Source organism: Podarcis pityusensis, assembly GCF_964106645.2.
Source record: "Podarcis pityusensis genome assembly, chromosome: 5".
Lineage (NCBI taxonomy): Eukaryota > Metazoa > Chordata > Lepidosauria > Squamata > Lacertidae > Podarcis > Podarcis pityusensis.
The window spans coordinates 19,675,502-19,733,966 of NC_138032.1; the positions used below are offsets into that span (position 1 = coordinate 19,675,502).

The 58,465-nt window shown below is 44.1% G+C and overlaps 1 protein-coding gene across 2 annotated transcripts; it reads left to right on the top strand.

Annotated features, from left to right (window-relative positions):
* Nucleotides 1-27,525: 27,525 nt before the first annotated feature.
* Nucleotides 27,526-57,243, top strand: LOC308478378 (uncharacterized protein). Of its 2 annotated transcripts, XM_081008053.1 has the most exons (16): nucleotides 27,527-27,743; nucleotides 35,320-35,351; nucleotides 38,848-38,895; nucleotides 39,691-39,741; nucleotides 40,453-40,482; nucleotides 43,599-43,649; nucleotides 45,688-45,731; nucleotides 45,847-45,896; nucleotides 47,415-47,635; nucleotides 47,735-47,985; nucleotides 48,819-48,950; nucleotides 49,146-49,284; nucleotides 50,802-50,855; nucleotides 51,145-51,225; nucleotides 53,546-53,818; nucleotides 54,424-57,243. In XM_081008053.1, exons 1-16 carry the CDS (start codon nucleotides 27,583-27,585, stop codon nucleotides 54,450-54,452), a joined length of 1,647 nt encoding a protein of 548 aa, XP_080864179.1. In that variant the 5' UTR covers nucleotides 27,527-27,582; the 3' UTR covers nucleotides 54,453-57,243. The 2 variants fall into 2 exon arrangements, with proteins under 2 accessions (XP_080864180.1, XP_080864179.1); XM_081008054.1 differs by lacking the exon at nucleotides 40,453-40,482 and having other exon boundaries at nucleotides 27,526-27,743.
* Nucleotides 57,244-58,465: the final 1,222 nt, after the last annotated feature.

The window sequence follows — 58,465 nt, forward strand, 5'->3', positions numbered from 1 at the left end:
CCAATAACTTTGTCTGGATTTTCACTTTTGGGAATATGGCAACCCTGTCTTTGGTAGATTTATGAAAAGAAAAACGCACACAGATAAATAAATTTTAGAAAGGGGCAAGATTAAAAGCGGACACACAAAGCTTGCTTTAAAAAAAAATCAAGACTCCTTGCCCTCCGCTCTGCCTTTCTTTGGTAGATTTACGAAAAGAAAAATACACACAGGAGTCTGACCAGGGTGGCCCTGCCCCCTGCCTGCATCTCAAAGCTGGCACATCATGTGGGGCAGGCATAGCTGTCAAGTGTCCCTTATTTGAAGGGACAGTCCCTTATTCCAGCGCCATGTCCCGCTGCTGTCCCTTATTGATGGATGTGCCTTAAATGATGTTCCTTAAATTTCAAAGGAAGCAACTCCTCTCCCTCCCTCCCTGCCGGCCAGGGAGGAGGGAGGCTCCAACTGTGTTGCTTGTGTTGCTCACCCAATAAGAAGTCTAAGAACGACTGGGGGGTGGAGCTTGCATGCCTTGTGTGTGGCTAGTTAATGCAAGCTGAGGAGGTTTTTGAATGCTGGACGCCATTTTGTTGCACGTGCTGCTGCAAACTTTGCAGTGCAAAGCCAGGCCGGGGAGCCATCTTAAGCTGAGGCTGCATAGGCTTTGTGGTGCATGTGATTCAGATTCTATTCAGTTGAACCTCTGGTTACAAAGTTGGTTGGACAGTGTTCTTGAAGCTACCAGCATGAGTTTGACCAGACTGCAGGAGGACAGGAAGACTGGAGTGCCTGGAACAGGTGAGGCTGCAGGTCCCTTATTTTGGCTGCTGGTCCCTTATTTTCAAATCTGTAAGTTGACAGCTATGGGGGCAGGGCTTTGGCAGCAGTAGCCTTTCTTCCTTGCCCGCTCTCCAGCAGCCTCTATGAGCTGCCCAAGATCATCAACTGAGGCTTTTCTTTATGTGACTCCTCCCTGAGAGGCCCAGAGGGCAGCAACGCAGGAACAGGCCTTTTCTGTGGTGGCTCCTCACTTGTGGAGTGCTCTGCCCAGGGAGGCTTGCCTGGCGCCTTCATTACATTAGCCTTCATTAGCATCTCCACCCCCATCGTTCTGCCCAGACACTGAGGTCCAGCGCCGAGGGCCTTCTGGCAGTTCCCTCACTGTGAGAAACCAAGTACAGGGAACCAGGCAGAGGGCCTTCTCGGTAGTGGCACCTGCCCTGTGGAATGCCTTCCCACCAGATGTCAAAGAGAAAAACAACTACCAGACTTTTTAGAAGGCAGCCCTGTTTAGGGAAGCTTTTAATGTTTGATGGACTTCTTGTTTAGTCGTTTAGTCGTGTCTGACTCTTCGTGACACCATGGACCAGAGCACGCCAGGCAGTCCTGTCTTCCACTGCCTCCCGCAGTTTGGTAAACTCATGTTCGTAGCTTCGAGAACACTGTCCAACCACCTCGTCCTCTGTCGTCCCCTTCTCCTTGTGCCCTCCATCTTTCCCAACATCAGGGTCTTTTCCAGGGAGTCTTCTCTTCTCACGAGGTGGCCAAAGTATTGGAGCCTCAGCTTCAGGATCTATCCTTCCACTGAGCACTCAGGGCTGATTTCCTTCAGAATGGATCGGTTTGATCTTCTTGCAGTCCATGGTACTCTCAAGAGTCTCCTCCAGCACCAGAATTCAAAAGCATCAATTCTTTGGCGATCAGCCTTCTTCTTGATGGACTACTGTATTTTAATATTTTGTTGGAAGCCACCCAGAGTGGCTGGGGAAACCCAGCCAGATGTGCGGGGTATTAATAATAATAATAATAATAATAATTATTATTATTATTATTATGGCACCAGGTAAAAACATTCCTCTTCTCCCAGGCCTTCAGCTAATTAAACAATCTACGGCTTTATAATTTGTGTGTGCGTGTGGTGTCGGTATTGTTTTTGTTTGTTGTTATGGCATGTATTTTGTGTTTCTATATTGCACACCGCCCTGTGATCTTTGGAGGAAGGGCAGTATAAAAATTTAATAAATCAATCAATAAAAATTCTTATTCTACCAATATTTTTGAGCAGCTGAGAAGGAGGGGGATGTACTGAAATCCTAGCACTGCCATTCATTTCAAAGCTGTGTACTGTCGGAAGCCTTTGCCACTGAAATAAGCAGGGTTGAAAAATTCTAAACTTTGCCTGGATTGTACATTGACTTTACAAGGGCTATTTTGCTGCCCCTTCCCAGTCTAATTTATTTACCCCCCCTTTCACCGATCCTTTGCTTTAGCCAAGGGACACAGGCTTCACCTGTCAGATATGAACATCTGATTGATTTCATTGGGAATTCTGTGTGTGAACCATAAAAGTCACGAAGTGCTGAGAAATGAAAGGAGAGGAAATTGGATATTTACTCATAAGTCCACAGTGGAAATGCAGTCTGGGTAAACGTTTGAAAAAAAATCATTTGGCAAGTCAAGGCTGGCTTACAGGACCATTGGCTTCAATTTATTCATAGGTAAACTTTAGCCCTGGAACTCAAAAAGAGAGAGGTTTGAAAGAAAACTATTTTAGGCAAGTTTGGAGCAATGAAAGAGATATATAATTTTCTATGCCATCTTTCTTTCAAGTTCATTCACCTGGATATAAAACAATAAAAAGTAAAATTACCAATCATTCATGACTCAAAGCTATAGCATGCACACTTTCAAGAGTGAGGGTAACGAACAAGGCAATCACAGCAAAAACAATTAAAAAGATTTTTAAAAACAACAATAGACTAAAAACCCAGCAGCGTTCTAAATATTCTGCAGGCGAAGCAACTCTTCTACCACTGAGCCGTGCCCCTTCCCCTCGAAGGAGTCCCTGTGACTCTGTGAATTATAGGCCTCACCATATGTCTTTCTATCAAAGTACAAGAGTCAGCAAAATCTGGGAGGCAGCACAGTTGTGGTCTGAAAAACCTAGACCGGGTGTCTGAATTTAGACCAGTTGCACTTTCCGAAACAGAATGAGAACCAAAACACAGTCACGCTACAGAATCCATACGTATCCAAATCCTGCAACGCAGTTATCTAGTCAAACAATATCCACAAAAACTGGGGGAAATTGCTTGCAACAATTTTACACATTTGCTTGCAAAATGAAATTTGCACAGGAACGCTGATGAAGTTTGCTGAGTATTAAGATAAATAAATAAATAGATAAATAAATTGCAAATTGCAAATTGCAGCAGCAGCAGCGTGGAGGATGGAATTTAAGACTGGAAAACGAGAGAACCAAAACTGACAGATCCTAGCATCCCTGGTCACTACCTTCTGCCTTGGCCTGTGTGGTCTGGCAGGACTTAAGAATGTCCTGCTCAATCTTCTGTTCTTCTCTGCTGCTCCCCAGGCAGGGCTAGGATTGCCCTGTTTTTCAAGTGTGTTTTCGCAATACATTTCGGCCGATTGTATTGCTTTTTACCCTTTGAGTTGTTCTGTGCATGTCTCTTGCTGTAATGACCTTTTTAAACTTTTGTTTGCATTTCATAAAATCTTCTCTACTGTGAGCAGTTCCCCACACCAAACTGGAAAAAGGAAGGTTAAAAGTAATTGGAAATAAAGAATAAATGTTCATTCTATCTGCATCATGTCTGCCCTTAAGGTGTAAAAATTTCTTTCTTATAAAAGCAACTAATACTGTAACCCTACGTGAACTTAACCCTGTGTGAACTTTCTCAAGCATAAATCCTATTGAAGTCACTAGGGGATTGTGTCTGAGTAAACATGCTTAAAGCGGACAGCTAAGTTTAGAACAGAATAAAATAAAAAGGGGAGCCTGTGGAAGCAATTACACCTTATCAGGCCATTTTCAAAGCAGGTCCCAATAACCATATGTTGGTGTAGGAGTCAAACGCCCTGTAAAAAAACACATTGGGGAAAAATTAAGGGTGAGAGAATTCTAGGGCATGAAGAAAATTGAGAGGACCGGAAGGGAGAGAAGGTTTCAAAAGTTCTATTTTCGTCTCAGCATCTATTTGCTCAAAATAGACCCAAGCCCCCGGCCTTGGAGTTTATTCAGCCCCCGACATGGTTGTAACCTCGTAAACAGGAAGCGCTCTCCAGTTATGCTCGCAATAACAAGCTTCTTGCTTTGTCTCAATGCTTTATCACCTCAGCCGGTCAAAACAAATTGCTCAACATTGTCTGGGTTTCATTAAGTATTCCCAGGATTAGTCACACCTGTGCAAATACGTGCACCTAGGCCAAACACGTGTGACGTCCACAGCAGCCGCCTTCCTTTCCTCAGTCCAGTGCCAATGCTTGCAAGAGGAAAACATTGTTGTGGTTTGGCAGCGGCTGACATCTTTGCACAGGACCCTCATGAGAAGCTGCCTGAGCGGGTTCATTTGGGGAAGATCGGCAGACATTGCTTAACTTTCAGAAGAAGGGTTGCCAAGCCTGAAGTCTCTCGTCCGGAATCCCTTCTGTTTCACTCCTGATGTATGAATATGTTGTAGCATCACCCTGCCTTTCCACTTAATAATAATAATAATAATAATAATAATAATAATAATAATTTTTATTTATACCCCTCCCTTCCCAGCCAAGGCCGGGCTCAGGGCGGCTAACAAGCAATAATAAAAATAAGTTGAATGAATACAACTTAAAAACAAAATTAAAATACATTAAAATACTGAAACATTAAAATATTAAAATGTAGCCTCATCGCAGGAGGAGAAAGGAAAAGAAAAAAGAAAGAGGGGGAGGGAATCAAGTTGGCTCCAAGCCAAAGGTCAGGTGGAACAACTCTAACTTACAGGCCCTGTGGAAAGAAATCAGTTTCTGCAGGGCCCTGGTCTCATGAGGCAGAGTGTTCCACCAGGCCGGAGCCAGAGTTGAAAAGGCCCTGGCTCTGGTTGAAGCCAATCTAACTTTCTTAGGGCCTGGGACCACTAGGGTGTTGCTATTTATGGACCTTGAGGCTCTCCGTGGAGCATACCGGGAGAGGCGGTCCCATAGGTAATGATGTTGATGCGCAATGTGGCTAACCAGATTTATAAAATACAGACACATGGGCACATTTAACAGTTCATGTAAACAGACTTCTTGCGTTGATGTGATACTACATGAGGAAACACAGATCAATCTCTTGGTCGTCTTAAGTGCATAATGAAAGATGTGTGGAGTGAGAGAAAATCCCCCTGTGTACTTTGGAACACGCTAAGAAAATTGCTGTCTGTCTTTGTGATCCGACAGATTTGTTTTTAACATTCACCTTATTCTTTGTTAATTGATGTTCAATTAAACACTTTGAGTTTCAGCAGGATATTCAAGTGTCGATTATATACACCCTACGAATGTTTTTACTAGCTGCACATTTATAGCAGAGGATTAGAGAAGCAATGGATTTGTATCATCTACGATATGATAGCTATTACAAGACTTGACAGTCATCAATACAAGCAATATTTTTTCAAATGGAATAGCATTTTAATGGATTATGCATCATGCTCATCCTGCTATTCCGTTCATTTCATAATTAACTCATTGCATTTTAACCTATGATTTAATTGCTTTAAAATTGATCTGCAACCATACTTCAGTTCAGGATCTATTTTCTTGTGAGCTTTTCCACTACTCATAGATATACTGTGCTGTGCTTAATTGCAATACAAAAGGTCGCTTTAGTAGCATCTAATGCAAGGCACTGCAGCTGAATTTCCACCAATCACCTACATAGAAACAAAAGCACAAAGCTACTCAGATGTCTGTGAAGGGTTTCTGGGATTTAGAAACCATAATCCAGTGTTTTAAGTGCTACACTATATACACATAGCTATATAGTAGCGAGCTTAATTCTGATGATGAGTACAGACTCACATTCGGAAGATGCATATTTAGGCACACTAACTGGGGTATGAGCTCCACTGAACTCAGTGGACTTGCGTCTGAGTGAATTGGTCTGTAAATTTTTAGGGCTGAGTTGTAATAACTTAATGTTGGAGGTGGGAAAACAGTGCATGTACAGAATCATGCTTTCATATTCAATTAAGGTCTGTTTTGGTACATTGTGGCTTCCCAATAAGGGTTGCCACACCAAAACAGGCGCTCACACAATTGACACAGTTCATTCTTGGTTCTCTGTGATCTTTACTTCCACTATTTTATGCAAGTTTAAACCACAGAGCCTAGGACTTGCCGATCAGAAGGTCAGCAGTTCGAATCCCCGCGACGGGGTGAGCTCCCGTTGCTCAGTCCCAGCTCCTGCCAACCTAGCAGTTCGAAAGCATGTCAAAGTGCAAGTAGATAAATAGGAACCGCTCCGGCGGCAAGATAAACGGCGTTTCTGTGCGCTGCTCTGGTTCGCCAGAAGCGGCTTAGTCATGCTGGCCACATGACCCAGAAGCTGTACGCAGGCTCCCTTGGCCAGTAAAGTGAGATGAGCGCCGCAACCCCAGAGTCGGTCACGACTGGACCTAATGGTCAGGGGTCCCTTTACCTTTACCTAAAGAGGACAACAGTTACCATGAAAAGGAAGGCAATTTCTCATATTAATGTGAACAAACTACCCAGTTTTTGGCCTCAAGCTTGGCATAAAGAACTAATTGGGTGGCAGCAGCGACACCATAATCTGACCTCTAGGCTAAATACTTGCGAAGAACTGGGACATCTGTACCTACCAAAGGGTTGAGCCAGGCTATGGTTGCTCAAGATATGACAGGGTTCTTGAAAAATTATCGTTAATGATTTCAGTTTCCTACACTAGTAAGACTTTGGCATATGGAATCCTATTTGAAGAGAAATGGGATGTTTGGAGTATTTTTAGCTTTTCCAATGCTCAGATGCTTCAATGTGGTGTGTATGTGTGTGAAAGTAACACAAACCAATAGATTCTGTAAGGAGGGTGAGTAATGTTGGACATATCTTGGAAATATTTGGCTCACATTTAAGTATGTGGGAGTTTTCTGGAAGCAATTATGACAAAAGTAATGAACTGACCACCCTCTAATAAATATTTTGTCTGTGAAAAAAATCTTAGACATTTTAAAACATTTTTATAAGATTTTTTTTTTTAATGGATTTTCTCTCCCATATACTATTAAAATGACTTTACTATCATAGCAAACACAGCTTAGGATAGGGATACTGAAATCTGCATGAATGTTAATCTCCTAGAAAGGCCTTCTTTCACAACCTGCCAACACCTGCATTAAGCTTGCTAGTTTTTAACTTAATAATGCTGTGGCTACTGTTGTGATGCTTTCACCGGTGTACAGTATATTTACAGGCTGGCGCAGAAATTTGCCGGCCTGCTTCCCATCATTCTGCTTTGGTGGGCATAAGCTTAAGAACATTAGACAAGCCTGCTGGATCAGGCCAATGGCCCATCTAATTCAGTATCCTGTTCTCAGAATGGCTGACCAGATGAAAAGTCAGAGAGCTAGGCATGAGCACGCTGTTGTTGTTGTTGTTTAGTCGTTTAGTCGTGCCCGACTCTTTGTGACCCCATGGACCAGAGCACGCCAGGCACTCCTGTCTTCCACTGCCTCCCGCAGTTTGGTCAAACTCATGCTGGTAGCTTCGAGAACACTGTCCAACCATCTTGTCCTCTGTGATCCCCTTCTCCTTGTGCCCTCCATCTTTCCCAACATCAGGGTCTTTTCCAGGGAGTCTTCTCTTCTCATGAGGTGGCCAAAGTATTGGAGCCTCAGCTTCAGGATCTGTCCTTCCAGTGAGCACTCGGGGCTGATTTCCTTCAGAATGGATAGGTTTGATCTTCTTGCAGTCCATGGGACTCTCAAAAGTCTCCTCCAGCACCATAATTCAAAAGCATCAATTCTTCGGCGATCGGCCTTCTTTATGGTCCAGCTCTCACTTCCATACATGACTACTGGGAAAACCATAGCTTTTACTATATGGACCTTTGTTGGCAAGGTGATGTCTCTGCTTTTTAAGATGCTGTCTAGGTTTGTCACGCTGTGCACCTATGATTTCAGCAACTGGTGCTGCGAGGCAGTGGAGGTAGAATGTAGCCATTATGACTTGTAAAAAGCCATAATGACCATTAGGCCCAGTCATGGCCAACTCTGGGATTGAGGTGTTCATCTTGCTTTATTGGCCGAGGGAGCCGGCATACAGCTTCCGGGTCATGTGGCCAGCATGACTAAGCCACTTCTGGCGAACCAGAGCAGTGCACGGAAATGCCATTTACCTTACCTTCTACTTGCACTTTGACGTGCTTTCGAACTGCTAGGTTGGCAGGAGCAGGGACCAAGCAACAGGAGCTCACCTCGTCGCGGGGATTTGAACTGCCAACCTTCTGATCAGCAAGTCCTAGGCTCTGTGGTTTAACCCACAGTGCCACCCACGTCCTGATTATGGCTTGTGGTAGTGTTTATAGCCTTGCCCTCCGTGAGTCCTCCTTTAAAGCCATCCATGTAGGAGGCCATCATTGTGGGAGCGGGTTCCATACTTTTAACTATGCATTGCCTGAAAACATACCTTCTTTTATCAGTCCTGGGTCTTCAAACATTCGCCTTCAATGGATGACCAGCAGCAGGGCTAAAGCTGCAAGCCAGAGCTTAGATCGCACCCTTAGTCATACTTTGGTTCCATTGAAATAAATGAGAAGTGAATCATGGCTCCTAAGTTGTCCCCCTTTTTTCATTGTGAATAGTTTGGAGCCAACCCATTCTAAGAATTCTACTCTCATTCTCCAGCAAATGAGAGTGGGTGCATTGATTAATCATTGTACAGCTATTGTACTTGATCGTTGCTACAAACAAGTACTGACAACTCATAGGGGAAAGCATAATTATTCCGCTGTTTATGCTTTGAATCTATGCCAGTGCAATCATTAAAAGTGAGAGTGCTTTATGTAAAAAGTATGTTCTGACTAGAGATTGCAGATGGGGGTTAATATGTACAGTCATCGGTGTTCGTGGTAAATGTTGGAGGTGCCTCATCCCATTCATTCAAACACTCCAGACAGATGTGCTGATATGAAGAAGGGGCTGCATCTAATTCAAATCTATGATGCTGTGGCAGTCCCACAACTAGGAACTGGGGCAGAAAGAAGCAAGACTGAATTGCAGCAGCGTTCTCAGTCTTCAGAGTTTTTTGACCCATGTAAAGAAAATGGCGAGTGCTGTCAGAATATTTTTTAAAGCAGTAGATCTCACTTAAATGTTTGATATAACTAATACTAGACAATCAGTTTTAAAATAACAACAACAACTTCTCTGAGCAGCAGGGGACATTTTATTTACAGTAATACAATCTCTTCTGAATTTGACGCACTCCCTCTCCTCTGCATTTTATTTTCAGGTCAGGTGAATTTGGCCTTTGCTATCATTCTTGCCATTTCCTGGTTCCTGAAGGCAACACTTCCTGTTTGTGGTTGCTTATAGCTGCCGTTCCTACAGGTCAAACTAATTTTTTTGGTCTGTTTCTTTCCCTCTGTATCTACTAACCACTGTCAGTTTTCTTCTTGACCTTTCCCCATACACCGTAACTCCCCCACTTCAATTTCTATTTTCAGACTGTTATTGGGTGCCTCTTTGTTTTCATAGCAGATAGATCCAGGGATTATCTGTCAATTTTTTATTTTAAAAACAAACAAATGTAAGAGTTTTAAGCAACTGAACATGGCATTTAAATGCTACTCACTTACTGTGGGGGCTGTCTGTATTTTATGACATCTCTGGGTCAGCATGTGTTGGTTTTCCCAGTAGCTCGTTGAGAAATCATGTGCCTACACATTATTTCTTTCAATGTAATTGCCACAAACTAGCACATATGTGTGTTTTAAATCCCTGTTGGTTTATATGGGACTCGTGTGCCTTTGTAACAGTGTGTGGGATTGTGGCCAATATTTTCACTACATAAAAATGGGAAATTAAATGTCGGCAGCAGCATTGACTAAGAGATAAGATAGAGTCTAGTTTACAGTCAAGTATGGACAGCATCTTAAAAAGCAGAGACATCACCTTGCCAACAAAGGTCCGTATAGTTAAAGCTATGGTTTTCCCAGTAGTGATGTATGGAAGTAAGAGCTGGACCATAAAGAAGACTGATCGCCGACGAAGGGATGCTTTGGAATTATGGTGCTGGAGGAGACTCTTGAGAGTCCCATGGACTGCAAGAAGATCAAACCTATCCATTATGAAGGAAATCAGCCCTGAGTGCTCACTGGAAGGACAGATCGTGAAGCTAAGGCTCTAATACTTTGGCCACCTCATGAGAAGAGAAGACTCCCTGGAAAAGACCTTGATGTTGGGAAAGATGGAGGGCACAAGGAGAAGGGGACGACAGAGGACGAGATGGTTGGACAGTGTTCTCGAAGCTACCAACATGAGTTTGACCAAACTGCGGGAGGCAGTGGAAGACAGGAGTGCCTGGCGTGCTCTGGTCCATGGGGTCACGAAGTGTCGGACACAACTAAATGACTAAACAACAACATGGACACTTCCAGAAAACTGAAAAGAACAAGAAAAAAAGAAAGCCTCCCTCTTTCATAGAACATCAGGGTTGGACGGGGCCTCCGTTGAAATCTATTCTAGTCATCATCCAGAGAAGGAAATCCAATCCTCCAGTCTTCTGCAGTGAGCCATATGGTAGGGCTGCTTGCTCACCAGACCTCTGACTGAACCACAGCAATGGACCAGGGTGTAGAGGAGAGGGACATGGCGTCAACGTAGTGCAAATGGGTTGTCACAGCCAATCCCCTGCTGCTGCTGGTGTGTTTGCACCATGCCAACCATCTCAGCATGCTACAGCAAGTCAGCCGCCTGGAGATCAGGGAAGTCTCACAGCCTCACTCTGTTGCCTGCTGACACCACTACTACAGCACTATCCATGACAGATGAACATCCAGCCTTTGCTTCAGAAACTCGGGTAAAGGAGAGGCCCATCACCATCCGAGGAAGTCAAGAAGCTAATGCAGAACACTTTGTCACAAGGGACATGTGGCAAATCTACGGGTATGCTAAGGTCTTGATTAAAACATTGCTACTAGTTTTAATAGAACTTTGGTTTGTAACAAAAAACGGAACATTGATTTTAATAATAATAATAATAATAATAAATTTTATTTATATCCCGCCCTCCCCAGCCGAAGCTGGGAAGGAACCTATTGGATTTACAACACTCTAAAATAATTTCATTAAAAGTAATTCAACTCAAATTGATGGCAACCATCAGGCGAAAGTTCTGTGAAGATTGCCAAAGGAGGGAGTCAGGCTGTGCCCTGACCAAAGGCCTGGTGGAACAGCTCTGTCTTGCAGTCCCTGTGGAAAGATGTCAAGTCCCGCAGGGCCCTAGTCTCTTGTGACAGAGGGCTCCACCAGATCGGAGCCAAAAAAGCCCTGGCTCTAGTTGAGGCCAGCCTAACCTCTCTGTGGCCTGGGACCTTCAGGATGTTTTTGTTTGAAGACCGTAAGTTCCTCTGTGGGACATACCAGGAGAGGCGGTCCCGTAGGTACGAGGGTCCTAGGCCATATAGGGCTTTAAAGGTTAAAACCATTTTGACATAAAAACGCACCAAAGCGACACTCCACTGTGTTCCTTGTTAAAAGGTAAGTTTAAATGCCACCCTGCTTAAAGTAAAATCTCTATTTCCTCACAAATAAACAGAGCATGTTAATAATTTATGATGTGCCAACAAAATAGGGTGTTTCTCTTCTCTATTTCCCTCCTGTCTTAATGTGGTTCCGTATCGGCCAGATCATACAAATATGAAAGTGATGCTCACTAAATGTTTTTGAGAGTCACTTTAGTGAAGCTGCAGCCTGTTCTGATCTCCTGATGGAGAGAAAAGTGGTGCATAATAACAGCGTTGACCTTGTTGCCCGTTCTGATGGAAGTGAAATCAATTATTAGCTCACCATTGATAGCAATTGCTCACAGGATGTCCTTTCGCTCGCCCCGAGCAATGAATTGTAACTTACAATTTAATAAGCAGAATCCATCCAATGATGAAATTATAACATCTAAAAAATGCACCCGTACTGAGCTGTTTGATGATATGCAAAGTTATTTAAATTAAACTGATTGAAAATCAACCGCTTAATGAGGAGACATGTTGTGTAAATCAGCCCTTAGATTGCATCTTCCCCACGAACAGTGGGAATAATATTTGCACAGTAACATCATCCAAAATCCGGAAGAGAAGTCATGTAGGAAACTAGACAACTGTTACACAACAAAAGTGCTAACATGGCCAAGGCTCTGGGTTTAAAGCCTGCTGGAGGTAGATGGGAGCCTGCAAGTCTCTTTTCTTAAAAAAGAAAGATGGCTATAGCTCAGATGGTAGAGCATCTGCTTTGAATTCAGAAGATGAAAGTTTCAGTTCTTGGCATCTTTAGGTAGGACTGGGAAAGACCAGTCTGAACCCCTGGGAAGAGACTGCAAGTCAGTGTTGACTCAGCACAAGACAGCTTCCTTTATAAAGCCCCACTTGAACAGTGTGGTTGCTGTGGTGTTATGATTAATCTCATGCCAGCCTGGGACCGTGGAAAGGCTTGCATCGACATAGTTCGTCAGATGGCATGTTTAGCTTCCCATGCAAGTAGGGATGGGAGAATTTGTGAGTTTTGGGTTCTCTCCCTTTCTCATTTCCCCAGCATTAAGCTCAGGTCTCCATATTTCCACATCAGGTTGTGATAGAGATATCTTTTGCCACACCAAGACTGAAACTCAGAAGTATCTCTTAGCTTTGTCCCTAAAGCATCCCACCCCCAGTCCCCTGCTGCTGCTGCTGCTCCGTGGGTCAAAATTGGTGCGAAGCACCTCTTAATTGTTTCTACCCTGCTCAGCGTTGCCTGTTCACATTGAGACAGGATGTTGAACTTGGTGAAGTCAGCTTTTTGGATTTCTTTTTTATTACAAGGATATGCAATCAAAAGCATCTGTAATGAAATTTCATGTTCAGCTATCAGAAGCTAGAAGAGCTGCTGATTATGATTTTCAGGACTAGCAGAATAAATCAGATTTTTTTAAAAATCAAGCAAATTTACATAATGTACATAGGTCACATAGTTGTTTTTCTACCCTGGTGCAGAACTTTAAAAAAAACAAAACACAAATGTAGCCCTGGAGATACTGTGTGTGTGTGTGTGTGTGTGTGTATGGCAGAAACACATGGGAAAATGTGCATTTTATAAGTTTGCACTAAAATGGTGGTGAATGCACATTTTTGCATGACTTTCTGCCTAATATACACATTGCTGAAAAGCAATTCCCCCTGATATAATGCATTTTGTACACGTTACTGGGCCGCAGGACTTCTTTGCAAAATTTGGAAAAGTGCTAATTTTGAAGGAGGGCTATGTTTCAGTTTGTGAACTGTTTTTGGAAGTATCCCGCTTGATGGTTTCCCCACAGCCTCTTCCTTTGTTCTTAAGTGTGATCAGTTTGTTATGTTTACCTTTAAATGCAAACTTACCATATTTTTCCATGTATAAGATGCCCCCATGTATAAGACACCCCTTATTTTGGGAGACTTAAAATTAAGAAAATGGGGGGAGATTGCCCCAGTGTATAAGACTACCCCCATTTTTAACATTTTTTTTACTAAAAAATAAACCCTAGTCTTATACATGGAAAAGTACGGTAATTTGAACCCAGCTCCTAACACACACGCAAATGGCTTCCCTCTCACAGAGTTGGGAGATACTAAGTAGGTTAGAATACCATCAGAAGAACCCTGTGGATGGAATGCTTTACATGGACACAAGTGGGTGCAGGGTTAACCATGGAGAGACCATAGCAGTCAAACTGGCTGGTTTATGTGTAAAGAACCATCTTTAAAAGAACCATCTTTAAATCAAGCGTACCTCCTGCTTAATATGGGGCCCTTTCGTTTGGCAAACCTGTAAATTCAAAAGCAATTCCTAGCATCGCTTGTGAGAACATCCTTTAATAGAGGAGGGGAATGGAATATCTGTCTGCATGTTTTTCCCTGCGACTCTGCTGTCCGTGCATTTGGCTGTAAATATTGTTATGGCTTCCCTGTCAGAGTTCTATGAGCAGAGCTAACAGCGTGGATTGCCCTCATGCAATATCTGGACTTGACAAAGGAGTGCTGATAGTCTTCAGTGTTCCCATGGCAGTTCAGAAGGCTCGGTGATGGTCACAAGAGATTCATCCATATACTCAGAGCCTTCTAACCACGGGGCAGAGCCATGGAGTCTGTGCAGTTTGAGACAGAGAGCTCAGATTAGGCTTCATAAGCATCTTAGGGGGGTGGCTGTCTCTCCCTGAAGATCTGATGGGGAAGCGGACTTTGGCAGTCTGTTGGGGTGTTTAAGTTGTACCTCCACCTCTGCACAACCTGTTTTCGGCAAAATACTCTCCCAAGTAAGCATTGCACACCTGGAGGTTTCACAGCTGTGTGTGTTTCAGGCTACCTGTGATGTCTATGTGTAATTGGGTGGCTTGAAGATGATCCAGAAATGACGGATTAGCATAAAACCCAACATCCTTTCCCCCCTTTGGTTGAACTCTTTCACTTTACTGAACAGATTCCATAATTTAATTGCAAGAGTTTTATCAACCAACATTCCAAGTTGCTATGAGAGAGCTCCATCTGCTGGACATAGTTAGAAATTGTATCTGTCTGCAGATGGCTGTCTGCAACAGAAGTCCTTTGCATTTATTTGACTTATGCTAGCAACGAATCCCAACATTTGGAACTGGAAGGAACCTATGGGATTTATTTAGTTCAAACTTCAAGATAAGATATATGCTGCCTAAAGTATTATCTTCGCACTGGGGCTTTCAAATGATACAGTTCACTCCCCTAAAAATATATATTATTTATGTAGCATCAAACCAAGCTGGTCGCAGTTTACGTGAATATAGGCCAGAGGTTCTCAGTCCCCAAGGCACAACTTGGGAGAGTTCTTCTTCAAGCAAAAGCTATGATTATTTTGCGGTTGCCTAGAGCCTTGCGCTTTTCAGGTCCTGCTCTGGGCTTAGGCGTTCTCTGGTGTGACAGTCAGCCATAGTGGGCTTCTGTAGCTGTGGTGGCAGCAATCCAAGCAGTTCTGGGTCAAGCCACACTTGAAATTTCCCACTGTGTAACTTCCCACAATGTCCCAGGATGATGCAGAATCAGGAGCATCATGAGAAGTTTAAGAGGGTGGCTGGATCCAGTGGTTTGGCACTGCTCATAGGCCAAGCAGCAGCAGCAGCAGCAGCAGCAGCCTGGGAACTGAGCTCCTGGCCTCTGCTCAATGGTGCCAGATGCTGATTCTGTCCCTGCTCACTTTTAAAGTAATGCCCTACTCATATGACTGTTGGTGCATTGACCAGCAAGGCAACCCTGTGAAGGAGGAGCATCTTATCCACCCTCCCTACTTGTCCAGTGGCAAGGCTCTACCAGCTGCCAGCTTACTCAATGACATGATTGTTGGGATGCGTCTGGGGAGACGGGGGCATATGCCAGGCCCCCAGCTGGCTCCAGCCACCGGCCGGCAGCCGGGCGAACTCCGGTTCTCAGAACAGGATCAATCAGCGACACAAGCCTCGGAGACCTTTAGAGACCTGGCACGCTCTAATCAGCAGAGTGAATAAATTTTCACAATGGAAGTGGCAGACAGAAACATGTGTAAGCATTATTTACAGGCGTTTATTCAGCATCAGGAACAAAGGAAAAACATGTCTTCTTCCCTTCGTGTCCAAGCAAAACAGCAGTATAACAAAAGCAATATACAAATGGAAGTTCCCAGCAAGTTGTGCTGGAATGTAAACAGACATGTGACATACAACTATCCACACATCTGTTCTAAAGGTGGAATGGAACTATATCCCAACAATTATGACCTTGTGATGGCTACGGTGCCTACACCACTGGAAGCAGTCGTGGTGGCTGGGAGCCACAGGAGGGGACAGTTGCTCTTGTGCTTGAGCCTTGCTTGCTAGTTTCCCACCAGCATCTAGTTGGCCACTGTAAGAACAGGATGCTGGACTAGATGGGCAGACTCTTCTTCTTATATACCACTTTCTTCCCCTCCCAGGAGTGGGTCTTGCCAACATGGCTCTCTGTCTACTCACCAACTGGTACAGGAATTATTATGTTTGCTCACACAAAGCTCATTGGCTTACCATGAGAGGGATAGGATTCCCTGAAGCCTTGACATATGATAAACACCACCACAGAACCTTGGGTGTGGAGGAAAATAGACGCCCCTTGTTACCCAGGGCTTTTTTAGCCACATCTTGACGAAAAACAGTTCCGGTACCTCTCAGGTGGGCGCCATTGCCATTATAACGGAACAAGGGAGGCGTTCATGGTGAGTTCTGGCACCTCTTTTTCTAGGAAAAATAGCACTGCTTCTGCCTGATCCTGCTAATGTTGTTATTAATTCCTGTGCAGAATTTTATAATCCAGATAGACAGTCTGATTGTATATATACCTTATGAACAACTTCACCTTTTAAGGTTAAAATGTGTTTTTTGTTTTGGTTTTTAAAAAAGATGGTCAATCCCTGCAGAGGAGTCTGTGGTGATCACAGTTTAAAGATAAAAAGAAGGTAACTTCTTAAGATTACCACACATTAAACAACAGACTAATACAGTAGAGGGCTTACTTGCTTCGGAGTTATGATACTAGAAACAAAGTGTAGGGAAGAAAAGTATTGTTTTAAAAAGTGTATAAGCTGCTAATACAGCAGGATATGAGTAAAGCCAAGGGCCTAAAACACTTGCAGGAAATAGATTGGTGAATAGAAATTGGGGGTTGGGTGGGGAGAGAATGGATTTGGATTTGGGAGAAATTATCATGTCAGCTAACATTAAAGAGATAATGCGAAAACTTCCGTACATTCACAAAAACATTTTGGCATTATTATGCCAGCAAGACTGTAATGATAGGGTTAGTTATAGCCATATGTAGTGAAAGCATCAACATTCTGGGATTGGAAAAATGAGGAAATTGGCAAAATCACGTGTCAGCAAGTTATGAAAACCCCAGAGCTGGCACTGTTAAACTTACTTACAAATGAAAATCAGGGCTTGACTGACAAACCTTTCATTGGATTCCTTCTGGTGACAGCACATGTGGTCATTGCCCACTTCTGGAGAGGCCTTCAAGGGGCTACTTTAAAATCTTTTTATAGAATAGTGTGGCATGTAGCCCTTACTGGAAAGCTAACACACCAATTACGCCTGGCGAGAGCAGCAAAACCCAAGGGCACTTTTGCTGGAGAGTGGTGGAACTTTATTTCCTTTACAAATACTCTAGAAAGTCGAAGGCCCGTCCCTGGGGTTTGCACTAATATATGGATTTCATGATAACTGCCCCTCATTTATATGAATGCCTGCCATTATTACGCAAGAATAGTGATTATTACAAGGGTGGAGATATCTCCAAAGTTGGGAGCTGTACTTCTTTGGTTTTAATGACTTTGATGATGTAACACAGCCGCAAAACGACAATAAAAATGTTGTGATTAATTGATGCAATATGTTTTGCATTGTACATTGTCATCGCTTTTTTCTCATGAAGCAAAATAAAAATATTTAATAAAAGAATGTGTTTGTCTCGATTAATTTAGATCAATCTTCCAATGAGTGGGAGCAAGGAATAATGTCCATTCCCATCACCAGGCTGGGCAGTGTAGATGATGAGAAAGACAACAGTGAGGATGAACATTGCTCCATTTCTGCAGGTGCTCTGCACATTTTTCACACACACCTCAATTTGTGGGGAGCAGGCAGTGGCAGGGTATTGGGGAAGGCTTGGAGGGCTAGTTTAGGCTTGCAGGCCACCAGTTCACCACTCTTCAACTAGAAATATTTGCACTCTGAAACATCCTTTCTCCACCTTGGGACACCAGACGTTGTTGGACTACAACTCCCATCATCCCTGATCACTGCTAGCTAGGGATGATGGGAATTGTAGTCTAGCAACTTTGGGGAATCCAAGGGTGAGAAAGACTGCTCTAAAGGCTGAAGTGTGTATTTTGTGGAAAATACAGGTCTCTGGGTTTTTATTTATTTATTTGGTGTTGTACCGGTTTAAACGGTCATGGCTTCCCCCAAAGAATTCTGGGAAGTGTAGTTTGTTAAGGGTGTTGAGAGTTGTTCAGAGGCCCTGTTCCCCTCCCAGAGCTACAATTCCCAGAATTCCCTTGTGAGGAGGACTTGATTGCTAAACCACTCTGGGAACTGTAGCTCTGGGAGGGAAATCAAACTGGTCTTCTAAAACTCTCAGCACCCTTAACAGACTGCAGTTCCTAGGACTGGGGGAAGCCATGACTGTTGGTATGATAATACCAAGGTATGATAATACCTTAAATGTGTAGCTTTCATGCAGGTGTATAGTTCCACCCAAAGCGGTGGTTTCAGGGGAACTTACTGTCCACCTAGTTCAGGACACTATAGAATGGAAAAGTAGAAAGAAAACAGGAGGGGGGAAAAGTTCAGTTAATTTTTCTATATCAGGATTGTTTCGCCCCCAGCATTCATGCTTGAAGTACAGGTGGGTTGAATTTGGGTGCCATCCTGCCGCAGAATGCCCCTCTGCAGACAACCTGTCCTCTGCTACAGCAGTATTTCAGCTCACACCCTTGTTATATGTATAAGCAAATGGTAACCCAGCAGTCTCATTAGCTCAGCTCTCTTTGTGACCTTTCCATTGTCTGCAACACTTTACTCTATATAACACACTCAGCAGTTTCTGCCGTTCTGTGATATTCTCAAAGGGAGAGGAGATTAGAGCTTTCCTGAGAATTTGCATTGTACGGCAAAAAATTAAAAATAAATAAATAAAAGATCAAGAAACTTTGAAGAGCGGGAAGGACAGAAAGGAAGAAAGCCAAGACAGAATGAAAGAAGAGTTGTTGTTTTTTTAAAAAAAGTCTGAAATAAGTAGTAAAATAAAAAAGCAGAGTGCAGAGTTATTAAGTTAGGCTTTTACTCTAAAGCTTAAAGCCCCAGGAAGCTATCTGGATGTTATGAAAAATAATGAATAAATACGATATTCCCAAATCTGCTGCCTTTAAAAAATTATATAAGAAAGGGCATAATTTTAAATCCAGTTTTGAAAAGCTGGCTGCTGTACTGAGTCAGGTTAAAGAACTTTAGGTCAGGGTGATGGTGGAATGTGGCCCTCCAAGCCTCTCTTTGTGGCCCTTGGGATAGTTAAAAGCATGTGACCTGCATAGCCGTGGCAACTCATGATGTCAGTGCGTCCCCTCTACAGTGGTACCTCGGGTTACATACGCTTCAGGTTACATACGCTTCAGGTTACAGACTCCGCTAACCCAGAAAAAGTGCTTCAGGTTAAGAACTTTGCTTCAGGATAAGAACAGAAATCATGCTCCGGTGGCACGGCAGCAGCAGGAGGCCCCATTAGCTAAAGTGGTGCTTCAGGTTAAGAACAGTTTCAGGTTAAGAACGGACCTCCGGAACGAATTAAGTACTTAACCCGAGGTACCACTGTAATTGTAAATGCTTCAAAGCCCATTTTGCCATGTGGCTCTCACTGTGGCCAATGATTCCTCATAGCATTCAAAGCTTCCTTCGGACAAGACAGCACAATGACCTTGGAAGATTGGCTTCCTGGTGTCTACAAAGGCTTATCCCTTTGCCCCAACTCCTGGGAGCTTAAGGAGAAACTTGCAAGTCCAGGCTGCTGCTGCTGGCCAACTCAGGTTTTATGGTGATGTGCACAGGAGGGCCTCATTGAGTACATGGGATGTGGGTGGTGCTGTGGTCTCAACCACTGAGCCTCTTGGGCTTGCCAAAGGTCAGCAGTTCAAATCCCCACAATGGGGTGAGCTCCCATTGCTCTGTCCCAGCTCCTGCCAACCTAGCAGTTCGAAAGCACACCAGTGCAAGTAGAGAAATAGGTACCACTGTGGCAGGAAGGTAAACAGAATTTCTGTGAGCTCTGGTTTCCATTGCACCAGAAGCGGTTTAGTCATGCTGGCCACATGACCTGGAAAGCTGTCTGTGGACAAATGCCGACTCCCTCGGCCTGAAAGCAAGATGAGCGCCGCAACCCCATAGTCGCCTTTGACTGGGCTTAACTGTCCAGGGGTCCTTTACCTTTTTATCTTTTACCACTACATGAAGGCTGGTTGTTGCTGCTTCTGTGCTTTCCAAGTTCACCCAATGCAAGGAACAGCTTTATCATTAAAAGTAGCTTTCCGCTTTGCTTGTTCACCGCATTCCTTTCTTTGAAGATAAAAGTCCATGCATGCCAACTAGAATTCAGTTTTGGGGATGCAACATCATTTTTATGGACCTATGAGCATGTGGGAACCAACCTTGGCTTAGGTAATAGCATCTGGATCAACTGAGCCTACTTCTTGCCTGCAGATGTGCTTGGTAGGCACATAAGTGTCATCCAGATGCTATAATGATTACGGTAATTCCTGGTGGGAAAGATGAGTCACAATTGTCAGGCTTTGAACTGATAATTCTCTCCAAATGTGAACCATAGAATGCTATGTAGTGTTCAGATAATTTGGTCCAAAGTGCTGTTGTGCAAGACATGGCAGGCAACTGTATATCCAAGTCTGATGGGATGGTAAAAGGTTAACATTGCTGATGGAGCCAGGTGTAAGAATGTTATGTACTGAGTTGAATAGGATTTAGAATGCAGCAGTCTGATTGGTCCACAGGAGCCACCCAATCCAGCTCCAGGTGGAAGTGAATCCGCGATCTGATTGGCCTACAGGAGAATCCCGGAATTAGCCAATCACGTGGGGCCCATTGTGTAAATAATGTATATAAAGCAGGCATTCCGGGGGAACTTCCATTCCTCCTCACCACTATGAGCTGAATAAAGAGCATGAAATCCACTCTCGACTCCGAGTATATTTCAAAGAAGCAGGAGAATGATCTATAATTTTGCCTCACCATTATTATTTATGGAGGATGGGGTCCACCTTTTAACACAGCTATCTACAAAATTGGATGATTTGGGGTGATTTCCCCCTTTTCTAGCAGCCATTCGTACCCTGCTGGTTCAGGTTCTCTGGCTCTGGGTATAGCCTGGGCGGGGGGGGGGGGTGTGCAGGAAAAAGAAGAGAGGAAACTTTCCTTCCATGAACTTCCTCTCAGTCGCTTATCTTAGGCTCCAGACAATTGTCTTTCAATGATGGATGGCTGCCAGCAACTGCATGACAGCACAAGCAAAAAACCCGACTGTGGTTAAAAAATTACTGTTGTAGAATCAGTCAGCATATAGTTTGAAGTACATACTGAGCGTGAATCACACCTCTGTAAATAAACATGCTGTGTAATTGCCTTAAGATCCTGATAATTTAAAAGATAAGAATTTTGAAAAGCTTCTCTGTAAGAGAGCTCAAGCAATAGGGTTAGAGCTTCTTGATAGTCCTTCAGCTCAATTAAGATACATGCTGCTTTGAACAGATTTCAAACCTGTGTTAGAAGATGGGGACCAAGCAGCCTTGCCTTGGACCCCTTTCCTATAAAGAGGAAACAGGGTTGTGTTCTCAACCCAACTCTTTTTGATCTATTCTATTGCTCTCCCATGCCTTCAGCTTGACTGAAGATGGTGTTTGCATCCATCCAAGAAGTGACCTGGCACATTTCCATGCCAAGGAAAAAGTTCGGTGAGTCCTTATGCAAGAGATGTTGTTTGCAGAGGCGTAGCTGGGGGCACTGGGCACCACACTGTGGGGGGCAGCACTTACCAGGGGGCCTGCAGCGCGCCTGAGCCACACATCTCTCCTGGGAGTGACTCGGGTGGCTCAGGTGCCTGCAGGCTCTGTGCTGCCTGAAACGGCAGTGTGGGGCTGCATCTGTCCGCCACCTCTCCCCCAGTCACCCTACACTTGGGGATGGGTGGGTGGTGAGGCTCCTGCCCCAGCTTGCCCGACCCCCATGGGTGGCTTGCCCCGCCCCTGGGCACAGGGCACACACACCGCCCTGGGCGTCCGAACAGCTAGCTATGTCACTGATCGTTTGCAGATGACATGTCATGCTCCGAGGACGCTCTACAGAGACTCATCAACCATTCTGGTCAAGCCTATATGGGAGCTTGGCCTTACCATTACCATGACAAAGACCAACATCTTGGGTCAGGATGTTGTCAGCATTGACGACTGCATGCTTGAGGTGGTAGATGATTTTGTCTACCTGGGCTCCACCATGACCAGCAAGCTCTGGCTCATTGATGTTGAGCGGGACAAGCGTCATGGTAAGGCAGCTATGGCAATGACTCACCTCTCCAAAAGGCTATGGGAGAATGTGATGCTAAAGTCCAATACCAAGATGAAGGTCTACCTGGCTTGTATGTTGAGCACGCTGCTTTATGGAGGGCAACCAAAATGGTCAAAGGCCTGGAAACGATGCCTTATGAGGAACGGCTAAGGGAGCTGGGCATGTTTAGCCTGGAGAAGAGGAGGTTAAGGGGTGATATGATAGCCATGTTCAAATATATAAAAGGATGTCACATAGAGGAGGGAGAAAGGTTGTTTTCTGCTGCTCCAGAGAAGCGGACACGGAGCAATGGATCCAAACTACAAGAAAGAAGATTCCACCTAAACATTAGGAAGAACGTCCTGACAGTAAGAGCTGTTCGACAGTGGAATTTGCTGCCAAGGAGTGTGGTGGAGTCTCCTTCTTTGGAGGTCTTTAAGCAGAGGCTTGACAGCCATATGTCAGGAGTGCTCTGATAGTGTTTCCTGCTTGGCAGGGGGTTGGACTCGATGGCCCTTGTGGTCTCTTCCAACTCTATGATTCTATGATTCTATGATTCTATGATTCTATGATTCTATGAGTCATGGGAGACTTAAACCTGCCAGGAGCAATGCCTCAATGTCTTCCACGTGCAATGTGTCAGGAAGATTTTGAGCAGGACAGAATCTCAAACAAAGATGTGTTCTCCCAAGCTCACATTCCCAACATGTTCGTACTCCTGTCTCAGCGACGTCTACACTGGCTTGGTCATGTTCACAGAATGGAAGATTGCAGGATCCCCAAGGATGTGTTCTACAGGGAGCAGGCACCAGACCTGTTGGCAGACCAAGTCTACATTACAAAGATGTCTACAAGTGTGGGAATCAAATTTGCAGGCTATTTCAGACAGTCCCTTTTTATAACAAGAACAACAACAAAAAGGAAGTGGGAGTGAATCAGAATTAGTTTCAAAGGAAAGTGTTTATGAGCAAATCTGTTCATATCATGGATATTCAAATCTGTTCACATCATGGAAGACTTTTTTTATTTTAAAAAATGACTTTGGTGCAAAAACAAACATGCAAAAGTGAATATCCTACAAAAATGAAAATGGGATTGACAGGAGTGAATGGGCAACATTCAAAGAGGCAAATGAAGTTCAAAAGGGAAAGTTGAATGAATCACCAATTTCATGTTTGGTTTCTCAATGTGTCTATTATGCTGCTAGGGGAAAACCCTCTTGAGCAGGTGGCCTTACCAACATTGTAAATAACAGGCAGGAGCAAAACACAGAATCTGCAAGTTTAGAGATCCAGGCAGTTGCTGCTTTTGTTATAGCTTCCTGCAATTGAAAATAGCATAGTTAGAGAACCCTGGGAAAGTAAATATTTGAAACCAAAAGAGAAGGAGTAAACAAGAAGTAGAAGCACATATAGGTTAATATATCTGCATTCCGTTACAGAGATAGCTAACCGGTGACCCATGGGCCAAATATAGCCCCAACTAATATTGCCCAGCAATATTATTGTGGAATATTGCACAATTTTGTGGATGCTACAACAAATTTCAATCAAATCTTGGTTAAGCAATTTCTCCTCAGTATCCCTTCTGAGGTAAAGCAAAATGTTTTCACAATTAAAGCAATAGAAAGATTAGGGACATAGGGAGATGCATTATGTATTCTAGCTCCCCATTATTGGCACTGACTGAGAGTGGCTTTCCAGGATTTCAGACAGGGTTCTTTCCCAGCCTTACCTGGGAATTAAACCTGGGTCCTTCTGCAAAGCAGATTCCCCACCTCTGAGCTAAAACTTTCTCTTTCGAATTGTGTATGTTAAGTGGGTTTAGTAGGAGGTAAACGTATAGGTGTCTGTGTGTGTCGTGTGTGTGTCAGTAAAATGAGATAAAACAGCTAACTAGCAAATAAACTAAAACATGACAACTTTAAAATGCCATGCAAAAGGATGTTAAGTGCCCCTGGGAACATAGGAATCTGCCTTATATAGAATCAGACCATTGGTGTCTCTAGCCCAGTCTTGTCTGCATTGACTGGCAGAAGCTCTCCAGGGTGTTGGATGAAGCTTTCTCCCAGCCCTACCTGGAGATGCTGAGGATCTTCTGGGAACTTCTGCATGCAGAGCAAATGCTGTACCTAACAGGAAGGGCCATAACTTAGGAGCAGAGCATCTGCTTTGCATGCAGAAAAGAACAGTGTTTAAGAAACGTGCACCAGGACTTATTTCTGGGCAGAAATTCATTGCACAATTGCAGAATGCACAAGAATTATGCATTTCCTACAGAAGAGACACAAAGCTTTTGAATCTTGTATGTATGAGCGCACATATATGTCTTCATGTAACTCATCCACGCTTCCATTTCCCCTGCTGCTTTTGCCCAGGAGATCCTATTCTTTGGTCAAATCAGAGCAAATGTCAATTGGGTTTTCTCCGAATTGACATTTGATCTGATTTAGTGCTAAAGAGAGAGTTTTCTGGGGGAAAGGAGAGGGCCAAAGGGAAAACCGCTCAGCCTAGAAAGCACAGAACAAGTGGAAGTGTCGGTGAGCTTTGTCTCTATGGAACTTACGTCTCTGGATGTTTACCAAGTGCATGCAATGGTGCCAGTGTCTTTTTTTTTTCTTTTTAAGGAGAAAGGTAATTTCTGGGAAGAGAGCCAGTGGCTCTTACGCAACAGGGCAGTTTACAGACTTGTTGGCATTTGAGACAGTAACGTTTTCATGCAGGTGTAAACAAAGAAGAAGCAATGCAACATGGATGCAACATATTCCTTTGCAAACTTGTACAGACAATAATGTCATCTTTCTTCAAACTTCCTGGTGGGAGTTGGAGAAAGCCTTGTAGGCAATTTAGTTCAACTCCCCTGGTTAATATAGGAAACCCAGATGTTCTCGTGAACAGAAGCTGGTGCACGTTCTTATACTGTGGAGTAAACACTCTCCATGATTGTTTTCACTGTGCACACATTTACAGCCTCCAAATTGAAGGTGGACTTCTTTTTCCTCTTCATTCATGGAAATGTAGAGTTGGAAAGGGACCCTGAGGAGTCCAACTTCCTGCAATGCAGGAAAATGCAGCTGTCCCATACAGGGATCAAACCTTCAACCTTGGCGTTATCAGCACCACACTCTTACCAACTGATCTATCCAGCTAATCTATCAAGCAAGCTGTCCACTTTCCTGTTTCCCCAAATATTTCTAGCATGTTTACCCACAGAAACATTTGTTCAGTGATATCCCCACCCCCAAGTCATCTATCTGTGTTCTTCTTGTTTTACTGTTGTTTTAATGTGACTGACACAATCAGTACTTAGCACACTCCCACCAGTCACAAATAGGAAGAGCAGGTTTCCCCGAACTCCGTCTGTGTGCAAAGAGGGTACCTGTGTCCACTGAGCATCTCTTTTTGCTAAGCTTCCTGCAAATAACCACAAAAACAGGCAGTAAAATGCAAAGGAAACAGATCACTTCTCACTAGGCATATTCATTCTTTCTTGCAGCTGTTTCATACATGAGGTTATTTCCCCCCCCCCAACAGTTTGCTGTAAGTTAAAACAGGCAAAGAGGAACAGGATCCTATTATCTATCTCGTTATCTCTATACATTATTCAAATATTCACTTGCTGTAGCTTTTGTGTGCAAACCAAGGACAAATAATTGCACCAGGAAAAGGAAGGACAAAGTTTCCCTTGCAGCAGGAGAATAAACAGTCCTGTTTGTTTTAGCCACTGCTACTTGTACGTGCAGACAAATGCACCGAAGGCAAGCTTTGTAGAATGCAGTGGTCAGGTAGCAACGATCTTTTCCCTATGAAAACCCTAGTCTCTTCTTGCCCCCAACCCCATAGCCACCTTGTTTCCCATTACAGCCAGCAGACATTCTCCACAACAGCAGTAGTCTTATTCCACAATGTTCATCAGGAACGAGTGCTTTTCTTCCCCTATATGAGTTTCATCCCTTGCCTCCTGGGCAGCAGCTGCTGTTAAAAAAATGAGAGGCAGAACGTGGAGCTGGGATAGGCTTTTTTCTCCAGCCCAAGGGCCACTTACTCCGATGAACAACCTTCCAGGGGCCACATCCCCAGTGAGGGGCACAGGCAAAAGCATGTGGGGCAATGGATGCATGACTGTGTGAAGATGAATTTCATCCACACAAGAGTCATTGATGTCTCTATCAAGGCAGGCAAGCAAGATCCGCTATCACAGGTCAAAGGAACATTCCATCCAGGCAAAGAAGAAGGCATGGAGCAGGGCTGAAGGGGCACATTTGGGTCATGTGGATTCCCCACCCCTAGTGTAGGGCAAAGGCATAGCCTGGTCCGTGCACACACTGTCATTCAATGTGGTGGTAGAGCAAGAGAACAAAGCCCTGCCTCTCACTAAGCATGCTGAGGCAACATGTGAAATATACACTGGCTACCCATAGATGCAATGGTTTAATTCATGACATCTTCCCACCTCATTTATTTGAGGGGAAAGAATCATTGTCCACATGGGCCTCTTTGCACCCTGCGGTGAGCAGTGTGTGCTGCTCCTCTGCCACCCAAATCGTAGCCCTGGCCTGGTATGAGTCAGGCCGTAGAATCGCAACTTCCTTGGAATGTCATTTCAAAGATCGATGAATGAGTTCATTCATTCTTGGAATCTGAATTATTGGGGTGCTTTCTTAAAAACCTATTTGAGATTGCATTAATTCGTTGTGTATGCCACAATTCTCTTTTCCAGAACCAGTGTTCTACTGATTGCGTTCCAAGTGACCTCATGTTCGGTTGACTAAAGCTGAAAAGTATTTATGCTTATGTACTTCTCAGTCCCATTGATTTCAATGACTGAGGGAAAGGACATGCTTAAATCATTTCTCGAAATTAATGAGACTTAAAGCGGACTGTTCACCTTGTAATAAAAGGTTGGATGGCCATCGGTCATAGATGATCTAATTGAGCTTCCTGCATTGCATAATGTTGTTAAGGACAGGAGAGCGCTGCAGGCAAAAACAAGCAAGATGCATTAACAGTCATGAGATTCCTGCATTACAGGGGGTTGGGCTAGATGACCCTTGGATGTCCCTTCCAACTCTATAATTCTGTGTTAACTCTACAGCTGTGCGGTTTGCTTTTGTGGTGTGGAGAAACACACTCTCCTCGCACTCAGGGACGTTCTCCTCTTCACTGTGGCTTCACTGTGGTAACAACAACTAAGAGCCTCGGAATATCCTAGCTAAATCGGGTCGAGAAGCCCAAGAAGGAAATGGACTGCCCTCATTTCATATCTGAACTGACGAGGACCACCCAACACCTGTCGGAGCTAAGCGCGGAGTAAACCGCGCCCGGCTTCCCTGCCCTCTCGGGATTTCGCGCCTTTTCGATAATTGCCTCTCGGTTGCCAAGCCAACGCGCGGGGCTGGGCTTCGACCTGCTTGGGCTGCTGCTGCTGCTGCTGCTGCTGCAGCCGCCACTTCCCCTCCGGATGCGTCCTCGCCCGCCCCCCACCCTCCGGCCGCGCTGCCTCGCAGCTCATCCTCCTCCGCGCGAGGGACGTTTCCCCCCAGCGCGAGGGACGTTTCCCCCCAGCGCCTCGCCTCCGTGCACAATGACCAGCGGCCAGGAGTGCGGGCAGGTGCAGGCCAGGTGAGCCCGGGGCCCAGCGCGCGGGAAGCGGGCGGCGGCGAGGCGAGGGTACCTCGGCGAGGCTCGAGTGGCACCAGCGCCGAGCCCTCGCTCGCTCGTTTCGGCGCCAAAGGCCGCCCACCCCACCCCGCGCGCGAGGAGAGCGGCTTGGAGCGCGAGCGCGCGCGCTTCCTCGCGACTCCGGCGCCTGGACGTGGCGGCGGAGGGAGCACGCGGCGCTCGGCGCGATAACAACAACAACAACGAAGGGCGCCATTGCATAAGCCGAGGAGGATAATGAGTCCTGGCACTGAGGGGAGGGAGGATGGCGGGAACGTTTCCACACCGTCGCCAAGGATGGGGGAAATGAGGGATGGGGGACATGAATCGATCCCTTCGCTCGAGGGGCGGTGTTCTGTGGTTCTTTGTGCCTTTCCCTCTTCTTCACGGAGGCAGGGGAAGTCCCCCCACCACCCCATGCTCGGCTCCCCTCTCCCCACAGCCGCTGGGCGCGTCTCTTTCTCCTGAGGGAAGGCGCTGGCGGGGCGCGCGCGCCTTTGGGAGAGGCAGAGTGGAAGATGGAGACGAAGGCTGCGCGCAATGATGGACCCCGGGGCCGGTGATTTCGCCTTGCTCCTCCGTGATCCGGAGGCAGGGCTGGGCATGGGGAGAGGGCCGCGTTTGCTGACTGGTAGGTAGTCAAAGCGAGGGTAGGGTAGTCAAACCGAAACGGAATACAGAAGAGCTCGCCAGGCGGAATGGAGTGTGACCTGATAACCAGAGCCTGGATAGCTCAGTTGGTTAGAGCGTGGTGCTGAGAACAGCAAGGTTGCGGGTTCGATCCCTTGCAGATTCCTGAAGTTGCGCTGACCAAAGGATCCTCGGGGACCCTTCCAACTCTATGATTGTATGGTGCTACTCACCTATGATTCTAAGTGTGTTGTGGTGTAAGTAGGTTTCAAGGGACCCGCACAGAGACAAAGAAATACCCACATCACATATTTGCACTCTCCATCTGTGGGAAAAGTGAAATGACGGTTGGCATTCCTTCAGGAAAAGGGATCAGAAGCAAAGCTTGCATGGTGCCACTTAACAAATCCAGGATGTGACCCCCCCACCTGCCGGAATGGTATGCGCCATTCTGATCCACTGCACCTCAAAATGGATATAGTAGGCAGAAAAAGTTACCCAAGATGATCTCTCTCCAGAAAGGTTGCAAAGTTTGGGGGCCTTGGGGGTAAATGGGAGCATGATAGAGGTGCATAAAATTATGCATTGTGTAGGGAAATTGGATGGGGAGAAGTTTCTTTCATGATACTAGAACCCAGGGCCATCCACTGAAGAAGCTAATTAGCTGGAGATTCAGGATAAACAAATGGAAGTACAGTGGTACCTCAGGTTAAGAACTTAATTCGTTCTGGAGGTCTGTTCTTAACCTGAAGCACCACTTTAGCTAATGGGGCCTCCCGCTGCTGCCGCGCCGCCGGAGCATAATTCCTGTTCTCATCCTGAAGCAAAGTTCTTAACTTGAGGTAATATTTGTGGGTTAGTGGAGTCTGTAACCTTAACGGTATGTAACCTGAAGTGTATGTAACCCGAGGTACCACTGTACTCATTTGCACAGAATTTGCATAGCTGGGATGTTAGGGGAGAGGTAGTACTTCTGGTGGGGGACATGTCATGCTCCTTCTGGGGTAGTTAGTCCACCTGCACAGGAAAAACTTTAAGAACTTGAAATGTGCTACTTAAATACTAAGTATTATCCACTATAATCTCCAATAATAGGAGCATCAGCAGTAAAGGTAAAGGTTTTTTCTTTACCTAATAGGAGAATATTGGAATACTGTAGTGCCTTCCTTTAGAGAAATCCTTTATACAGCTTCAGACTCAGCACTTAAGGTGCAAGTAAAGAAATAGGTCCTTACCAGCAGTCAGGATGCTTTTCAGCTCTTTACTGAAATGCCTGAAGGCAACATCTCTTTCCCTGCTCCCAAAATAACCATACATGGTTTCTTAGGCTAGACCTCTGTTCTAGGTCTGTAAATTTTTTGACCCACATATTCTGCAACTTTTGATTCAAGCAGCTGAGATGTATTGCTTTAGAAGAGTGATACTTTCAATATTACTAATAAGCGGAACAGAAGAAATATAAGTAAAAGCAAATGGTGGGTATGAGACAGGAAATACTGCTTAAATACTGTACGGCACTATTATATCCTTTGTTCTGCTGCTATATTTCAGAGAAAGGGCGAGTAAGGCTGGAGCTAGACACATCAAAGAAGTGATTCAGTTAAATGAATTGCAAACTTCATACAGTGGTACCTCAGGTTACAGATGCTTCAGGTTACAGACTCTGCTAACCCAGAAATAGTACCTCAGGTTAAGAACTTTGCTTCAGGATGAGAACAGAAATCGCGCGGCGGCGGTGCAGCGGCAGTGAGAGGCCCCATTAGCTAAAGTGGTTCCTCAGGTTAAGAACAGTTTCAGGTTAAGAACGGACCTCCAGAACAAATTAAGTTCTTAACCCGAGGTACCACTGTACAGGAAAATCCCATTGGTGAAAAACGGGACTCCACAGCACCATCTGGTGTCACAGTGTTAAAACGCATATAAAGTGCTTTATATTTACGAATGTATCTGAGTCCTAAGACAGAAGTGTGTAAAATTATGCATGGCATGGAGGAAGTGGTAAGGTGTTAAGTGGTACACCAATTGCTGAAATAAATATATAAATAAAACAAGCCATATTAAAATCTTTTAGTGTTTAATGCACCACTTCCCTCTTCTCATCCCTGATCACCTGATGTGCCACTATTTCAAATCTTACATTCTTTGCTGGTGCACTTGAACACAGGAAACAATGGTTTGCAATTAAACAAGGATCCCAAACCATGGTTTGAGCCAAGCATAAAAGCAAATGTAATTTGGTCAATCATGTGGTTTTGGACTGGATTTGCTGGGAATCTTGAATTACGGTGCATGGGGTAAAAGGAGGAGCCTGAGGACTGGTTATGCAAGGATTGCTAAATATATGGCTCGAGGTTACATCTGAATGCACCTAGTTATAGGCGTCGTTCACACCCTGTTTTGTCTCACAGAGTGATCACTTTTGCTACCTTGTCAGAGATAGAAAATTCTAGAGACAAGATATAAAAACATTGAGGAAAATACGGCCACATCTATCTCACACAAGGCTGCTCAGCCAAGTACCCATTCAGAGAGAATTGCTTCTAGAGAAAAGTCTGAGGAGATTATGCAAAAACATATACCTCATTGCCCCTGACAAAGATTCTTATCAAAAACACATTGAGCTTTTCATGGCCTCATTAACTGGTTTTACAGGGTGATGCTTTCTGTATATACAGTCATACCTCGGGTTGAAGTTGCTTCAGGTTGAGCGTGTCTGGGTTGCGCTCCGCAGCGACCCAGAAGTAACGGAATGCGTTACTTCCGGGTTTTGCCGCATGCACAGACGGTCAAAATGATGTCATATGTGGAAGCGGCGAATTGCGAGATGCGTGGATGCGGGTTGCGTTCGCTTCAGGATGCGAACAGGGCTCCGGAACGCATCCCGTTCGTATCCAGAGGTACCACTGTATAGTATATATATTTTAAACTTTTCCAATTTTTGAATGCTAAGAAAGTGTTTTAATTGTGGAGAAAGAAGTTGTTCCTTAGCAATTAAAAAAAGCACGAATAGGTTTGTCCTCTGAAGCTACACCCCCTGCCCCCAGTAATTTGGGGCCTATTCTTTTTTGTGTGTGTTTTAGGCCTCTAGTTTTTCCTCTCCAGCTGGAAAGATTAAAAGCTTACTGTTTCTTTTACATTTATGATCCTCATAAAATGATTAGATACTGCCATGAGTCAGAGTTAGGTCATTATCAAGCATGTCATTCTGTGTATCTCTTTATAATACACAGAGGGCTGACAGCTCAGGTTTCAAACCACGTACTTCAGTATTATCTCACTTTGGAAGCAATCCTATGCACAAGAAGCTGGTGAAAAGCAAGAAGACATAAAGTCATCGCAGAGCTAAACCCAGTTCAGCAGTAGTGCTGCCGCTGCTGCTGCTCCTCTGCCTAAACCTGGCAGAGGCAAGATAATAGTGTTCTCCACCAGGTTGCCAGGTCATGTGACTGGGCTGAATGGGCCTAGGAACATTTATGGTCCTACCTCCACCATGCTGCTGGAATGCCTCTCTTTTGGGACTTATATCAAGCTCAGCTCAGCCAGCTTCAGCATATCACTAGCTGTGCCACAGAACCCCAGCTGAGCTGGAGATCTGCTCACCCTGGCAGACATTGCCACCTTATCTGCCAGTTTTTGACCCTACTCTTGTAGCCTCTTCTGTTCATTTGATACAGAGGTTTTGTGCAAGAGCAGTCTTGATGGACACTTCCATATTGACAATAAAGTTTATTCGTTATCATTTTTGTTTATTAAATCACTTACGTAGTTGTAGATTGTGCTGGCTTCCCATACGTAGGATAGATCCCTTAAGATTGTATTCAACTGAGGCTTACTCATTAGAACTAATGCAGCTAATGTAATTGGGTTCATTAATTTCAGTGGGTCTTCTCTGAAGAAAACATAGTTGAACACTGCTATATTCAATAGAAAAATGAACAACAATCAACAGCATCCTTTTCTTTTTGTAAGTGTGCTTTCTGGATTAATTTTTAGACAGATCTGTGGTATGCGAAACACTGTTGTCCAAGTGGATAAATAATTTGAATAAACATTTTGCAGTGTTGTAAAATGGTGTTATTTTATAAAGAATTAAAAAATTGTGGGGGGGGGGGAATGAAATTCAAACACAACGTAACCATAATTCTGGTACACACATAGCCTTTCATTTGTTATCTCATGCAAGCAGTCACATAAACAGTTAACTGGCATAGAAGGAAAACAAAAACGTCTAAGGCACTCCTAAGTTTGTATCATTATTCGCAGATGGAAAGCTTAGTCATAAGTCTCAAACGGTTCATAGAGTTGACTATCAGACTTTCAGGTCAATGTGATCAGCTATCAGTTTTTCTGAAGCTTACTGTTTCCCTAGCAGTGTTAGGAAACTGAGATATGAAAGATAGGAGCTAAATAGCACCTTACTCCTAGGTTATGGGCACAACAGTAGAACATCTAGATGCGCTTTTTGAATAACAAGAATACAAAGCTGAAAATGAAAAGCCAACAAGATGCCTATGGGAAACCAGCAAGCAGGTCCCATTCACAAGAGCACTATCCGTTCCCACAGTTTGCGGCAATGGGCATTCAGAAACATACTTGTCTCTGACCGTGGAGGCAGAGTATAGCCATCATGACTAGTAGCCACTGACAATTGTACCCTCCATGAATTTGTCTAATCCTCTTGAAAAGCCAGTATATCTGAATATAATTTATACTATATTCAGATGTATCTGAACAGCAATTTAGCTGAATATCGTAGAACTATATGTTTTAAACATTCTCTGATTGTCAGCTCTTAACTTTGTTCTTCTGAGGCTGAGGCTGTGACTGTGTATTGTTATATCCAACACTTTTATTTAATGGATGGTTCACAATACCAGTATGCAATGGATTGATACTTTGTAATCTGCCCCCCATCTGAATAAGTGTCAGCAGGAAACCATGCACAGAACTACAAAACTAGATATACCTTTAGTTTAAAATCGCAGCCTGCATGAACATAATGCATGAAATGGCAACATTTAATATTAGTGACAATGCATTTTGAGAGAATTACGTTCAAGCTAAAACAAAGGTTTCGTTGTTTCATTTTTAATCAGTGCCATAATGCTTATTGATGTTTTGGAGAAAACAAACAAACAAGGCACTCAAAATGACAGGTCTTCTTCTGCCCTACCCTTCACTACTGTTTTCTTCTTCTCTGGTTTCCTAGGAAAGAAAATACCATTTCTCAGTGTCTGTTTTGTGGCTAGATAGGCTTTTTTTTTTCCAGTTGCAGAGGCTGTTTTGTTGCAAAACCCAAAATGACTTGGTGATAAAACTTCAGGCACGAGCAACAGAAACCCAAGATGCAGTGCGTGTTTAAATGTGGAGAGATGTGGAGGAAAAGGCACACTGAAATAAAAATAGCAATTTTAAAAAGCCACAATTAATAGGATTAAGCAGCATATTAAGGAAGTAATTCTAAGAATGGGAACCTGGCTTAAAGTACATACGGCATATCGAGACTCCGTTCAGGAGCGGGGCTACAGCTGGCTAAGCCGGTCTATGCCTGGCAGAGGGAAAGCAAGCATTTAAAATAGAGTTTGATCTACAGCACACCTTTTGTGTTATGCCGGGCTGCCAGGTCATGTGACAGAGCTAAACAGAGTTAGCCCTTGCCTGATCTTGTCCCTGCCACTTCCTTAGAACACCCATATGTGAGGGCTTATGCTGGTGTAAGTTGACCCTTCTCCTTAAAAAAAAAAAAAAAGGTTTGCTGAAGGAATAGGATGCATGCGGCCATTCGGGAAAGGGTGGGGTGGGGTGTAATGTTTACACTCTGGCTTAGAGTATATCTACATCGGCATTTTTGCCAGTGACATCTGCACCATGAAAGCTGAACCAGAATATTCAAGTAGCATCCCAGTACAGTCACAATCCTGGTTTAGATGATTACAGAGATCTTATAAATTTGGCGTTATTTATTCCTACTCATTTGGAGGAGGGTGAAGTGTCTGTAAGCTTAGAGAGAGTCGGTAGGGTGAAAGAGAGAGAGAGAGAGAGAGAGAGAGAGAGACTTGCTTTGTTGGAGGCAGAGTCCTGGGTGTTATGTGCTGAAATTCTCACCCTGGGCCAGCAGGGGGATACTGTAGATAGTTTCACTCAGGTCCACATATGCAAATAAGGGATTGAAAGTGACGTTCAGTGATTGGATAGTTACAGAAAGTGGTTACTGTTGCGTTGTAGTGGAGCTCTATATAAGCAGGCTGGCTGAACCCTTCAGTTCAGTTCGGTTCTGGCCTGTGAATAAACAAGAGCTGTTTGAAGAATCGCTGTGTCGTCTGATATGTTCACCCACAAATTAACACTGGGCACCTGAGGCGGACCCCAAAATGGCGCCTCCTTCCCCATCAGGAACTAAGGATGGTCAGGGAAGATCTATAGTGGAACTCAGGGAGAGGGAGAAAGAAAGATCAACATTGGGATGTGCTGCCCCAGTGGACCCTGTTGCCTGAGGCATCACTTCACCAGGCCTCAAGGGCAGGCCCTTGTCACACACTGATTCCTCAATCAGCAGGATTGATGTACAAAGCCTTGTATTGATGCTGCTGAGCTTTGACTCTCTGTTCTAGTCATGCTAGCGCAGAAACAGGACTGTGGAGGGGATAAGGGGTAGTAAATATAAGAATCCTGCACATTCACTCTCCTAAACAGACAACTTATTCATAGACTTCTCTGGTTAATCTGGTTGTTACAGTATAGCTTTATGTGATGGACAACACAGAAATGGTTAATGAATGAATGTATTCACTATTATGTTTGTGACTCAGTTGAACAATTATTTAATGCTTCAAAAATGCTATAGGAGAGCTCATATTTTAGTTCTGCAGTAACAAAAAAAAATGGTTATATGTTCTTTATTTTCCAGTGAATCTGAAGTTTCAGCTTTGGATGATAAAGGTAACTAATTTTTGAAAGCCTATCATTTCCCCCCCAGTAGATTTGTTTTAAAGAATCATTAATTCTGTTGAAATAGATGTGGATCATGTAATAGCATGGTTGTATTAAATGCTGCAACAATGTCAGGTCTCTGAAACATTTTTTCTAATGTTTTATCACTGTTGTTCTTCCTGCAGAGCTCTATTATGTATTCTTATAAATGTATTTGAAATTAAGCAGTAGTTTTTGAGGCATCCTATTCTATAGTAATCTTGTTAATTCCTGAAGTAATACTTCTGAAGTTAATGGTCTCATGACTGCAAACAGTGGATTTGTGGTCAACATTTTACATTGATGCTTCACTGGAACTTTAAAAAGTCACCACTACCTTTTAAACAAGAAACATTTATGTTTGTTGTGGATTGATTTTCATGGAGGAATGGCTGTAGCTCAGTGGCACAACATCTGCTTTGCATGCAGAAGGTCACAGGTTCAATGCCCAGCACGCCTGTGGTTTCCCTATCTGAAACCATGGCTTACAGTGCAATTCTATACATGACTATTTTGAATTCCATTTCCCTGGAATTGACTCCTAGGTAAATAGATATAGGATTGCAGCTCAATCTTATGCATGCTTTCTCAGAAGTAAGTGTCAAATTAGATAAGTTTAATTCTAGTTCATGACAATTTTTGCAGCTTCCATTTTTAATATTTTCCATCCTGTACTATTTCCAAAGTAATATGTGAATGTTTAAAACGAATTATGCACAAAATACTGAAACTCCGCTTTTAAAAAAGCAATTACCGTATTTTTCGTTCTATAGGACGCACATTTCCCCCTCCAAAAATTAAGGGGAAATGTGTGTGCGTCCTATAGAGCGAATGCAGGCTGCGCCGCTAAGCCCAAAGCCAGAACAGGAAGACGGAGCACTGCGGAGCGCTCCGTCTCGCTGCTCTAGCTTGGGGACGGCTGCACGTACAGCCTCTCTCCAAGGCAGCGGAGTGCCTTCACCCCGCTGTCCTGCAGAAGCTAGCAAGGCTGTTCCCAAGCCAGAACAGCGAGACGGAGGGCTCCGTCTCGCTGCTCTAGCTTGGGGACGGTTGCGCGCACAGCCTCTCCAGGGCAGCGGGGTGCCTTCACCCCGCTGTCCTGCAGAAGCTAGCAAGGCTGTTCCCAAGCCAGAACAGCGAGACGGAGGGCTCCGTCTCGCTGCTCTAGCTTGGGGGCGGCTGCGCGCTCAGCCTCTCCAGGGCAGCGGGGTGCCTTCACCCCGCTGTCCTGCAGAAGCTAGCAAGGCTGTTCCCAAGCCAGAACAGCGAGACGGAGGGCTCCGTCTCGCTGCTCTAGCTTGGGGACGGCTGCGCGCAAACCTCTGCAGGGCAGCGGGGTGCTTCATCCCGCTGTCCTGCAGAAGCTAGCAAGGCTGTTCCCAAGCCAGAACAGCGAGACGGAGGGCTCCGTCTCGCTGCTCTAGCTTGGGGACGGCTGCGCGCAAACCTCTGCAGGGCAGCGGGGTGCTTCATCCCGCTGTCCTGCAGAAGCTAGCAAGGCTGTTCCCAAGCCAGAACAGCGAGATGGAGGGCTCCGTCTCGCTGCTGTAGCTTGGGGACAGCTGCGCGCACAGCCTCTCCAGGGCAGCGGGGTGCCTTCACCCCGCTGTCCTGCAGAAGCTAGCAAGGCTGTTCCCAAGCCAGAACAGCGAGACGGAGGGCTCCGTCTCGCTGCTCTAGCTTGGGGGCGGCTGCGCGCTCAGCCTCTCCAGGGCTGTCCTGCAGAAGCTAGCAAGGCTGTTCCCAAGCCAGAACAGCGAGACGGAGGGCTCCATCTCACTGCTCTAGCTTGGGGACGGCTGCGCGCAAACCTCTGTAGGGCAGCGGAGTGCCTTCACCCCGCTGTCCTGCAGAAGCTAGCAAGGATGTTCCCAAGCCAGAACAGCGAGACGGAGGGCTCCGTTTCGCTGCTCTAGCTTGGGGACAGCTGCGTGCAAACCTGTGCAGGGCAGCGGGGCGCTGCGCTCCAAAGGCTTCAGGGATCTTTGAGGCTGGCGGTGGGGGAAAGCAGTGCTTCCCCCCACCGCCAGCCCCACAAGCTCTGGTGAATGTACCTTGAACGCACCTTGTTTTAGAGGGGGAGAACAAGAAAATTCCCCCCCCCCCGTTCTCCCCCTCCTATGATCCGGTGCGTCCTATGGTCCGGTGCGTCCAATGGAGCGAAAAATACGGTACAGTGGTGCCTCGCAAGACGAAAAGAATCCGTTCCGCGAGTCTCTTCGTCTTGCGGGTTTTTTCGTCTTGCGAAGCAAGCCCATTAGCAGTTTAGCGGATTAGCGCTACAGTATTAGCGGCTTAGCGGGCTTAGTGGATCAGCTGATAAGCGGCTTAGCGATCAGCTGTTAAGCGGCTTAAAGATCAGCTGATAAGCGGCTTAACAATCAGCTGATAAGCGGCTTAGCGATCAGCTGTTAAGCGGCTTAGCCATCAGCTGATAAGCGGTTTAGCGGCTTGGGAAAAAGGGGGGGGGAAGGAAAAAACCCCCGCAGGAACTCGCAAGACATTTTCGTCTTGCGAAGCAAGCACATAGGAAATTCGTTTTGCAAAGCACCTCCAAAACGGAAAACCCTTTCGTCTAGCGGGTTTTCCGTCTTGCGAGGCATTCGTCTTGCGGGGCAGCACTGTACTAACTTTTAAGATGTAGTCTTGGGGCTGCCTTAAAAATGTTTTTCTTCTTTGTTAGAACAGTTAATATATGCATACGTGCATGAAGCTGCTATAAATTACAGTTGCTGCAGCAGAAGTCTGAAAAGTATGGCTGCTAAAATACACCTGGGTTGTGACTGGAGCTTACAACATATGTTGTCCCATTGTAATGCTGCCTCGTTGCTCTTCTATTGTTTTCTGATTATGTGCGCTGCTCTGGAAAAAAATTAAATGGCAGGGTGGCATGTACACTTTTGAAACAGGCAAGCAACAAACAAATTAAAAATATTGATTGCCCTTCTACTTTATGTAGACAAAGATTACAAGGATTTAGCAAGGATTAAGACCCAAGTTTAATATGTACTAAACTAAAAGATGAGGTAATCACATATCAAGTTGCTACTGTGCATTGCAGAATAATAGCCAAGTTGACTTCCTCCTGAAAACACTAAGGATATGCCTTGAGGCTAATTACGCAGGCCCAGGTTCTTGCCCGTCAACTTTCTTTTGAATGTTGCCTTTAGCAGCAGAATTATTCCCAGGGCAGGGTTGGGAGTAGCCAGCTTGTTGCTAAAAAAGCAAAGAGGAACAATGCCTTGATCAGCTAATTCTTATGAATGAAAGGTACTTGCTTAGAGGTCTGCGACTGCAATTATTTTGGGGATAGGGGCAAAACGTTGAGCTGGAATCATTCCCAGAGTTACACAACTGGCCCATGAGTCTGTGGAATAAATTTCATTTATTCCCCCGTGTTTGGGGAAAGGTGGGGAAAGATACTGTGTGCTGAATTCCCAACTGATATTTTATCTCCTCAAAACAGATAGTAGCAGTTCTAAAGATGAAGATTCTGCTCAGGAAAACAACTTGGGTAAATATGCTCATAATGATATATCACATACATGTGCGTTTTAATGGAAGTTGGAAAATGCTACCAATAATCTAAAAAGCTGAACAAAGAATAAATTCAATATTACCAAACAACAACAACAACAACAACAACAACAACCCAACAGTCTAGATTTAAGTACATAAATACAAAGCAAAGCAAGAGTTAACTGACACTGATACTGGGCTACCTGCACTCCAAGGTGTCTGGCTTAAAGACAGGTCAGAGGGGACGTGGTCCTCTCACCAGGCTAAATGACATAACAGCTGCCTCTAGTATCCTTTCTTGCAGCAGCAAAAATGTTGGAGAGGCCAATGATAGTCTCTTCCCCAGGCTCCAGGAAGTACCAGCTGCTGGTGCAGGTCTTATTCTACAACCTCTTTCAGAAGAGCTGGTAGAATACTTTTTGCCGAGTGGCACTACAGTGTATTGGGGTTGTGTTACAGTATAACAGGGGTGCCCAAACTTTTTTCAAAGAGGGCCAGGTGTGATGAAGTGAACGTGCATGGGGGCCGACCAAAGTTTTTGACCTTTTTTAGGGTTGAACTTGTTGAGGTTTTTTTAGGATTTGAGCCTAATAAATAAACTGCCCCAGGGATTAAGCTTTGGACATGACTGCAGTATATGGCTCAAATTATTATTATTATTATTATTATTATTATTATTATTATTGCCACCTTGTGTTGTGGTCTTAACTGCACCATTTAAACAGTAAAGCTTTATGTTAAATCATTGTTTCAAAATTGCCAAGGCTAAATAGATTTTCATTTTGTCAAGGTAACAACAGTTCCCAAAGCGACTCGGAAAGCAGCTCGGAAAGCAAATCTGGTCAGTAATTGAATCATACCTATTCTATATATTAACAGTGAATTTATTTTCTAGTGTGAATCTTTATATAACTGAAACAGCACCATTCACATATGAGAGGAACGTATTAAAGGTTGGAGGGAACCCCCAGGGAAGAACACTCCCCTCCCCACAATTGTCCAATGGCATCCCTGCCACACCATCCCCTACTGGGGGTGGGGAGAGAAACGGAATGGATGATGTCAGACAGCAGCAGCTACCTGGCTGGCTGGAACCTTGGTGGGAGCACCCCATGCTGCAACACTTTGTTGTAGATCGCACTTGTTTATATTCCCTTAATGTCTCTTTAAAATGCATCTTAAATTTTTGAAATGACAGCCACCAGATATGAATTTAAGCCACCTGCTTGCCTTTCATTGGGTATTCCTTTGCTGCATTTTGTGTGTGCGTGGCTATTTATCAGTAAAGAGAAAAAGGGGGAAGAAGGCAAACATGACATTGTATTTGTTAAATATTGGTGTTTAGCTGGTAGTCACAGCAACAGCATGCCATAAATATGCTTAGAAATTGGCAACAAATGTGGCAAAACAGGATGATCAGGAAAACAATGGGAGGAAATGGCTCCCCACAGTAACTGGCAAATGTATTTTGTTGTTAATATCCCTGCACTTATTTATATTTTAAACAAATTGACATTGCAGTTTATGTTTAATGAGGCCTTTTCATTTACAGATACAGATGAGGCAGATCTAAATGAACCAAGTGAGTGCTTTTTAAAATTTTATCCTTACTTTGAGAAAGATCTATAAGAGGATTCTTGCAAGGTAGTAAAAGCCATGTGCATAGATGGGAGTGAGTGACTTTTGAGTGTTTATGTTAAGTGGGACATGAAGTAGTTTAAGGACGATTCTTATTGAAAATTTAGCTGAGACCATTGTATATGGCCATTATTGAATGTACATAAAATTCAAAGAATATCCTTTCATAAAGCACTATGGCCCTACAGTTAAATACATGGCAAGATTAAGGAAAGATGGAGGACCTCAGTGCTACTAGCCATGATGTCTAAACAGAACCTCTATATTCAGGTCTGGAGAATTATCAGGTATGGGGGAATCATGCACAGATAGGCTCTTATTTCTTAAATATACAAATGCAAACAAAGCTTTCATACAAATATGTGTTGCAAATAATTATGTATGCAGGCATTACAAATAATAATGTTTTACCTGAGATAAGAATGAGTGGTGCTGTTTTTTGCATGCATTTACACATTCTTTTCAGTGATGCCACAACACACTGAAATTTACTCCAATAAAGACCTTAGAAGGACAGCTGCTAATTCCATCAAAAACCCATAAATCTTTTCTGTTCTCGTTTGTTTTTGTTTCAGTTTGTAATTGATTGTTAGATTTCTTTCTTGCTCTGCACCAAAAGGTCCTACAGCAGTTTACAGCAATTTTTTTTTTAAAAAAAGTTTAAAACAAATTGCAGTTACAAGCATAGGGTGGGTCCTGAACTAGCTATTGTTGCTGTGAATTGTAATGTACCTTGCTGGGTATGAGTAGCACTGAGTATGAGTAGCGGTTACTACACTGTTAAACTGATCGTGGGGAGCAGGTGGCACTGTGGTCTCAATCACTGAGCCGCTTGGGCTTGCTGATCAGAAGGTTGGCGGTTTGAATCCCTGTGACGGGGTGAGCTCCTGCTGCTCTGTCCTAGCTCCTGCCAACCTAGCAGTTCGAAAGCATGCCAGTGCAAGTAGATAAATAGGTACTGCTTTGGCAGGAAGGTAAACGGCGTTTCCGTGCACCCTGGTTTCCATCATTGTGTTCCATTGTGCCAGAAGTGCTTTAGTCATGCTGGCCACATGACCCAGAAAACTGTCTGTGGACAAAGGCCAGCTCCCTTGGCCTGAAAGCAAGATGAGCGCCACAACCCCACAGTTGCCTTTGACAGGACTTAACTGTCCAGGGGTCCTTTACCTTTTTTATCTTTTTTAATTAAACTGATCAGTAAAGAATTATAGAATGGCAGTACTTCTTAAATCAGATTCATGATATACTTCTAAGGCTGTGTGGGATACCAGTAGAGGAATGTTTACAAACAATTCTGCACACTTTTTTTTGTAGTACAGGACTCAGAATTTCCCATAACATGATGTGTGACCTCTGAGAAATCACCAAAATGGAGGGTTATAGACATAGGCTCCATTACTTTACTACTACTACTACTGTTGTGGTTATTATTATTATTGTTATTATTATTATTATTCATTTCATTTCTATACTGCTTTATATTTTTAAGGGAGGGGAATCTTAAATCAGTTTGCAACCTACATTTAAAACATCAAATAAAAAAATCCAGAATAAAACATTACTGAAGAAAGTCTAATATAAAGTATATATTTAAGGACAATTAACATTCATTCAAACATAATTAACAGGAAACTAAAGTATCCTAAATATTTTTTTAAAAAACACTACAGAGGAGGTCAATTGCAGAATTCACATTTAGGAGAGCAAAGTTAACAAAAAAGAAAGCTTTACTAAATGAAGTCAAATATAAAAGGCACATATGAAACAGAATAAGCAGCAAAAGAATAAAATATTCTCATAAGCATAGAACATATCTGCTGCTGTAGCTGCAAATCCTGCCAATAGTGGTTCATGGCAGGGGCTGTGGATGCTCATTGTCAGGGAAGTGCCATCGGAGCCAGGGGGAGAGGGAGGGCTCCAGAGGGATTCCGGAGAGCGTCCCGGGAGGGAGAGAAGCAGCACATCTTCTGGGGAAGGAAATCAGCGTAGCACCAGTGGAGAAGGGGGGCAGATGGGGGAATCAGTGAGGTGGCTCCATGACTCTTCGCCGGGGACCAGTGGGGAGAGCACGGGTCCTCCGCTGCCCATACCCTCCCTGCGCAGAAGACTTCCGCGCAGGGAGACTAGGCGGAGACTAGGCGTCAAAGAACTTCTTTGCTGGAAGAAGTTCAAGAAACGCCCACTGACGGATTCTGCCAGCGATTGAGACAGCCACGAGCGAGTGGCTGTCTGGACAGAAAAGGTTCACTCAGGCAACCCAGCCAGGTGTGGCGCTGATTTACGCACGAGCAACCCCTAGAACCATTTCACTCATGTTCAGTGAGCTGAGTCTCCACAAAAAGACAACCAAGACCTGGCTTCCTCAACCTCGGCCCTCCAGAGGTTTTGAGACTACAATTCCCATCATCCCTGACCACTGGTCCTGCTAGCTAGGGATCATGGGAGTTGTAGGCCAAAAAACATCTGGACTGCTGAGGTTGAGGAAGCCTGACCAAGAAAGTCTCTGGCCTCTTCAGCAGCCTCAGCTTTTGTAGCTGGAGTCAGTCTGGGCCCTGCCCTCCCAGGCCAGGTCGAAAAAGGCCTGCAAGGCAGGAGCAGGTCTTCCAGGACTCACAGCCAGCTTAGATGAGCAGAAGCACTTTAGCCTGGTGAGGTGTAATTAACGATGCCAGGTTCCACTGTAAGGGGAAAAGATAATTATCTTAGATAATTATTATTAGATTATAATCTATACTAATAGTAATGCTGCAAGAAGAAGCACTATACAGTATTATCAAATATGAATAGTGAAGCTGGGAGAATTGTGGCTTCATCCCTGTGACACAAGCAGATTTGAACAGATTTTTGCCCAGAATGTTGAAAGATGTATGATGAATAAAAAGTGTAATACGATAAAATGCAAATTTTAAAACCAAAGGAGCCTTCAAATAGCCGCGGTGTCACTCAAAATGTCATCTTTAGATATCTGCGGAGAAGTCTTGCTTTAGTTTATGATTCATTCCAAATAATGATGTACAGAAACAAATCAAAGATACAGGATTATTATTTTTTGGTTTATAGATGAGGAACTGAAAATGAAAGAAGAACCGCCATTGCATTGTGTTGAATCAGGTATAATACTTTTATTTAAGAATAACATGTATCTGACAGGAGGAAGGCTTCTGGTCCCCCCCCCCCCATGTGATTTTAAGCATTTTTTTCAATTCATCGTAGACAGAGTTCCATTTTTTTTTAAATTTTGTTACACCCCCATGACATATGTAACATCGTTCCTTCCTCATTATTATGCCTCCAGCATTTGTTTGATTTCGATTTATAAATTTTTGCCCGTTTATTAGGGGTTATATACCACCTATATAACATTTTAAAATAATTCTCTTTAATTGTGCAACATGCCGTGAACTTGATATCCTTTTTCCAGAAACTTTTCCAGTGTTCTATCTGTATTGGGTAACCAAAATCCATTGCTCATTTTATCATTGCCTCTTTTATCTCCTCATCTTTTAACTCCAAATCCAATAATACTTTGTAAATCTTTGATAACAATTTCCTATTATTTTGTAGTAATTCTTTTTCTATTTCGGAGAATTCTTTATGGAACCCGATTTTAATGTCTGATTTGAACACTTCATTCAACTGATGGTACTGAAACCAATCTGTGTATAACTGTCTAATTCCCTCGAACTTTTTAAAATTTAAGTTAGACCCCCTTCTTCCTCCTGGGAATTATGAATATCAACATCCCCAAGGGGAAAAAAGAAAGTATTTTTATATGCCACAATGGTGGCGAGAATGCTAATAGCAAAGAACTGGAAAGGGGATAGTGTTCCAACAAAGGAAGAGTGGCAACTCACAAATTTTGTGAATATTTAGAGTTCACAAGAATGACGGAGGTACCATATTTTTCGCTCCATAAGGCACACCTGACCATAAGGCGCACCTAGTTTTTAGAGGGGGAATTCAAGAAAAAAAAATTATTTAAAGGGAGTGCTGAGCAGAGCTTGTATGCATCCCAGGCTCTGCTCAGTGCTCCCTTTCACGAGCCACATGGAGTGTGTGTGCGGCGCTTGCAGGCTTTTCCCTGAGAAGGGAGAAGGGCAGCCCGTCACTGACGGGCTGCCCTTCTCCCTCCTCAGGGAAAAGCTCCCAAGAGCCACACACACACTCCACATGGCTCTTTAAAAGGAGTGTGGCTCTTGGGCGCTTTTGCGGGAGGTGGGGGAAGTGAGAGAGCCTCTCTCTGTCACTTCCCCCACCTCCTGCAAGAGCCGCACGCTTTTTAAAGGGAGTGCGGCGATCCCTGGCTTTTGCGGGAGGAGATAACAATTTCTTCCCCCACCTCCCACAAAAGCCAGGGATAGCCGCATGAAGCCTCCACAGGGCAGAGGGATGAAGGCTCCCCAGTGCCCTGCAGAGGCGCTGCGCCACTAAGGCAAAAGTTAAAACAGCTAGAGGGAGCGCTGCGCAGCGCTCTCTCTAGCTATTCTGGCTTCTGGGGTAGCCCGCGAAGCCTCCGCAGGGCAGCAGGGAGCCTTCATCCCGCTGCCCTGCGGAGGCTTCACAGGCTATCCCAGAGCTGCTCAGGAGTGCGGGGCATCTGCACATCCTGCCCACTGCTCCCAGAGCTTGTCGGGGCTAGCAGAGGAAGCCCGGGTCCCCCCCCCCCCAGCCCCAGGGACCACACATTCACTCCATAAGACGCACAGACACTTCCCCTTAGTTTTTAAGAGGGAAAAAGTGTGTCTTATGGAGCGAAAAATATGGTAATTAGAGGCCAACCCACCCCAAAAGCCAAAAAGGATTGGCTACGTGTAAGAGATTACATGAAAAAAACATTGTTCTCAAGCTATATCCTGGTTATGTTTTGACTAAATCTTGTAAAGAGTATAATGGAAAGAGAAAAATTTAGGAGAATTAAATGAAATAAAGAGTAAATAACACAGTAAGAAAAAGATCTGTAAAAGGAAAACTGCAGTGAAGTCACGGGTGGAAAAAGATTTGTATGGAAAGATGTATAGTGTATTAAGTTAAGAATTTATGCTGTAGAGAAATCAAGAATATATGTATATGTACAATTTATACTCAATAAAAATTGTAACAGGAAAAAAACATGTATCAGTTTAAGAAACTTCTCTCTCTTTCCGTTTAGAGGTTAATACCCATCGACACTGTGAACGCTGCAAGGTCCCACAAGTAGGTGTTTATTTTAAATCCAGATACGGACTAATGTTAAAAGTCGTTTTATAACTCCAGTATTAATGTCCTACTAACTTGCTTTCCCCATTTTTATTTTTATTTTAATATAAAGAACCAGCATGAACAAGTAGCTCCCAGAAAGCTTTCTAGAGGACGATTCTGGTAAGTTTTGGTCAATATAATTGAAAATTACATCCTAAAAAATGTCTTTGTATTATTATTTGCTTGCATGATTACACAGTACACAGACATATATTTGGCAAATCCGAATGTACACTTGTCTACTATTGTGCAGTAAAGGAAGCAGAAGAGCAGAATGGGACCTACAGGGTGGAAATAAATGTTGCATTCTTCCAGTCGTTCTGTCTCTGCAAGCACAATAGCTTTCCAAACTTAGCAATTCTCCTTTCTCTCTGTGCCTGTGTGCTGTTCTGGGGGTACCCCTGACCTCCTCCGCAGAGCAAATTTTGGAGGGCACATGAGAAGAGGAAGGGGAGGAAGCCCTGTTGTGCAAGGCCAAGTCCTTGCCTGGAGCTTCTGTTGAGAGGGCTTCTTAGGTGCAGCAGTAAAGCGTATGCCCGTGCTGCCCGGAGTGGTACCCTGCCACATACAGTTCAGGGTAAGTGAGGGCAGGAAAGCTGCTGCCCACTCTCCCCCTGCTCTCTGCTACTGGATGAGGCCTGAATTGGCAGCGGAGGTGGATCTGCTGGGGCTGGGCGCACCTTGCTACAGCAGAGGTGGGATGCTCTCCTCCCTTGGTCAGGCCTGATCTGGGGGGGGGGGGGGGCAGAGCTGCACCATGCACAAGCACCGCTGCTAAGGGGAGATGCTGCCGGGGAGACGGGGGCATTTGGCAGGCCCCCAGCTGGCTCCAGCCAACGGCCGGCAGCCGGGCGAACTCCGGTTCCTGGAACAGCATCAATCAGTGACTTGAGTCTCCGAAACGTTCAGAACCTGAGCACGCTCTTATCAGCAGAGTGAATAAATTATCACAACGGAAGTGGCGGACAGAGACATGTGTAAGCATTATTTACAGGCGTTTATTCAGCATCAGGAACAAAGGGAAAACATGTCTTCTTCCCTTCGTGTCCAAGCAAACAGCAGCATAGCAAAAGCAATATACAAATGGAAGTTCCCATTGCATGCAGTAGGTCCCAGGTTCAATCACAGACATTTCCAGGTAGGGCTGGGAGGGACCCCTCCCTGTCTGAGACCCTGGAGAGCTGCTGCCAGTCAGTGTAGACAATACTGACCTAGATGGACCATTGGCCTGACGGAGGCAGCTTCATAGGTTCCTGTAAGCAAAAAAAAAAAAAAAAAAAAAAAAGTGCTTTACAATTGACTTTATAAAGAAATAAATATTGGTTGACACTAAGGTCATATTTATCCTTTTTTTTTAAAGAAAAAGTTCACGTCTCAAGCCAGCGTTTCGTTTGGATCAGGAAAGTCTGCAAAGGAGTCAGCATCCTGTTTGTAGGGAGAACAGCTTTGATAAAATTGGCATTACATAAATGTATTTTTCACATATATTTGGAAGGACAAGAAAATGCAGAGGAAACACATGCATATATCATTCCCATTTGTCAGAGTCGTCTGCGACTGGACTTAACGGTCAGGGGTCCCTTTACCTTTATGCTGTATCACGTACTGAAAACTACACTTTATGTATCACATACGCAGGTTGAAGTTGGACGACGAAGGAATTTATCAGTGTACAATCACAGGGTTGATCTTTGAAGTAACCAAAGCCGCAGTCATTGAGTATTCCCTTTTGTCTTGGACCAAGTATGCTGCTTACCTTAAAGATCCCTGGATTGTCGTGGGGCCCATATTTGACGTCAAGTGCAAATCACCTTCTGTTCTTACTTCCATTCAGTTTCCACACGCCCTCTGCCTGAATGGTAAGACTTGCTCAGTGAATTTAAACATATTTGTCTATCTGCTGGGGCACTTACTCTGCTTTTAGGAAGCGTTAAAAAGCGTTCGATGTTTCTCTGCAGACCATTCCTCTGACATGACCTTCAACGTGTTCCATTTCAAAAGCAACGGCCCAGAATTTGAGCGTTCTGCTGATCACTCAACCACACATGTCAAATGGCGTGTGAGCTCCCTGTCCCCTGTTGGCCCAGTTATTGAGAAATACGATCCAGTGTGTTACCACGGGGTTGTTATTTTATACAAAGTTGTCAACGACCACCCTTCCTTGAAATTCCATGTGTATGTAGCCGGCAACAACAGCTCGTTTATAAAGGTAAGATCAACTTTTGGGCAATGTCTAAATCAGTTTCTTTGCTGCCAGCATGGCAGTTTCCTGTACAGTGGACGCTCGGGTTGCGAATGTGATCCATGCGGATGCACATTCGCAACCCGCAAAATTCGCAACCCGCAGCTGCGCGTCTGCTCACACGCGGGTTGCGATTCGGCGCTTCTGCGCATGCACGACCGTCAAAACCCGGAAGTAACCCGTTCCGGTACTTCCGGGTTTCGGTGGTCCGTAACCTGAAAAAATGCAACCTGAAATGTCTGTAACCTGAGATACGACTGTATTCCAGTGCCCACTGGAGCTGTCAACTCATGAAATAAAAAGTTCTAGCAAGTAAGAAGGACCTGGTGGCCGTTCAGGAGGTGAAGGCTTGTAGGACAAGGTGGAACTTGCAGACCCCTGAGGGCAGAGCCTATAGAAACACTGAATTCAATTGGACACTGGATGAGGAAAAAAGGCTGTCTTTCAACCCCTCCTGTCTGGCAGCTAGAACCTCAGATCTCAAAACCCTGCTCCCCCCCCCCCAGTGAGTTGGAAACTCTAGTGTGTGCAGCCAGGAGAACCATTAGGGTTCCAGTTGCTACAACAGGATATTCAACTGAGTAACTGCAGAAACTGCTTGGTGAATCATCCTAGTAATTGTTGTAAGAATCACATGATTGTTGCATTTAATTTGTTAGAAAGCGAGGGAGGGAACCGCAATTTCTCAGTAGATGAAAGAAGTTTAATATATAGACAAAATCTCCAACAAGTCTATGTAGATCTTTGATTTCTTGACTTAGGCAATCATGATTTTAAAAAAAGATCTGTTTTAATTTTAGGATGTGTCAAAAACCATACAGCGCTCTTCCAATAGATTCATTAAAATTGAGAAACCCCCTTGTCAGAAATTACTCCAAGTTGGGAAGAAATACAAATTAACTAGTGTCCCAGAAGCTGACATAAACCCTGAGGTATGTTCTTTATTCTTCTGTAATCGGATTGTCAAGATGCATGTCCTTGTCTAAAAGATGATGATAATTGTCATTTGTGCAGTGTTCCTGATACGTTGTGACATCGTATACATGCATTATATAAAAGCTTAGCTAGGAAAACAAACTTTTTGCTTTGACAAATGGGTTTTCAATATTCTGATATTCACTTTCTAGGAAATGGAGTTTGTTGATGACTCTACGCTAGCACAGAAACATTTCTTTGAGGTATATTTAGAACAACCAACAGAACTTGTGTTATCTTTGATGGATGTGGAGTCAGAAGAAACTGTGTGGAAAGCAAAGCTACGAGAATGTGAGTTTTCCTTAGACACAATTCAGTACACAGTATGTGCAATTAACAGTGTTTGATTTATTTGGGACTTCACTGATGTTTAAATCTGTTTCAATTTTGGTATGTTGCATGTTGTTGTTTTCTTATTTGCATTTTTCAGATGTGGTAGAAAGCAGGGTATAATTTTTAAAAGCGAACAAATAACCTGATTTACAGTTCAGTCTCATGTACCACTCCCAAGTAAATGTGCATAGAGCCTTAATAATGAATTGCAGCCAACATATTTGGCCGCAATCCAAATGAGACTATGCATATTCCGGTCACAGTCCCACTCACAAACATAGAGGTTCTTTTTCCTTCTTCTGATAAGAAAGCTGCCCTCCAAAACATTGCAGAACTAGAGAAATTGGGTTCTGTGAAACAACAGATTCAAGAAAAAAGAATATCGGGCAAAAATATGGCATGTGATGAAGTACGCTGCTGTTAATGCAGTCCACTTTCTCCCCCAATCACCAAACTTGGGAAGAGTTTAGAGACTAGTCTGAGGTATGAGTTTAAGGGAGCAACTCTGCAAAAAAGAAAAGTGGAAGCATCATCCTTGACCACTGGTCCTGCTAGCTAGGGTTCATGGAAGTTGTAGACCAAAACATCTGGAGGGCCGCAGGTTTGGGATACCATGAATAGTATGGACTCACACATGAGCCAGTATGGTGTAGTGGTTAAGAGCGGTGGACTCGTAATATGGTGAACCGGGTTCGCGTCTCCGCTCCTCCACATGCAGCTGCTGGGTGACCGTGGGCTAGTCACACTTCTCTGAAGTCTCTCAGCCCCACTCACCTCACAGAGTGTTTGTTGTGGGGGAGGAAGGGAAAGGAGATTGTTAGCTGCTTTGAGACTCCTTATTGTAGTGATAAAGCGGGATATCAAATCCAAACTCCTCCTCTTCTTCTTCTTCTATGGATGATGCATTTTCAAATTACTGAATTTACACATATGATGATGCTTCTCTCCAAATCCAAATCTCCAGGTGATAGGTCCCACCAGCTTCATATGTTAATTAGCTTGCTGTTCAGGATGGACAGCTCCTATGGTTCTCAACAGAAACCCTCCCATAATTATTTGCATTCTGTGCTAAGCATAACAAGCTACACAAGGCAGTCTCTAGGGGTAGGGGTACTGACCACCTGATTTTTTTCTGATGCCATGTGACCAAATGGTTTTGAATGTCCTCCAGCCCTACACGACCTTCTGTTTGGGTTTGTAGAGAGTGTTACTTTTAAGGTTGGGCATTCTTTTTTTTTAACTTGTCATTTACTTATAATACAGTCAGTGAGATGCAGCTTCTTTTGTGGCTAAAAGCCATGGAGCAAAGATAATTGTAAAAAGTCCTTTGATTTATTTTATTTGTGCTTTACTGAGAAGTGGGGGGAACAGATTAATACTTCTTCTTTGTGAGAATTGTGGCATATTCGTTTGCACTGCCAATTACGCGATACAGCAGGCCTTAATTTTCTTTTCAAAATATTTCTATTTAACAGGTGACTGGATCCTACATAACCAGAATAACAATAAGCAGAAAAGATCCACTAACAGTAAGTTATTATAAAGCAGTACGCATGAAACAATCAGCTGGGAACTTCTCCTGTACAATGTACAGCTCCCAATTGACTTATGACTTGTGCAGAAGTTTCCAGTGGGGCTGTTAAATATATTTGCTTAGTTCTTCAGGATTCCACTACATGACTAGTGGACAACTAGTGCACAAGTTGCTGATTTCCCTTTCCTCCATCTGTAGCTTAGATTCAAGCCCACATATTCTTATTTAGAAAGCACAACAACTTACGTATTTTGAAACTATGTCCTTTGCCATGTATTCCTTAGGCACGAGACGACGGAAATCCAGCACCAGTCTTTCAGAAGATGAGCTTTGTAACAAACGGCTAAAAGCCATCAACACTTCAGGTAAAGGATTTTGTGAAATTAAAGAAGATTAGCATCAAGCCATGTTCTAAGCCTTTCATACTGCAAGGTATTAATGTTACATTTTACTTAACCTGGGTGCAACTACAATTCCAGCTGGAAAACCCATGCATTTGTATTTGCACAAAGATTCTGAACACCTAATTTGAATGCAGCTATCTATATGAAAGCATAAATTTAACCTATATATTACCGTGTCTTTAGGAATCCACTAGAGGGAGTTCTTCAATCATTTCAATACATTTTAACAAACCATATTTTAAAAAAATTACGTTGATCAGTATACCAAGGTTTGAACTAGATAAAGAACTAGTTGGCACAGGAACAAAATCAACCCTTTAACTCCAGTAGAAAATTGCTCATGATGCCAAAGGTAGTAAGAAACTGTTGCCATCATAATAGGGTTCTCCATAGATAGGATGTACCTATTTTTGTGGATTTGTGGTATCAAAAAGCCCTGAAAAAGAGCCTATAGGAAAACAGAATGCTAGAAAAGTGGGTGATGAGAGAGATGGCTTATTTTGAACACAATGCGACCACACTTGGAATACTGTTAAAAGGTAAAGGTACCCCTGGCCATTAGGTCCAGTCGTGGCTGACTCTGGGGTTGCGGTGCTCATCTCGCTTTATTAGCCGAGGGAGCCGGTGTACAGCTTCCGGGTCATGTGGCAAGCATGACTAATTCACTTCTGGTGAACCAGAGCAGCACACGGAAATGCCGTTTACCTTCCCGCCGGAGCGGTACCTATTTATCTACTTGCACTTTGACGTTCTTTGGAACTGCTAGGTTGGCAGGAGCAGGGACTGAGCAATGAGAGCTTACTCCGTCGCGGGGATTCGAAGCACTGACCTTCTGATTGGCAAGTCCTAGGCTCTGTGGTTTAACCCACACATCCACCCACGTCCCTGGAATACTGTTACCTCACCTCAAAAAGGACATTGTAGACCAGGAGAAGGTCCAGAAAAGGCCAACAAAAATTATGGAGGTTACAACATTTGGGGCTTTTTAGTTTAGAGAAAAGGCAAGTGAGATAAAGTGTACAAAATTACACACAGTTTAGAGAAAGTGGGTACAGAAAGGTTTTACTTCCTGTCTTGTAATACTAAAACTTGGGGACATCCAAGGATGCTGAATGTTGGAAGAGTCAGGCCAGACAAAAGATTTCTTCACACAAGTACTTATTTACATGGTTCAACTAAGGAATGTGCTCCCACAAGCAGCAGTGATGGCCACCAATGTCACTTATAAGAGGATTAGACAAATTTATGGAGGATAAGGCTATAAATGACTACCAGCCATGATGGCTATGTTGTACCGCAGGTGGCTCTGTGCTCTAAACTACTGAGCCTCTTGGGCTTGCCGATCAGAAGGTCAGAGGTTCAAATCCCTGCGACGGGGTGAGCTCCCATTGCTCTGTCCCAGCTCCTGCCAGCCTAGCAGTTTGAAAGCACACCAGTGCAAGTAGATAAATAGGTACCGCTGTGGCAGGAAGGTAAAAGGCGTTTCCATGCACTCTGGTTTCTGTCACGGTGTTCAGTTGCGCCAGAAGTGGTTTAGACATGCTGGCCACATGACCTGGAAAGCTATATGTGGACAAATGCCAGCTCCCTTGGTCTGAAAGCGAGATGAGCGTTGCACCCCATAGTTGCCTTTGGACTTAACCATCCAGGGGTGCTTTACCTTTTACCTTAACCTGTTGTACCTCTATGGTGGGAGGCAGTATGTTTCTGGAAATTCAGGACAGTGCTGTTGCAGTCAGGTTCTGCTTGTAAGCTTCTCATTGACTTGTCCACTATGAGAACAGAAGGCTGACCTAGATGGGATCTCGCCTTATCCAGCAGGCTTTTCTCACGTTATTGTGTAACATGGGTCTAAATAACCAGAGAAATTGAAAAGGGGGAAAGAAGGCAAACTCATTATCCTAAACACATTGTGACACTGAAAATTACCAAAAAGTTATACAAGTCTAAATGATGATGATGTTGTAAGCCACTTTGAACAGTGGAAAGGTGGCATACAAATCAAATTATGTATGTATATGTTGCAGGCCTGGAATGTTCATTCTCTTTGTGTTTCCTGATCTGATAATTTGTGTGTGTGTGTAAGTTTCTTCCAAAGAAAAGGCAGTGATTAGCTGCCCCTGCCTAAGATGGGAAGGAAGCACCCCAAGTTATATTTGAATGCTCTCCTTTCTTCTTCAAGAATAGAAATAGATGGTAATTTTAAAATATCCATTCCTCCCCCCCTCAGGCCAACTAAAAGCAATAACGACATAACATAGTTGTATTCTTCTGCTTTTAGATGGAACGAAAGCTTCAGCAGTACTAACTGATCAGCAGCTGATGATTCTTGCAAAGAAGATGGGTAAAAACTGGAAAGTAATTGGCATTGAATGCCTTAGCTTGTCCATCGAAGACATCCAGCAGATTGAGGCAAAGGAAGAAGATGTTAATATGTATAAATGCATGATGTTGCGGAAATGGAGGGATTCAGAACAGAATAATGGAACTGCCCGCAGTTTATATGACTGTCTTAATGGCCAGGCATCCCATGATGTGCTAGAAATTCTGACAGGTAAATATCAACACTCTTTATACTTTGTGTATGATGTTTCAGATATTTAGGGTGAAGCAGAATATTTTTAGGATAGCAGAAGTGGTTTCTAAGGCTGGATCTAGACACATCAAAAAAGCGTTTCAGAAAAATGTGTTGTAAACCTTAAAGTGGGAAATCACATTGGCAAAAGATGGGACTCCACAGTCACAATGTAATAACACATATAAAACACATTTCTTTACTAATGTAGCTGAGTCCATAGTGCCTTCACTTTATGGAAAACGCATCACATATATTTTAATGGCCTGGGGCAAGCTGTGGGAGCGGTAGATCCTGCAAATTTCCAGCATGTTAAGAGAACAGATGTTAACGGCAATCACTTGGGGAGTGTCTCTTCCATAACCACCATCCATTCAACTTCCGGAGCAGTTTTGCAATTGATTTTAAAGTGTTTGTGAATGTATTTATTTATGATATGGCGAAGGATGGACACACATGGATACAGATGCCTATGCCACATGTGGACCTCAACTTTGTTACTACTGTAAGAGGCAATAACTGTCTGTTGCGCCACACTTAAATTCTAAGCAACTCCTTAATTCTCATTTATTTTTGTTTTACAGGTTTTTTAAGAGCAGATGCAAAGTCATGAGGAAACAGCATGAAAAAGAAGAAACATCAGGAATGTTCTTCCATGTACATTTTACAAAAAAAGATGAAAAGGAACTTCGTCGTGCTCTGCAAACTGTTTTAATCTCTGGAGGGTTTCCATGAAGTGACAAAGATAGGCCAGTTGTGGAAACTTTGGAGAAGAAGAAGAAAGAAGAAAAGCATGTGGAACTGTGAACTCATGCAAATGCTTATCTACTTGTTGCTTTTTTACACATGACTTCCCAGCCTGCCCTGCTGTCGGAGATTCGGCCTTCATGCGTGTTTTACCCGTGCAAGGAGAATTAATGCCTTCCAAAACCCTCTCAGGTCTCCTTGGGTTGCACTGCCTGGATTAACTGGGATCTTCGCTATCTTGTCTTCCACGTTCATACCAGAGTTCAGGGACGGACTGTGGTCTTTCACATTTCAGCAGTCAAAATTCACTGCCCTCTGCCTGTCACCGTTCTGCTCAATTCACTGTGTCATAGTTGCGATGCCCTGTGGCTCCCCTAGGCTTGGAATTCTCCTGCGGCAGAACTGGTTGTGCTGCCCTAAATCCATCTCTGCAGCGTTATGCATCAGACACACACCTGAGAAGGGATTTTTCTACACCCCCTTTGTGAAGATACAAACAGGTTTGTCTTTTCACTCCCCATGGGTGCAATTGCACACACTGTGGTTCTTCATGCTTTCCCTCCGCAGCATTCCTGCTATAGACTTTCCCAGTCCCTTGTTGAAGGGAATGAGAAGAGACTGAAAGCTTCTACTTAGACATATTATGTACAGTGGTACCTCGGGTTAAGGGAGGCAGGTGGCGCTGTGGGTTAAACCACAGAGCCTAGGACTTGCCAATCAGAAGGTTGGCGGTTCGAATCCCCATGACAGGGTGAGCTCCTGTTGCTTGGTCCCTGCTCCTGCCAACCGCTCTGGCCGGAAGGTAAACGACGTTTCCGTGTGCTGCTCTGGCTCGCCAGAAGCGGCTTAGTCATGCTGACCACATGACCCGGAAGCTGTACGTCAGCTCCCTTGGCCAATAAAGCGAGATGAGCACCACAACCTCAGAGTCAGTCACGACTGGACCTAATGGTCAGGTGTCTCTTTACCTTACCTTGGGTTAAGAACTTAATTCATTCTGGAGGTCCATTCTTAACCTGAAACCGTTCTTAACCTGAGGTACCACTTTAGCTAATGGGGCCTCCCGCTGCCGCCTCGCGATTTCTGTTCTCATCCTGAAGCAACGTTCTTAACCCGAGGTACTATTTCTGGGTTAGCGGAGTCTGTAACCTGAAGCGTCTGTAACCCAAGGTACCACTGTATAATGCTTTGAGCCACATTGAAGTTTTGAAACTGCGCACCGAGCAAACATAGGGCACCTCAGAACCTTAGCAGGAGTTGCTCAGTGACAAAAGTGCTAATGACAAAAAGCTCTCCGATGAGCAACTTGATTACAGTTTCTAGTCTTCTGCAATGTGTAACTGGGGGGCATGCGGGGCACACTTTCAGGTATATGTGGCACAACAGACCTCACAGTCAGCTCCAGGTGTTGTTTTTTTTGTTGAGGGGAGTAGGAAGTACAGCTTGGCAAAATACAGACTTAGGCAACTCCCTTCCCCAACATGTCACGCTATTGAAAAAATTATGTACCAAGAAAAGCTGGATTCTGAGACCTTTATACGCAATCATTCAAACATAGCAAATTTGCTTAAATTCTATTTAGCTGTTTTATATAAGCTGGTTTTATTAGCCATAGGGTGGTGGTGGGTAAGCAAGCAGTGCAGGTCACTGAAGCCCTACCCTGAGAAAGACTTGAAATAGCCAACCATTTCTCTGGCGTCTGACATTTTAGCAGATGTTCCTTGCAAACTATATTTTTTATAGCAATGAGGATTAGAAACTTACCTTTCTGAAAAAAGTGAGACTCTCAGGAAGATGAGTATTCTGCATTCAACGCCACACTTTGACTATTTAAAAAATGCTCTTGTTGAATTATGGTGTACGTACAACCTTGCTCTTTGTCTAAGAGCTTTCTAATACCGTATTGGCCTGAATATAAGCCTCAAATTCCGACCATGAAAAGTTAAAGTGCGGCTTATATTTGCGACCTTGCTGCGGGCAAAGCAGCAGCAGGAGTGTGGCAAAACAGTGCCCGCCCCACGCATAGACCCCCAACCTCTCTCCCAAGGACGAGAAGGGAGAGAGCGAGGAAGGGGGAAGGCTAACGGCAACGCAGCGTGGCTCCCCCCCCCCCCGCCCAGTATGCAGCCAGGAGCTGCGAGGAATGGAGCGGCTTATATTCGGGTACTTTTTCTTTCCCCCTCCTCCAATTGTAAAGGTGCAGCTTATATTCTGGTGCAGCTTGTATTCGGGCCAATACGGTCATACTTGATAGTAGATTCATCATCCCCAGTAAAGTGGCAATACTGTTGTTGTTTTTAAAGGATGCAAAACGCTGTGAATCAAGTTTTAGATCCTCAAGGAGTCATGTAGTATCAAACTCTACTGCGCTTGGGACACATCATGTAGCATAAAACCAGCATCCACACATTGCCTGTGTCCTTTTAGAAGGGCAGAGTAGCTCTAATCATTGTAAAACCATTTTACAGTTCAGCATTGGCACTACAGGAAGATTTTGCATCTCTCTGGGAATGTAATTTACATGTCGCCCCCCCCCCAAAGGTCACCCATTTCTTACGTGGTACATTTCTGTGTTGTACATATTTCCTTGGAAACAGACTTGACTGTATGTTGTGTTAATATTTTTTTAAAAATACAAAATAAAAATTGTGTCAATCCTTTTTTATTTAATGGAAATGAAATGGTGAAACTGGTTTTGTCTTATTAATGACCTTGGGCCAATTAGGCTAAAATCTAAGTATTGTAACTGTTAAATTAGAGCTGTCATAAAAAGCATCTTTAGCAACAACAAATGGCTGGTTGGTTTTTCCATCCAACCTGCTGAAATAATGTTATTTGATAGTAAGAGTGTTGAAAACCACACTTGTGCTTTCAATAAATGTCTCGCTGCCAAATCCCTGTTATGGAAAATGGCGGTTTGCAGACCATAGTTAGCTGGCGCTGGCCTTCTCACAGTTCCTGGTAGTGTCGTAGAATCATGGAATTGTAGAGTTGGAAGGGACCCTGAGGCTCAACTAGCTTGACCCCCTGCAATGCAGGAATATGCAGCTGTCCTGTACGGGGATCGAACCTGCGACCTTGGTGTTGTCAGGACCATGCTCTAACCAACTGACCTTTTAAACCAACTACCACCCTCAGAAGGGACGTAGGTGGCACTGTGGTCTAAACCACAGAGCCTAGGGCTTGCCGATCAGAAGGTCGGCGGTTCGAATCCCCGCGACAGGGTGAGCTCCCATTGCTTGGTCCCTGCTCCTGCCAACCTAGCAGTTTGAAAGCACGTCAAAGTGCAAGTAGATAAATAGGTACTGCTCCGGCGGGAAGGTAAACGGCATTTCCGTGCGCTGCTCTGGTTTGCCAGAAGCGGCTTAGTCATGCTGGCCACATGACCTGGAAGCTCCCTTGGCCAATAAAGCGAGATGAGCGCCGCAACCCCAGAGGGGTCCCTTTACCTTTACCACCCTCAGAAGTGTACAAAGTGGCTGCCAGGGAGGGGGCTTTCTTATTAGCAGACCCTAAGTTGTGGAGCTCCCTCGCTCCACAGATTCAAACCTAGGATCTTCATTGCCCAGAGTTTGCTGCATGCTGGAAACACAACTCTTTATCCTGCCCTTTGACAGCATAAAGTTTTGTTTTCCTTCCTTGTTGAAATGAAATCATAACGAAAAGGAAAAATAAAACAAAGGAATAACATTGCTCTGATATAATTTAAACAATCATTTATTTGGCCATAAATATAAATAAGTTTTTAAATACATTATATAAATTACTCATAAATTACTTATAAAGATAGCTTATTTATAAATACGGCTACGCACTGCTTCCACTACGAGAGGCCGCAATGCTTCTGAATGCCAGTTGCTGGAATCCACAGGACAGCAG

Excerpts from the sequence above, each read along its gene's own strand:
- LOC308478378 (XM_081008053.1), top strand. The coding sequence starts at position 27,583 with ATGCGTCCTCGCCCGCCCCCCACCCTCCGGCCGCGCTGCCTCGCAGCT. Across the intron at positions 35,352-38,847 it reads TTCAGCTTTGGATGATAAAG|ATAGTAGCAGTTCTAAAGAT; the intron begins GTAACTAATTTT and ends TCCTCAAAACAG. Across the intron at positions 51,226-53,545 it reads AAAAGCCATCAACACTTCAG|ATGGAACGAAAGCTTCAGCA; the intron begins GTAAAGGATTTT and ends TTCTGCTTTTAG.